Source organism: Lithobates pipiens, unplaced genomic scaffold, assembly GCF_037356315.1.
Source record: "Lithobates pipiens isolate NorthernLeopardFrog02 unplaced genomic scaffold, aLitPip1_a1.2 Scaffold_6, whole genome shotgun sequence".
Lineage (NCBI taxonomy): Eukaryota > Metazoa > Chordata > Amphibia > Anura > Ranidae > Lithobates > Lithobates pipiens.
Genome location: NW_027507881.1, coordinates 6,253,324 through 6,325,412, shown reverse-complemented (window position 1 = coordinate 6,325,412; position 72,089 = coordinate 6,253,324).

Here is a 72,089-nt window from a genome sequence, read left to right as displayed (position 1 = left end):
CTGATGTAAGAGGGCAACTTGATGAAAGGGTGCAGGCCTAAATCAGCAGCTCCATTATGTGCACTCTCCCCAGGCCGGAGCCAGGGAGGAAGAGAGCTTGCATCTACTAGCCCTGACTACGGATACCCTTCCCTTTAATGCGCCATGGGCAAAGGATAATCATAGTGGTTGACTGGGAAAATATATGAATATTTATAATTCATACATCCTGTAAGATCCCACACTAATACAAGAGGGAACAGTTCCACCTACAGTTAGAAGTGAGAACCAATAATCAACTTAGTAGAAGTGGAACAAACCACAGACAACAAATTAGCATTGGCTGACTACAGCCATGCAGAACTAAATTTGGACACTCCTGCTTCAGGTAGGATAGCTATACTTTATCTTAAGAAAATCTATAACTTTGGGGGGTTTTAACTAATCTTCAGGCCTAAAATATATATTTTTTAAACATGTATGCAAAACATGCAAATATGGCTCTTGCACTGAAAGGGTTAATCAATCCTGATGTCTCCAGTCTGCCTGTAGATACCAATACCAACCAGGGGAAGGTTGTTGCATAGGTTTCAAGACCAAGTTCCATGACCCTTCGGGGTAAGACAGCGCTATATGAAGATTCCTCTCAACTCAACTCATGAGTATAAATGCTTTGGTAAGAAAGAAATCTTAGCGGAGGGTCATAGTATAACATACGGTAATTCAAATATTTTTTAACATATTGGCAGAGGTATACTCTCTTGTGGTCTTAGCACTTACTATAAAGAATTTTGGGCCCCGACAATGGCGGCTCAATGTAGACCACACTACAGTATATTATGGTGATATGCCAAGTCCCAGTCAGCATGAGCAGCTCATAGCACCGAGGCCTGCCAGTTCTTATAAGTGAGATTGATTCCACCTTGTCGTATAGAAGTCTGGTTACAGTGAACTCTGCCCGTATTCTCAGCCTTGAAAAAAAAAAAATGGAAGCACAAACCCGAAATATTTTAAACACAACATATTTAAATATTCATCTACCGCAATGAAGCTGCTAATGAAATGTACTGGTGGAGCAGATTAGTTAGAATGTCATTATGTATATAAAATGCAAACAATGCATATTGCTGATACAGAATTCGCCCGCTGCATTGCCAGAACTTTCTTTTAGGATATTAACTTATTACTTTGTAGGCACATTGCGATTTAAAACTTTTGAAGCAATATTCAGCCCATCAAAGCCAACTCACACCCGATTTAAAGGGGAACTTAACTGTATCGGAACACCACAAACTGAAAACACAATTTAATTCATTTTTATTATTCAAAGCTCCAACATCCATCCATGTCTCTATACTTTATATACACTGAAAAACGCCCCCCCAAGCATTTTTAGCTGCGGCCATCTTTAATAAGGGCAGACAAAGCTTGTAGAATTTACTTCCTGGAATTCATTTGCCCCTTGCACAGGCACGCAGGCAGGAGGATGTGCTTAGCTGAGAATGCCCCTCCTCCCATGAAGACTCCTGGGACGTATGACATTATTTTGGCCTATGCCAGAAACCAGGGAGCAACTGAAGAAATGTAAAAAAAAATAAAATAAAAAAAAAGGTTAAAACAAGTAAATATAATCTACCTTCTTATCTATTTACTAATGCTATCAAAGCCTCCACTTACATGAAAGTCTATCTTAGGTGTCCTCCTTGCATCAGGGTCACCATCGAAACCCCCTTTCATCAGAATCCACCTTAGTAGTTCCCCCTTGCATTGATGTGAAGGGGGGATCTTAAAGTGGACTCTAATGTAATGAGGCTCTGATGCAAACTCTTTAGTAATATTGACCCTGATGTGAGGCGGCTCGGATGGGAACAATGAATTAGGAGGGCTTCTGATGGGGACACCTGATGTAAGGAGGGACTGTGATGGGGGCACCTGATGTAAGGAGGAACTCTTATGGGAACATCTGATGCAAAGAGGGACTCTGATGGGGATATCTGATGTAATGAGGGACTGTGATGGGGGCATCTGATGTAAGGGGATCACTCTGAAGGGGCACCTGATGTAGGGGGGTACTCTGATGGGGACATATGATGTAAGGGGGTATTATGATGGGGACACCTGATGTAATGGGGAGCACTCTGAAGTGGACACCTGATGTAAGGGAGAGCACTCTGAAGGGGAAACCTGGTGTAGGGGTTACTCTGATGGAGACATCTGATGTAAGGGGTTACTCTGATGGGCACACCAGATGTAAGGGGGAGCACTCTGAAGGGGACACCTAATGTAAGGGGGCACTCTGATGGGAACATTTGATGTAAGGAGGAACTCTGATGGGACACCTGATGTAAGGGAGAGCACTCTGAAGGGGACAACTGATGTAAAGAGGAATTCTGATGGGGCACCTGATGTAAGAGAAACAAAGATTTTGGGGGCACACCCTAAAATATGTATAAAAGATGGTGCAGCCATAAGACCATACAGACAGAAAAGAAAGATTACAGCGCACACATACACAAATTACATTTAACTCCTACAAGGCTATTTAACCACTTGCTTACTGGGCACTTAAACCCCCCTCAGTCCCAGACCAATTTTCAGCTTTCAGTGCTCTCACATTTTGAATGACAATTACTCAGTCATGCAACACTGTAACCAAATGATTTTTTCGTCCTTTTCTTCATACCAATAGAGCTTTATTTTGGTGGTATTTGATCACCTCTCGGTTTTTTATTTTCTGCGCTATAAATGAAAAAAGACCGAAAATTTTGAAAAAAAATGAATTTTTCTTCGTTTCTGTGACAAAATTTAGCAAATTAGCAATTTTTCTTCATAAATTTTGGCCACAATTTATACTACTACACATCTTTGGTAAAAATAACCCAAATTTTTGCATATTATATGATCTGTGTGAAATTTATAGAGTCTACAAGCTATGGTGCAAATCATAAAGATTTGCAAAAAAAGATCACATCTGATGTACTAAGGCCTATCTCCATTCTTGAGACCCTAACAAGCCAGGAAAGTACAAATGCCCCCCAAATGACCCCTTTTTGGAAAGTAGACATTCCAATGTATTTAGTAAGAGGCATGGTTAGTTATTTTAAGTTGTAATTTTTTCCCATAATTCTTTGCAAAATTACGATTTTTTTTTTTTTTTTTCACAAAATTTTCATTGTAATAGCTTATTTCTCCCACACGGAATGTGCATACCACAAATAACACCCCAAAATACGTTCTACTACTCCTCCTGAGTATAACGATACCAAATGTGTGAGACTTTTACACAGCCTGACCACATACAGAGGCCTAATTTTGAAGTAGCACCTTCAGGCATTCTAGGAGCATAAATTACACATTTCATTTCTCAACCACCTATTACAGTTTTGAAGGCCCTGGAACACCAGGGCAATGGAAACGTCCAGAAAATGACCCCATTTTGGAAAGCTAACACCCCAACGTATAATCTATGAGGCATAATGAGTCTTTTCAATGGTTCATTTTTTTCCAGAAGTTTTCGGAAAATGTGGAAAAAAATGAAAACGCATTTTTTTTTACACAAAGTTGTCCGTTTATAAGATATTTCCAACGCATAGCATTTACATAGCAAAAATAACACCCCAAAATACGTTCTACTACTCCTCCTGAGTATAACGATACCAAATGTGTGAGACTTTTACACAGCCTGACCACATACAGAGGCCTAATTTTGAAGTAGCACCTTCAGGCATTCTAAGAGCATAAATTACACATTTCATTTCTCAATCACCTATTACAGTTTTGAAGGCCCTGGAACACCAGGGCAATGGAAACGTCCAGAAAATGACCCCATTTTGGAAAGCTAACACCCCAACGTATAATCTATGAGGCATAATGAGTCTTTTCAATGGTTCATTTTTTTCCAGAAGTTTTCGGAAAATGTGGAAAAAAATGAAAACGCATTTTTTTTTACACAAAGTTGTCCGTTTATAAGATATTTCCAACGCATAGCATTTACATAGCAAAAATAACACCCCAAAATACGTTCTACTACTCCTCCTGAGTATAACGATACCAAATGTGTGAGACTTTTACACAGCCTGACCACATACAGAGGCCTAATTTTGAAGTAGCACCTTCAGGCATTCTAAGAGCATAAATTACACATTTCATTTCTCAATCACCTATTACAGTTTTGAAGGCCCTGGAACACCAGGGCAATGGAAACGTCCAGAAAATGACCCCATTTTGGAAAGCTAACACCCCAACGTATAATCTATGAGGCATAATGAGTCTTTTCAATGGTTCATTTTTTTCCAGAAGTTTTCGGAAAATGTGGAAAAAAATGAAAACGCATTTTTTTTTACACAAAGTTGTCCGTTTATAAGATATTTCCAACGCATAGCATTTACATAGCAAAAATAACACCCCAAAATACGTTCTACTACTCCTCCTGAGTATAACGATACCACATGTGTGAGACTTTTACACAGCCTGACCACATACAGAGGCCTAATTTTGAAGTAGCACCTTCAGGCATTCTAAGAGCATAAATTACACATTTCATTTCTCAATCACCTATTACAGTTTTGAAGGCCCTGGAACACCAGGGCAATGGAAACGTCCAGAAAATGACCCCATTTTGGAAAGCTAACACCCCAACGTATAATCTATGAGGCATAATGAGTCTTTTCAATGGTTCATTTTTTTCCAGAAGTTTTCGGAAAATGTGGAAAAAAATGAAAACGCATTTTTTTTTACACAAAGTTGTCCGTTTATAAGATATTTCCAACGCATAGCATTTACATAGCAAAAATAACACCCCAAAATACGTTCTACTACTCCTCCTGAGTATAACGATACCAAATGTGTGAGACTTTTACACAGCCTGACCACATACAGAGGCCTAATTTTGAAGTAGCACCTTCAGGCATTCTAGGAGCATAAATTACACATTTCATTTCTCAACCACCTATTACAGTTTTGAAGGCCCTGGAACACCAGGGCAATGGAAACGTCCAGAAAATGACCCCATTTTGGAAAGCTAACACCCCAACGTATAATCTATGAGGCATAATGAGTCTTTTCAATGGTTCATTTTTTTCCAGAAGTTTTCGGAAAATGTGGAAAAAAATGAAAACGCATTTTTTTTTACACAAAGTTGTCCGTTTATAAGATATTTCCAACGCATAGCATTTACATAGCAAAAATAACACCCCAAAATACGTTCTACTACTCCTCCTGAGTATAACGATACCACATGTGTGAGACTTTTACACAGCCTGACCAAATACAGAGGCGCAACATGCAAGAAACACCGTCGGCGTTCCAGGGACACATAGCCTGCACATACCAAGAATTACACCCCCAAATACATTATGCTGAGCAAAGGGTAAAGAAAAGATTACCTGTGGTTTTAGAAGCGCAGTTGTCCACAGGAGGATATCACTGGTCCAGGCAGCAGGCAGGGACTTGGTCAGCAACAGCGAACACAGTTTTTCAGGCAGCAGGCAGGGATACTGTCCATATTACAGTCCAGGGTTAGTGCAGAGATGTCAGCAGTGCCAAAAATATTGGTCCTGGTAGTAGGCAGGTCCTTGTGGTGTGGTCAGTGCGGCATGATGGCAGTAAGTCCTACAGGCAGCAGACAAAAGTAGAGCCTCGTTCAGGACAGAATGGGGATAGGGGTAGAGGCTTCTCCCTCCCAAATCTCTTTGAAGCCTCCGAGTCTCCAGACCCTAATCTAGGAATAAGAAAACAAAGAAAATTGTTTTCTTCTTCCAGAAAAACTATACTGGAGCCCCTCACATATGTGAGACCCCGTGTTGAAGCCCACTAGTCCAGTTGCAGAATACAAGATCAGTCCAAGAGGCAGGCAAATATCGTGGTCAAACAGTCCAAGGTCAGTTCCAGATCAGGCAGAGATATATACAGAATCGTTAGACAGAAGCATGGTCGAATAACAGTCCAGGGTCAGTTCCAGATCAGGCAGAGGTATGTACAGAATCGTTAGGCAGAAGCGTGGTCGAATAACAGTCCAGGGTCAGTTCCAGATCAGGCAGCGGTATGTACAGAATCGGCAGGCATAAGAGTGGTCAAATAACAAGCCAGGGTCCGTTACAGAGCAGGCAGTGGCATAAGGGGTGTGAAGGTGTATGAAGGCAGGAACTGAGGATTATGTTTACCATACTTCACTAAAAATTTATTGAAGTATGGTAACGCCGAAAACAGTCGCCTATACAGAGGCCTGGTTGGGAAGGACATTGTGCACAATAATAAGATGTGTCTTTTCTGACTCCTGCTTTGGTACACGCCTTACATCTTTTTTGGCGTCTTTTGCCTGCTGGTGTGGGGGGAATTTTATCCGGAAAGTGGCGCTCGGAGAGTCGACTTACAACGTCTGATCGGATATTTTCTGGTGGGCCGTTTGGGAATAAAAGGGCTGTGAAAACTTCCTCCTGGTAGCCAAAGAAACGTTTGGGGTTTTGGGTGGCGTTGCTGTAAATTACATATGAATTGTAAATGGCCAATTGAAAAAAATAAATTACTACTTTTTTGTACCAATGATATGTCCGTCTTGAGACCAGATATGGTTCCATCATTTGGTCGTTGAAGTCGACTCCTCCCATGAACAAATTATACTCTGAAATACATTTGGGTTTCTTTACGGGGCCATTCCTTCTGGGGATTTCTACGAAGGTATCGTTGTGGATAGAAGATAACATGTACACATCTCTTCTGTCCCTCCACTTCACTGCCAGAACCTCCTTGTTTCTTAGACTTGCGGTTTCTCCTTTCCGCAGCTTCTTGTTCACCAGACTTTGAGGAAAGCCCTTCCGGTTCTTTTTTACAGTGCCACATGCTGGCGTCTTCTTCCGGTGAAGGTTGTGGAACAGGGGCAGAGATGTGTAGAAGTTGTCTACATAGAGGTGGTAGCCTTTATCCAGTAGGGGGTATATGAGGTCCCAAACAATTTTTCCGCTGGATCCCAAATAATCCGGACAATTAGGGGGCTGTAGCTGGGTGTCCTTCCCTTCGTACACCTTGAAGGAATATGTGTACCCTGTGGCTCGGTCACATAATTTGTAGACCTTCACCCCATAGCGGGCCCTTTTGCTGGGCATAAATTGCTTCATCCTAAGCCTGCCACTAAATTTAATAAGGGACTCATCCACACATATGTGTTGGTCCGGGGTAAACAATTTGGGGAATATTTCAGAAAAATAATTTAGTATTGGTCGAATTTTGTAAAGGCGGTCATAATTTGGATCATTTCGTGGAAGGCATTGGGAATTGTCACTGAAATGTAAGAACCTCAGGATCATCTGATACCTGGTTCTGGGCATTACCGCGGAGAAGAGCGGTGAGTGGTGGAGGGGGTGGGTTGACCAGTAGGTACGTAATTGTTTTTTTTTGTTGAGTCCCATATTAAATGTGAGGCCTAAAAAAAGCTTGAACTCCTCCACCGTTAGGTCTCTCCATTCGTAGGGACGGGCATAATAGGAGGTCGGATTTTGAAAAATAAATTGTTGTGCATACAGGTTGCACTGGGCCACAATTGACGCCAACATGTCCTCCGTAAAAATTAAATTAAAAAAATCGATGGGGCTAAAATTCTCCGTGTCCACCTGGACTCCTGGCTGGGCGGTGAAAGGGGGAACATTGGCCTCTCCTGAATTAGGAGGAAGCCACAAGGGGTTCTGAAGGGCATAGGGAAGGCCAGCATGGCTCCTAACCCTTTGGGGCTGAGATGACACCCCACTGGTACTTGGCCTTTCTTGCTGGGGCACTGCGGTGCTGGTGGACGGCATTGCGGTGCTGGTGGACGGCACTGCGGTGCTGGTGGACGGCACTGCCTCACTAGAACGCCTTCGCTTGATGGGCCGGATATCTTCCTCCTCGGATTCATCAGTCAGTGTTTCACTGCTGAGGACTGGCTCATAAGTTACGTCGGCTTCAGAATCCGAATCCGAAAAGGAATCGGAAGAGGAGAGCTCCCCGTTGCTCTCGTCGGCCGCGGAAATAATTTGGTACGCCTCCTCAGCGGAAAAGATGCGTTTAGCCATTGTAGCACTGATGGGCACTGATGAGGTGGCACAGATGGGCGTTTTTGAGGTGGCACAGATGGGCGCTTTTGAGGTGGCACAAATGGACACTGATGGGTCGGCACAGATGTGCACTGATTTATTGCACAGATGTGCAGATTTGTTGCACGGATGTGCACTGATGAGGCGGCAGATGGGCACTGCTGAGGCGGCAGATGGGCACTGCTGAGGCGGCACAGATGGGCACTGCTGAGGCGGCACAGATGGGCACTGCTGAGGCGGCAGATGGGCACTGATGGGTCGGCACAGATGTGCACTGATTTATTGCACGGATGTGCACTGATTTATTGCACGGATGTGCACTGCTGAGGTGGCAGATGGGCACTGCTGAGGCGGCAGATGGGCACTGCTGAGGCGGCAGATGGGCACTGCTGAGGCGGCAGATGGGCACTGCTGAGGCGGCAGAGATGGGCACTGCTGAATCGGCACAGATGGGCACTGCTGAGTCGGCAGATGGGCACTGATAGGTCGGCACAGATGTGCACTGATTTATTGCACGGATGTGCACTGATAAGGCAGCAGATGGGCACAGATGGGCACTGCTTAGGCGGCACAGATGGGCACTGCTTAGGCGGCACAGATGGGCACTGCTGAGGCGGCACAGATGGGCACTGCTTAGGCGGCACAGATGGGCACTGCTGAGGCACAGATGGGCACCGATTGGTACAGATGGGCACCGATTGGCACTGGCTGGCACTGGCGGGCACTGGCTGGCACTGGCGGGCACTGGCGGGCACTGGCGGGCACTGGCGGGGCACTGGCGGGCACTGGTGGTGCACAGATGGAGTACTGGCGGTGCACAGGTGGGCACTGGCGGTGCACAGGTGGGCACAGGTGGGCACAGGTGGGCACAGGTGGCCACAGGTGGGCACAGGTGGGCACAGGTGGGCACTGGCAGGGTAGATCTGGGCACTGGCAGGGCACTGGCAGGGTAGATCTGGGCACTGGCAGGGTAGATCTGGGCACAGGTGGGTTTTTTATCAGTTTACTGTAACTTTTCAACTCACAGACACCTTCGGTCTCCTCACACGCTATCGCTGTGTGAGGAGACACGTTCGGCAATGGGTGATGATCTCATTTGTTTACATTTGAGATCATCACCCATTGGAGGAGGCGATCGCGCTGTAAACGGCCGCTGTGATTGGCCGTTTACAGCGATCTGTGATTGGCTGTGTCCAGCGGACACGGCCAACACAGATTTTCCCCGATGCGCGCTCCCGGGAGCGCGCGGGGAACTCTTAAAGGGGACTACGTCAATAGACGTAGTCCCGGAAATTGAGATCCGCGCTATACACGTCTTTTTACTATAGCGCGGATCTCAAGTGGTTAAAAACACCTGAGCATATTCAGAGAATATGGGGATTTAGTTATACCATACAGCCATATAATGCTAAGCCCACTACTACGTCAAAGTACCCCAATATCAGTGGGTCCTACGCTATCCATAGACTGGGAGATCCTTCTTCTCTGGACCATGGGAGAAATAAACTCCTCTAAATGGGATAATTAAAAGGACTCCTCCTTTAACACAGGTGGACACTAATAAGAGGCAATGATAGGGGGGGGGCTTGGGTAGAATCCATACACTAGGCAAACAAAGATTTGGGGGCACACCCTAAAAAAATGCATAAAAGATGGTGCAGCCATAAGACCATACATAATAGTGGGCTTAGCATTATATGGCCATATGGTGTAACTAAATCCCCATATTTTCTGAATATGCTCGGGTGTTTTTAAATAGCCTTGCAGCAGTTAAATGTCATTTTTGTATGTGTGCGCTGTAATCTTTTTTTCAACCTGATGTAAGGGGTACTCAGATGGGGACACCTGATGTAAGGAGGGACTGTGAAGAGGGTACCTAATGTAAGGGGAACAATGATGGGGACACCTGATTTAAACAGCAGGCTGAGGCAGACACCTGATGTAAGGGGGTGCCCGGTGCTCTGAAGGGGATACCTGCTGTAAGGGGGCACTTTGAAGGGGACACCTGATGTAAGGGGGCACTTTGAAGGGGACACCTGATGTAAGGGGGCACTTTGAAGGGGAAACCTAAAGTAAGGGGGCACTTTGAAGGGGACACTTGATGTAAGCAGCACTTTGAAGGGGACACTTGATGTAAGGGGGCACTTTGAAGGGGACACCTGATGTAAGGGGGCACTTTGAAGGGGACACCTGATGTAAGGGGGCACTTTGAAGGGGGCACCTAAAGTTAGGGGGCACTTTGAAGGGGACACCTAAAGTAAGGGGACACTTGATGTAAGGAGCACTTTGAAGGGGACACTTGATGTAAGGAGCACTTTGAAGGGGACACTTGAGGTAAGGGGGCACTTTGAAGGGGACACCTGATGTAAGGGGGCACTTTGAAGGGGACTCCTGATGTAAGGGGTACTCTGATGAGGACACCTCATATAAAGGAGCACACTAAAAATGTACAGTAAATATTATTGAAGATGATATGAAAATTGTGCATTGCTTTTTTGATAGACATACAATGACTACATCTATTCTAGGATTGGAGTTATAGCATAAACGTGAGATTTGGACCTCTACTGGAGGAGAATTTTCCTGCCCGGACCTCCTTGAATTTTGATTAATTACCCCTGACCTGGTGTCATTAGTTCACTAGTTAAGCAGAAGCAAATCCTACATTTATGCGCAAGTTCTAATTAAAAGGTCCTGAATATGTTGCAGAGATATTCTCTGCTTCATCACTTTCCCTGAGAAATGTTGCTTATTTTAGCTCAGCTCACTGCTGGATGTCACACATCAGGATCGGCGGCTGCAGCGCCCCCCACGTCAGACATCGGTGACATTTGGGATCTTTGTAGTAGCCACCCCTACTGAGCTCCATGAATACAGAATTGATCTCCTCCGTCGTATTCCCTTTTGTACATATGGAACAAAGGACAAGCCATATCTACGGAGAGGTTCCAAGCAGGATGGATGGAGCCCTGTAGAGCCATAAGGAACTGGGAAGGAAAAAAATATGACATGCCTGAACACGGCCATTACATTCTCTCTCTATGGACTATTTCTTTTGAGGGTAGAATCCTAAAACCATCCATCTTTTAGCCGAGGTCATGTGGCTAACATAAAGAAGACTATAATATCCGGGCAGGATTCATCATTCGTCGGTCTACGCTGCGTCCAGTTGTTTAAACCCACCGAAGTCCCAGTGGTAATTTTTTAAAGTGGCGTACCAAGCTCTTAGTACTGGAAACAGTGAAAAATTAATTTTATTCCGTGTAGCTAATTCATCAAGCTGGAAGTCATCCAGAAGGTTTTCATAAATCAAATCAGTAGAAATATTAGTTCGCACTCTTATCTTTTCCGCTGGAGCAACAGTAACGCTCTCATGATCAGACTTTCATTTACCTGACCATTCTGAATCTAATTAATGTTGAATATCTGATGACAGTGTCCTAATCCCAGGGCATCGGCTGCTTGAAGTCCTTCAGCTATTAAATGCCAAGACGCCCCAGCATGCAATGTCAGCTCATGGGAGGATTATGGGCAAAAGCAAACATGATTGCTTGCATATTTCTCTTTTGAGATCTGGTGCTAGTGGCACCAGATCTTAAAAGAGAAGTATGGCCAAAAATTTTCTTGGCTATACTTCACTTCTGGGTCACACTTAGTTCTGCACTCCTGTGGAGCACCCCTCTGACACCCCAAAGGCAGGATAGCACCTCCAGAGGCAGGGGCGTGCTAGCATTTCATCCCAAGTCTGAGAAAAGATACTGGGCGCCAGTCACTTTTGTCTTTTTAAAGTTTTTTTGAAGAACGGTTAAAGATGTGGTGGGCTAGGGGTCCTAGATGCCATAGCACATCACTTGCAGACTCTCCAGATCAATATCAAGCTTCACAGGGTCAGAACCTTAAAGTGGTTGTAAACCCTTACAAACCACTTTGACCTACAGGTAAGCCTAGATTAAGGCCTACCTGTAGGTCCAAGCAATATCTCCTAAACTTATATGGTTTAGGAGATATTTGCCCGAAAACGGGCACCGCTGTCTACGGCGCATGTGCCGTAGACAGCGGCGCGCAGGCGTACTGAGCGTGGCATTTCCAAGAATGGAGCTGCCGCGCGTATCGGCTCCCGTGCGCATGCGCGGGAGTGACGTCATCGCGGCTTCGCCGAATGACAGCGGCGAAGCTGCGCGACCCCACCAACAAGATGGATGCGGCGGACTACAGGGGACAGCGGGGACATCGCTGGCTCCTGTGTCAGGTAAGTGACACATAATGGGCTACTATGCGATGCATAGTAGTCCATTATGCTTTGCCTTTGCAGGGAATGAAAGAGGAAGTAACACCCATCAGGGTTTACTTCCTCTTTAAGCCACATGTTGGCACTGTGGGGAGTCTGAGGGGACACATCTTCTGGGACTGCCCGAAACGTAATCCCTTCTGGGATGAGGTTGAAAATAGGACCAAGGCCCTAATAGGAGTGGCCCTTAATAAAAACCCAACTGCTTACCTCCTGAATGATACTCCTCTATCTAATAAGAAATGTAGAAATGTTCTACTTAAACATCTACTAACAGGAGCAAAGGTTTGTATTTCGGCATTATGGAAATGCTCAAGTTCCCCGACAAAAGCCCATTGAAAAGCAAGGATTGAGGAGATTCAGGAAATGGAGAACCTCACCATGATTCTGAAGGAAAGGGAGGACAACTACTGGAAAGTTAGGTTTTCTTTTACAAAGATCAGACCTCTCTTGCACCTCAACTATGACTTGCTCTTGTCGCAAGTGTCTGGATTCCTTAAAGTGGTTGTAAACCCTTACAACTAACTTTGACCTACAGGTAATCCTAGATTAAGGCTTACCTGTAGGCCCAAGAAATATCTCCTAAACCTATACGGTTTAGGAGATATTTTCCCAAAGACAGCCACCGCTGTCTACGGCGCATGCGCCGTAGACAGCGGTGCACTGGGCAGGCCGCAGATTACGGCGATATGCCGCGAGCGTCGGCTCCTGTGCGCATGCGCGGGAGTGACCCGGAAGTCGCTCCGGGATCCATGGCAGCGGCGAAGAGGAAGACGGAGGACCGCTTCAGGGGCTTCATTCTCAGGTAAGTTATTCATAATGAGCTAGTATGTTATGCATACTAGCTCATTATGTCTTTGTCTTGCAGGATTTTTTTTTCAGGATTTTTTAAAAAGGGTTTACAATGGTTTATTTCCATCCCACTCTCCTTCAACCCCCCCCTTTTTTAAACTTATCTTATCTTAGTTTTCTTTTATCTTTCTATGGTTCCCCCCCCCCCCCACTTTGGGTTAGTCTTTTTGGGAATTTATCTGCTGTATGGCTTATTTACACAAACCTAAAGTAAAAAAAATGATCTCGGAATTCGACTTTTATTGCAGAATTTTCCCAGCTCCTCGTCATTATTAGCGGCCTTTATACATAGTTACATAGTAGGTGAGGTTGAAAAAAGACACAAGTCCAACCTATGTGTGTGATTATATGTCAGTATTACATTGTATATCCCTGTATGTTGCGGTCGCTCAGGTGCTTATCTAATAGTTTCTTGAAACAATCGATGCCCCCCCGCTGAGACCACAGCCTGTGGAAGGGAATTCCACATCCTGGCCGCTCTTACAGTAAACAACCCTCTACATAGTTTAACCACTTGCTTACTGGGCACTTAAACCCCCCTCAGTCCCAGACCAATTTTCAGCTTTCAGTGCTCTCACATTTTGAATGACAATTACTCAGTCATGCAACACTGTAACCAAATGATTTTTTTGTCCTTTTCTTCATACCAATAGAGCTTTCTTTTGGTGGTATTTGATCACCTCTCGGTTTTTTATTTTCTGCGCTATAAATGAAAAAAGACCGAAAATTTTGAAAAAAAATGAATTTTTCTTCGTTTCTGTGACAAAATTTAGCAAATTAGCAATTTTTCTTCATAAATTTTGGCCACAATTTATACTACTACACATCTTTGGTAAAAATAACCCAAATTTTTGCATATTATATGATCTGTGTGAAATTTATAGAGTCTACAAGCTATGGTGCAAATCATAAAGATTTGCAAAAAAAGATCACATCTGATGTACTAAGGCCTATCTCCATTCTTGAGACCCTAACAAGCCAGGAAAGTACAAATGCCCCCCAAATGACCCCTTTTTGGAAAGTAGACATTCCAATGTATTTAGTAAGAGGCATGGTTAGTTATTTTAAGTTGTCATTTTTTCCCATAATTCTTTGCAAAATTAAGATTTTTTTTTTTTTTTCACAAAATTTTCATTGTAATAGCTTATTTCTCCCACACGGAATGTGCATACCACAAATAACACCCCAAAATACATTCTGCTACTCCTCCTGAGTATAACGATACCACATGTGTGAGACTTTTACACAGCCTGACCACATACAGAGGCCTAATTTTGAAGTAGCACCTTCAGGCATTCTAGGAGCATAAATTACACATTTCATTTCTCAACCACCTATTACAGTTTTGAAGGCCCTGGAACACCAGGGCAATGGAATCGTCCAGAAAATGACCCTATTTTGGAAAGCTAACACCCCAACGTATAATCTATGAGGCATAATGAGTCTTTTCAATGGTTCATTTTTTTCCAGAAGTTTTCGGAAAATGTGGAAAAAAATGAAAACGCATTTTTTTTTACACAAAGTTGTCCGTTTATAAGATATTTCCAACGCATAGCATTTACATAGCAAAAATAACACCCCAAAATACGTTCTACTACTCCTCCTGAGTATAACGATACCAAATGTGTGAGACTTTTACACAGCCTGACCACATACAGAGGCCTAATTTTGAAGTAGCACCTTCAGGCATTCTAGGAGCATAAATTACACATTTCATTTCTCAACCACCTATTACAGTTTTGAAGGCCCTGGAACACCAGGGCAATGGAAACGTCCAGAAAATGACCCCATTTTGGAAAGCTAACACCCCAACGTATAATCTATGAGGCATAATGAGTCTTTTCAATGGTTCATTTTTTTCCAGAAGTTTTCGGAAAATGTGGAAAAAAATGAAAACGCATTTTTTTTTTACACAAAGTTGTCTGTTTATAAGATATTTCCAACGCATAGCATTTACATAGCAAAAATAACACCCCAAAATACGTTCTACTACTCCTCCTGAGTATAACGATACCACATGTGTGAGACTTTTACACAGCCTGACCAAATACAGAGGCGCAACATGCAAGAAACACCGTCGGCGTTCCAGGGACACATAGCCTGCACATACCAAGAATTACACCCCCAAATACATTATGCTGAGCAAAGGGTAAAGAAAAGATTACCTGTGGTTTTAGAAGCGCAGTTGTCCACAGGAGGATATCACTGGTCCAGGCAGCAGGCAGGGACTTGGTCAGCAACAGCGAACACAGTTTTTCAGGCAGCAGGCAGGGATACTGTCCATATTACAGTCCAGGGTTAGTGCAGAGATGTCAGCAGTGCCAAAAATATTGGTCCTGGTAGTAGGCAGGTCCTTGTGGTGTGGTCAGTGCGGCATGATGGCAGTAAGTCCTACAGGCAGCAGACAGAAGTAGAGCCTCGTTCAGGACAGAATGGGGATAGGGGTAGAGGCTTCTTCCTCCCAAATCTCTTTGAAGCCTCCGAGTCTCCAGACCCTAATCTAGGAATAAGAAAACAAAGAAAATTGTTTTCTTCTTCCAGAAAAACTATACTGGAGCCCCTCACATATGTGAGACCCCGTGTTGAATCCCACTAGTCCAGTTGCAGAATACAAGATCAGTCCAAGAGGCAGGCAAATATCGTGGTCAAACAGCCCAAGGTCAGTTCCAGATCAGGCAGAGATATATACAGAATCGTTAGACAGAAGCATGGTCAAATAACAGTCCAGGGTCAGTTCCAGATCAGGCAGAGGTATGTACAGAATCGTTAGGCAGAAGCGTGGTCGAATAACAGTCCAGGGTCAGTTCCAGATCAGGCAGCGGTATGTACAGAATCGGCAGGCATAAGAGTGGTCAAATAACAAGCCAGGGTCAGTTACAAAGCAGGCAGTGGCATAAGGGGTGTGAAGGTGTATGAAGGCAGGAACTGAGAATTATGTTTACCATACTTCACTAAAAATTTATTGAAGTATGGTAACGCCGAAAACAGTCGCCTATGCAGAGGCCTGGTTGGGAAGGACATTGTGCACAATAATAAGATGTGTCTCTTCTGACTCCTGCTTTGGTACACACCTTACATCTTTTTTGGCGTCTTTTGCCTGTTGGTGTGGGGGGAATTTTATCCGGAAAGTGGCACTCGGAGAGTCGACTTACAACGTCTGATCTGATATTTTCTGGTGGGCCGTTTGGGAAAATAAGGGCTGTGAAAACTTCCTCCTGGTAGCCAAAGAAACGTTTGGGGTTTTGGGTGGCGTTGCTGTAAATTACATATGAATTGTAAATGGCCAATTGAAAAAAATAAATTACTACTTTTTTGTACCAATGATATGTCCGTCTTGAGACCAGATATGGTTCCATCATTTGGTCGTTGAAGTCGACTCCTCCCATGAACAAATTATACTCGGAAATACATTTGGGTTTCTTTACGGGGCCATTCCTTCTGGGGATTTCTACGAAGGTATCGTTGTGGATAGAAGATAACATGTATACATCCCTTCTGTCCCTCCACTTCACTGCCAGAACCTCCTTGTTTCTTAGACTTGTGGTTTCTCCTTTCTGCAGCTTCTTGTTCACCAGACTTTGAGGAAAGCCCTTCCGGTTCTTTTTTACAGTGCCACATGCTGGCGTCTTCTTCCGGTGAAGGTTGTGGAACAGGGGCAGAGATGTGTAGAAGTTGTCTACATACAGGTGGTAGCCTTTATCCAGTAGGGGGTATATGAGGTCCCAAACAATTTTTCCGCTGGATCCCAAATAGTCCGGACAATTAGGGGGCTGTAGCTGGGTGTCCTTCCCTTCGTACACCTTGAAGGAATATGTGTACCCTGTGGCTCGGTCACATAATTTGTAGACCTTCACCCCATAGCGGGCCCTTTTGCTGGGCATAAATTGCTTCATCCTAAGCCTGCCACTAAATTTAATAAGGGACTCATCCACACATATGTGTTGGTCCGGGGTAAACAATTTGGGGAATATTTCAGAAAAATAATTTAGTATTGGTCGAATTTTGTAAAGGCGGTCATAATTTGGATCATTTCGTGGAAGGCATTGGGAATTGTCACTGAAATGTAAGAACCTCAGGATCATCTGATATCTGGTTCTGGGCATTACCGCGGAGAAGAGCGGTGAGTGGTGGAGGGGGTGGGTTGACCAGTAGGTACGTAATTGTTTTTTTTTGTTGAGTCCCATATTAAATGTGAGGCCTAAAAAAGCTTGAACTCCTCCACCGTTAGGTCTCTCCATTCGTAGGGACGGGCATAATAGGAGGTCGGATTTTGAAAAATAAATTGTTGTGCATACAGGTTGCACTGGGCCACAATTGACGCCAACATGTCCTCCGTAAAAATTAAATTAAAAAAATCGATGGGGCTAAAATTCTCCGTGTCCACCTGGACTCCTGGCTGGGCGGTGAAAGGGGGAACATTGGCCTCTCCTGAATTAGGAGGAAGCCACAAGGGGTTCTGAAGGGCATAGGGAAGGCCAGCATGGCTCCTAACCCTTTGGGGCTGAGATGACACCCCACTGGTACTTGGCCTTTCTTGCTGGGGCACTGCGGTGCTGGTGGACGGCATTGCGGTGCTGGTGGACGGCATTGCGGTGCTGGTGGACGGCACTGCGGTGCTGGTGGACGGCACTGCCTCACTAGAACGCCTTCGCTTGATGGGCCGGATATCTTCCTCCTCGGATTCATCAGTCAGTGTTTCACTGCTGAGGACTGGCTCATAAGTTATGTCTTCAGAATCCGAATCCGAAAAGGAATAGGAAGAGGAGAGTTCCCCGTTGCTCTCGTCGGCCGCGGAAATAATTTGGTACGCCTCCTCAGCGGAAAAGACGCGTTTAGCCATTGTAGCACTGATGGGCACTGATGAGGTGGCACAGATGGGCGTTTTTGAGGTGGCACAGATGGGCGCTTTTGAGGTGGCACAAATGGACACTGATGGGTTGGCACAGATGTGCACTGATTTATTGCACAGATGTGCAGATTTGTTGCACGGATGTGCACTGATGAGGCGGCAGATGGGCACTGCTGAGGCGGCAGATGGGCACTGCTGAGGCGGCAGATGGGCACTGCTGAGGCGGCACAGATGGGCACTGCTGAGGCGGCACAGATGGGCACTGCTGAGGCGGCACAGATGGGCACTGCTGAGTCAGCAGATGGGCACTGATAGGTCGGCACAGATGTGCACTGATTTATTGCACAGATGTGCACTGATAAGGCAGCAGATGGGCACTGCTGAGGCGGCACAGATGGGCACTGCTGAGGCGGCACAGATGGGCACTGCTGAGGAGGCACAGATGGGCACTGCTGAGGAGGCACAGATGGGCACTGCTGAGGCACAGATGGGCACCGATTGGTACAGATGGACACCGATTGGCACTGGCGGGCACTGGCGGGCACTGGTGGTGCACAGATGGAGCACTGGCGGTGCACAGGTGGGCACAGGTGGGCACAGGTGGCCACAGGTGGGCACAGGCGGGGTAGATCTGGGCACTGGCAGGGTAGATCTGGGCACTGGCAGGGTAGATCTGGGCACAGGTGGGGTAGATCTGGGCACTGGCAGGGTTTTTAATAGGTTTACTGTCACTTTTAGTATGCTGTAAAACTCACTAACTCCTTCGGTCTCCTCACACGCTATCGCTGTGTGAGGAGACACGTTCGGCAATGGGTGATGATCTCATTTGTTTACATTTGAGATCATCACCCATTGGAGGAGGCGATCGCGCTGTAAACGGCCGCTGTGATTGGCCGTTTACAGCGATCTGTGATTGGCTGTGTCCAGCGGACACGGCCAACACAGATTTTCCCCGATGCGCGCTCCCGGGAGCGCGCGGGGAACTCTTAAAGGGGACGACATCAATAGACGTAGTCCCGGAAATTGAGATCCGCGCTGTAGACGTCTTTTTACTATAGCGCGGATCTCAAGTGGTTAAGGTTAAACCTCTTTTCTTCTAATTTTAATGAGTGGCCACGTGTTTTGTTAAACTCCCTTCTGCGAAAAAGTTTTCTCCCTATTGTGGGGTCACCAGTACAGTATTTATAAATTGAAATCATATCCCCTCTCAAGCGTCTCTTCTCCAGAGAGAATAAGTTCAGAGCTCACAACCTTTCCTCATAACTAATATCCTCCAGACTCTTTATCAGCTTTGTTGCCCTTATTTGTAGTCGCTCCATTTCCAGTACATCCTTCCTGAGGACTGGTGCCCAGAACTGGACAGTATACTCCAGGTGCGGCCGGACCAGAGTCTTGTAGAGCGGGAGAATTATCGTTTTATCTCTGGAGTTGATCCCCTTTTTAATGCCAATATTCTGTTTGCTTTGTTAGCAGCAGCTTGGCATTGCATGCCATTGCTGAGCCCATCATCTACTAGGACCCCCAGGTCCTTTTCCATCCTAGATCCCCCCAGAGGTTCTCCCCCCAGTGTATAGATTGTATTCATATTTTTGCCACCCAAATTATTTTACATTTTTCTACATTAAACCTCATTTGCCATGTAATTTCTCTGCTTAGCTTAGTATCATCCGCAAATACAGAGATTTGAACTGTTTACCGCATCCTCCAGGTCATTTATGAATAAATGAAATAGGATTGGTCCCAGCACAGAACCCTGGGGGACCCCACTACCCACCCCTGACCATTCAGACTAGAGCTGCACGATTCTGGCTAAAATGAGAATTACGATTTTTTTTGCTTAGAAGATAGATCACGATTCTCTCACGATTTTCGCTGCATATCATCTTTCACATTAAAACAAAAAAAATTGTGCTAACTTTACTGTTTCCTTTTTTTTTTTTTATTGAAGTGTATTCTTTCCCAAAAAATTGCATTTGAAAGACTGCTGGGCAAATAATGTGTGACATAAAATATTGCAGCAATTGCCATTTTATTCCCCAGGGTCCCTGATTTTATATATATATCCAAGTAATTTTTTAGCAAAAAATATTGATTTTAAGAAGTGTCAGAAAAAGATTTAGACTTTAAGTGGTTAAACTTCCTGCATTTACACGTGGTTGAAAGATGCCATGATTATTTGTTTACACAAGAAGTTCTTTCCCTTTGATCTAATAAGTAAGCGTTAGTTACAATGTTTCAAGTTCTACACTTGGCAGATTGCCCCAGATGCTTTCTTTTGACACCCGAGTGAGCAGAGAATCTCTCCACTTGTTTATATGAAAGAATCACCTACTCTCAGCGGGAGAGATCGTCAGACGAGGTGAATCGAGATCGCGTTTTTTTTAACGATTAATTCTGCAGCTCTAATTCAGAGTACTCCCCATTTATCACCACCCTCTAAACTCGCCCTTGTAAACAGTTTTCAATCCATGTAGTCACCCTATGGTCCATGCCAACGGACCTTATTTTGTACAGTAAACGTTTATGGGGAGCTGTGTCAAATGCTTTTTGCAAAATCCAGATACACCACGTCTACGGGCCTTCCTTTATCTAGATACACCACGTCTACGGGCCTTCCTTTATCTAGATACACCACGTCTACGGGCCTTCCTTTATCTAGATACACCACGTCTACGGGCCTTCCTTTATCCAGATACATCACGTCTATGGGTCTTCCTTTATCCAGATACACCACGTCTACGGGCCTTCCTTTATCTAGATACACCACGTCTACGGGCCTTCCTTTATCTAGATACACCACGTCTACGGGCCTTCCTTTATCTAGATACACCACGTCTACGGGCCTTCCTTTATCCAGATACACCACGTCTACGGGCCTTCCTTTATCTAGATACACCACGTCTACGGGCCTTCCTTTATCTAGATACACCACGTCTACGGGCCTTCCTTTATCTAGATACACCACGTCTACGGGCCTTCCTTTATCTAGATACACCACGTCTACGGGCCTTCCTTTATCCAGATACATCACGTCTATGGGTCTTCCTTTATCCAGATACACCACGTCTACGGGCCTTCCTTTATCTAGATACACCACGTCTACGGGCCTTCCTTTATCTAGATGGCAACTCCCTTCCTGATATACGGGATTTATCACCAGCCCTTTTATTTGTGTATACTCTGCATCATTAGTTGTGTTTTATAAATGCCTGGTCTTGCATATGGATCTGTCATATATTCTTTCCCTTCTGTTCTATATTATATTGCTGAATTCTTTGAACGTTAAAGTGGGAAAAAATAACCTTTATGCCAACCCAGCAACACTGAAAGCACTTTCACAAATTTCAGTGCATTATCCAAGTGCCTCACCAAGCCCTTCTGAGAGACCAGCTTTCTTCCTGACTCTCTCCAGCAAGGGGCATCCCCTGGGTCTCCTGCTTGGCACAACCAATGCTGTAGCCATATAGGTGAGTATGTCTTTTTTTTTTTTATGATATTCCACATTTCTTATTTAACCACTTGACAACAGCGCTATAGCTAAATGAGGGCTACAGTGTGGCCGGCTAGTTGTGGGACACCATCATATGTCAGCATGCCATGCTCACTCCTGCCCTGATCCTGCTATAGGGGCAGGCGGCACGCTCTGTGATCGCAATGTCAGCAGCTGATCACAGATTGAGGTAAAGAGCCAATTAGCGGCTATTTATCATATGCTCAGCTGTGTCCAATCAAATATAGAGGTGCATAATTGTTTGGGAGCTTAAATGTATCTCCTCGGGTCTAATGAACACTGACCAATTAATTATAAAAAATCAAGTATCTTTATTCAAAGTATTACACAATTTTTTTAAAACAGTTATCAAACTGATTATCCAGGGAGCTGTTTTCCGATAACAGCTGATCATGGATCTAAACAGAAGCCGGTTATCAGCACTCCTTTCCTTATGCTAACAAAATAAGGAGAGGAGAAGAGAGCCAATAACCGGCTTCCCTAAAAGGTACATCTACACTGATAATGAGGGCACTGATTATTAGTGTCCTCATTATCAGTGCAGTCCCAACAGTGCTGCCAATCAGGTTGAGGTCAGGACTCTGTATAGGCCAGTCAAGTTCCTCCACCCCAAACTCACTCATCCATGTCTTTATGGACCTTACGTTGTGCACTGGTCCAAATCATTTGGTGGAGGGGGGATTATAGGTTGTTTTTCAGGGGTTGGGCTTGGCCCCTTAGTTCCAACATGACTGCGTGCCAGTGCACAAAGCAAGGTCCATAAAGACATGGATGAGCGAGTTTGGGGTGGAGGAACTTGACTGGCCTGCATGGAGTGCTGACCTCAACCTGATAGAATTAGTGCGGAGACTGCAAGTCAGGCCAACGCAATATTGAACCTGACCTCAACCCGGTAGAACACCTTTGGGATGAATTAGAGCGGAGTGTCACGCAACTTACAGCGGAGTCCGAAATGACGAGGGTGGCCTCTTGCATGGTCCCGGTCCTAGCACCCCTGGAGGTGGAGACAGGAACTGCTAGGGAGCGGAAGGGTGCAGGTGCCTGAAGGCAAGCAGGTAGCAGGTCAAAGGTCAAGTAGGATTCGGCAACGGGCTGGCAGAGAGGTACACAGATGGCAGGCAGGCTCGTGGTCGGGGACAGACAGAGGTCGGCAACAGGACAGGCAGCGGAGTACAGAATCAGGAGACAAAGCCGAAGTCAGAGGTTCAAGCCGGGGTCGGTGCAGGTAAACAAGGCAGACAAGGTTGCAAGGGTATTCCAAGAGGGTGGTCAGGAATAGCCGGGTGTTCAAGATCCCGGGAAGTCAGACAAAGTAGTAGCAGGTATACAGGAACGAGCTGACACAATCCAGCACTGATGTTAAGTGGCTGCTTGTTTAAATAGGGCGCCGTGATGCGCCGGCGTGCACGCATTTGCACAAGAACGCGCACATTGCGCATGTCCGTTCCACAAAAATGCGCTGATGCGCACATCTGTGCGCCAATGCGCATATCTATTACATATGATGTGCTGATGAGCACATGTGTTTCGGAAAAAGTGCGCAAATGCGCACATTGGAGCCGGGATTCAACTGCTTGGTGCGGAGCTTCCCTGACACAGAGACTGCAAGCCAGGCCTTCATGTCCAACAACAGTGCCTGACCTCACAAATGTGCTTCTGGAAGAAGAGAGTTCCAAGACCCATGGAGTCATTTGTTCTTGGTCACCATATCCCAAGATTGGTAGAAAAAACATGAAACCCCCATTGGTGGTTGGGACTTTATAAGTGACCAAGAACAATGTATTGTATCAAAAATAAGAAATGTATTACAAAAAACATATATTGAATAAAAGACTTATGTCATCAAAGACAAAAGAGTGCATCAATATCGATACACTTGATTGAATTTACATTGTGCGTACAGACAAAAATAGGCTTAGTGGATGAACCCCACATTTCTGGCTTGATGCCCTTCTTCAGGGTTTTTTAACATCCAGAGCCCGGTGTCTGTTAAAAAAAATAATAATAATAATATATATATATATATATATATATATACATCATTAAGTAAATAATTCATAGAAACAGTATATCTCTTCTCTTTATATCTCAAAAAAGACTAAACTGAAGTAAAATTACATAGAAGCATACATAGTAAATACCACAGGTAACATACCAGACAGTATAGATTGCCCCTATATCGAGAAGGCAGGGAGGGTCCTGTAAGTAAAATAATAGGAAAAGCTGTCTTAGCGGGACCCCAAATCGTTCCACATAGATCCCCCAGCGAGGGTCCGTAAAGAGAAAAGTCAGATCTTATGATCTGAAATAAATTAAAGGAGATACAGTGGGGACGGAAAGTATTCAGACCCCCTTAAATTTTTCACTCTTTGTTATATTGCAGCTAAAATCATTTAAGTTCATTTTTTTTCCCTCATTAATGTACACACAGCACCCCATATTGACAGAAAAACACACAGAATTGCTGAAATTTTTGCAGATTTATAAAAAAAAATAAAAAAAAACGAAATATCCAATGGTCCTGGTCCCGCAGGGGCGTACCTAGAGCATTTGGCATCCGGGGCAGATCCTATATCTGGCCCCCCCCCCATTAAAATGTAAAAATACCCCACTGTGCCCCCTGCATCCTTCAATTTCTCTTTGTCACTACTGCGTACCCCCTCTCCACAACTGCACCTCTGGACCCCTTTACATTACACAGCATCCTGCATCTCTGGACCCCTTTACATTACACAGCACCCTGCACCTCGGGACCCCTTTATATTACATAGCACCCTGCCCTCCTGGACCCCTTTACATTACATAGCACCCTGAACCTCTGGGCCCCTTTACATTACACAGCACCCTGCACCCCTTTACATTACATAGCACCCTGCCCTCCTGGACCCCTTTACATTACATAGCACCCTGCCCTCCTGGACCCCTTTACATTACACAGCACCCTGCACCTCTGGACCCCTTTACATTACACAGCCCCCTGCACCTCTGGACCCCTTTACCTTACACAGCTCCCCCCCGCCTCCATCCCCCTCTGCCACCATCACCCCCTGCCTCCATCCCCCTCTGCCATGATCACCCCCTGCTTCCATCCCCCTCTACCACGATTCACCGCCTGCCTCCATCCCCCTCTGCCAAGATCACCCCCTGCCTCCATCCCCCTCTGCCATGATCACCCCCTTGCCTCCATCCTCCTCTGTCACCATCACCCCCTGCCTCCATACCCCTCTGCCATGATCACCCCCTGCTTCCATCCCCTTCTGCCACGATCACCCCCTGCCTCCATCCCCCTCTGCCACGATCACCCCCTGTCTCCATCCACCTCTGTCACCATCACCCACCTGCTGTCACCATCGGCTGGGCTATGGGCTGTCTGTCACTTCGTCCCCGTGGACTCTGCAATCTGGATTGCCTGGATGCAGGGCTCCTCCTTTCCGCTGCCGCATGCTGCTCAGCCTCCTGCTCCAGTGCTCCTGGACCTGGTTGCAGATTTTAAATGCTGGCGCGCCTGGCGGGATGTGCTATTACATCACTCGCTTCGCCAGCACGCCGCACAGCCTCTGTGAAATCCGCCGAATACAGGATCGGCATGGCAAGCTCCGGAACTGCACATGCGCAGTTCCAAGCCGGACCGGTCACGGCAATTTTTTACTGCCACTTTCCCGCTATCACGGACATTTAGGGATGGGGAAAAAGTATCTGTTTTTACGGGCAGCCCGTAAAAACAGAACTGGAGAGGATCTGCAAGGAGGAATGACCGAGGATCCCCAAATCCAAGTGTTGCATCTTTGCCAAAAAGACTTGTGGCTGTATTAGATCAAAAGGGGGCTTCTACTAAATACAGAGTAAAGGGTCTGAATACTGCACCTCGGGACCCCTTTATATTACATAGCACCCTGCCCTCCTGGACCCCTTTACATTACATAGCACCCTGAACCTCTGGGCCCCTTTACATTACACAGCACCTTGCACCTCTGGACCCCTTTACATTACATAGCACCCTGCCCTCCTGGACCCCTTTACATTACATAGCACCCTGAACCTCTGGACCCCTTTACATTACACAGCCCCCTGCACCTCTGGACCCCTTTACATTACACAGCTCCCCCCCGCCTCCATCCCCCTCTGCCACCATCACCCCCTGCCTCCATTCCCCCTCTGCCATGATCACCCCCTGCTTCCATCCCCCTCTGCCACGATTCACCCCCTGCCTCCATCCCCCTCTGCCAAGATCACCCCCTGCCTCCATCCCCCTCTGCCATGATCACCCCCTTGCCTCCATCCTCCTCTGTCACCATCACCCCCTGCCTCCATACCCCTCTGCCATGATCACCCCCTGCTTCCATCCCCCTCTGCCACGATCACCCCCTGCCTCCATCCCCCTCTGCCACGATCACCCCCTGTCTCCATCCACCTCTGTCACCATCACCCACCTGCTGTCACCATCGGCTGGGCTATGGGCTGTCTGTCACTTCGTCCCCGTGGACTCTGCAATCTGGATTGCCTGGATGCAGGGCTCCTCCTTTCCGCCGCCGCATGCTGCTCAGCCTCCTGCTCCAGTGCTCCTGGACCTGGTTGCAGATTTTAAATGCTGGCGCGCCTGGCGGGATGTGCTATTACATCACTCGCTTCGCCAGCACGCCGCACAGCCTCTGTGAAATCCACCGAATACAGGATCAGCACGGCAAGCTCCGGAACTGCACATGCGCAGTTCCAAGCCGGACCGGTCACGGCAATTTTTTACTGCCACTTTCCCGTTATCACGGACATTTAGGGATGGGGAAAAAGTATCTGTTTTTACGGGCAGCCCGTAAAAACAGAACTGGAGAGGATCTGCAAGGAGGAATGGCCGAGGATCCCCAAATCCAAGAGTGAAAAACTTGTTGCATCTTTGCCAAAAAGACTTGTGGCTGTATTAGATCAAAAGGGGGCTTCTACTAAATACAGAGTAAAGGGTCTGAATACTTAGGACCATGTGATATTTCAGTTTTTCTTTTTTAATAAATCTGAAAAAATGTTGACAATTCTGTGTTTTTCTGTCAATATGGGGTGCTATGTGTACATTAATGAGGGAAAAAAAAGGATTTTAGCAAATCGCTGCAATATAACAAAGAGTGAAAAATGTAAGGGGGTCTGAATACTTTCCGTCCCCAATGTATGTGAAATATAACGGATATAAACTGATATGATGTTGACATAATTTATGAAGTTGCAAAACATCCAAGCAAAATGCACAAGGTAATACATACCTATGGAGAAAACCTAACAGAGATATCACTGCACAGCAAAGACACATCCAATATTTGTAAACCGGCTGAAAGAATGTACAATGTTTGGCCAGCCCAGGGGGTATACCTGTAGAGGTGCATACAAATTTAAAAGCCATTCATAAGGCCAAACCGCGTGGGCCCATAGGTATCAAAATAATGCGGCTTACCTCCATTGAATGCACCACACTATAAACGTATAACATGCTGGCGATCAGAGCCATCGCAGCTGTGTTTGCATGCTGCGAATGGCTCTGATAAATAACCCCATGGCGTCTGCGCATGCGCGACAGCATGGGGACGCCATGACGCACGCTCAGCGACACAGAGAGGTCGCCGAGCAGGCGCATTACCTGGGGTATACAGACCGACTTTCCCCTAAGAGCAGGTCGTCAACCCAAGGAGGCGTGGTGGCGCCCTGCGCTCAGGGGACACTGGTGCATAGCCACGGCCAACAGCAATGAGCAAAGCTCAACAAGAGCCTGATCATGCCAGAGCCGTGGAAAAAATGAGGGGGCATCAGCTAGAAGAATGGGTCAAACATCCCCATAGACACACTCCTAAACTTTGTGGACGGCCTTCCCAGAAGAGGTGAAGATGTTATTGCTGTAAAGACTGGGATGCCATTAAGGTTCATGTGCGTGTAAAGACCTAGATATAGTGTACATGAAGCAAAGTGATGATATATTTTGTGGGTCAATTCTTAATTATTTAAAAAAAGAATTATTATGTAAAATGTTAATTATTTAATTTGTTTACAGAGAGTACCAGCATTCAACTGTGTAAGCCGGTGTTTGAACTCTGTGTTTGAATCTCTGTTTTTGTTTAAATATTAATCAATAAAGTTTTAATTAGGCTCTAGTTCTTTAAAGTGTAGTTCTACTTTTGCAGTAAAATTCGAGAAAACTCCAATATATGTTTGTTATGTGTTCCCATTTACACTTTTCTGTTTTAAATGCCACTTTATGCATTCACCTACCTCCATAGACCCAGCGTGTCCAGACAGTGTGGTCATCTGCTTACTTGGCACTTTCCACAGGCAGCATAACTACAGCGCGGACCTCAATTTCCAGGAGGCCGCCATAGGACGTCCTCCCCTGTGCGCGCTCCCTGGAGGGGAGCGCGCAGTGATCACTGAGTCACGGAGACTCGGCTGATCACTGATCCCGGTCCCGGCCCCTTACCATGTGATCAGTTGTCAGCCAATGACAGCTGATCACGTGATGTAAACAAAAGCTCGACGATCAGTTTTTTTTTTTTCTCCAACGCTGACAGCGTGAAGAGAAAAATAAGCCAATCACCGGCTTATGTTAAAGGGACATCATTACCAAAGAGGAAGGAGGCACATCTGCCTCCTCTGTGACATTTAGTACACCCTGCCAGTGCCACCTGTCATGCCCATAGTGCCCACAGTGCTACCTATCAATGCCCATGAATGCCACCTATCAATGCCCACCAGTGGTGGCAATCAGTGCCACCTAGCAGTGCTGCCTATCAGTGTAATCAATCAGTGCCCATCACTGCCACCCATCAGTGCCCATCACTGCCGCCTCATCAGGGTACGTCAATGAAGGAGAAAAATTACCTGTTTACAAAATTTTATAACAAAATATAAAAATATATAAAAAAAATATTTTTTTAAATTCCGTCTTTTTCAATTTTTTTTAAACAAACAATAAAAACCGCAGAGGTGATCAAATACCACCAAAAGAAAGCTCTATTTGTGGGAAAAAAATTATAAAAATGTCATTTGGGTACAGTGTTGTATGACCGCGCAATTGTCATTCAAATCGCGACAGCGCTGAAAGCTGAAAATTCGTCTGGACAGGAGGGGAGTTTAAGTGCCCGGTAAGCAAGTGGTTAAAGCAGAACTAAACTCTCTCAATCAACATAAACTATTTTTTAATCCTTCTGCTGCTAGGAAGGAAAAATGGGATTTTTATATACAGCTTACCTGTAAAATCCTTTTCTTGAAAGTACATCACGGGACACAGGAGCTTCATTACATAGTGGGTTATATAGGCACCTCTGGTGATTGGACACTAGTTGACCCTAATTAAGGAGAATTCCTCCCCTATATAACCCCTCCCATTTGGGAGGCACCTCAGTTTTGTAGCAAAGCAATAAGAAACCACGTAAAACCCAAGAGGGGCGGGAGCCCTGTGTCCCGTGATGTACTTTCAAGAAAAGGATTTTACAGGCAAGCTGTATATAAAAATCCAATTTTCTTGATCATACATCACGGGACACAGGAGCTTCATTACATAGTGGGATGTCCCATAGCAATGCTCAGATTGAGGGGAGGGAGACACAGATCATAAATATAGACCGCCAGGGACCTGAGGACCTAAACTGCAGCCTGCAGTACACTGCGCCCGAAGGCGATATCCTCTTGCCCTCTGACATCCACCTGATAGAATCTGGTGAATGTGTGGACTGATGACCAAGTCGCAGCCTTACAGATCTGAGCCAGGGAGGCCTGGTGATGCACTGCCCAAGAAGCACTAACAGCCCTAGTAGAGTGCGCTTTCACCTGAAAAGGAGGAATCTTCCCCTTTAAGCCATAGGCCTGAGAAATAACTTGTCTGATCCACCTTGAGAGAGTGGACCTTGACGCTGCCTGGCCCTTTCTAGGGCCTTCCGGCAGAATAAATAAACAATCCGTTTTCCTTATCTGAGAAGTTGCTTGAAGATAAACACTGATTGCTCTAACCATATCCAAAGTGTGTAAAGACTCTTCCTCTGTGGACTGAGGGTCCGGAAAAAAGGATGGTAGGATTACATCCTGATTCAAATGGAAACCCGAAACCACCTTAGGTAGAAAGGACCTGTTGGGACGCATGACCACCCGGTCCTTATGGATAATTAAATACGGCTCTTTACTGGAAAGAGCTGCCAACTCTGATACTCTTCTAGCCGTGGATATGGCTACTAAGAAGACCAGCTTTTTAGTCAGGAGAGCTAAAGAAGCCAGATGCAAAGGTTCAAATGGTTGCCCCTGTAAGGCCGAGAGAACCAAATTCAGATCCCATGGGCATACCGGAGGTTTAACTGGCGGTTTTGTCCGCATAGCCCCCTGGATAAAAGCCCGCACCAGGGAATGTGATGCAAGCGGTTTTTGAAAAAATACCGACAGGGCCGAAATCTGCACTTTGATAGTGCTTATGGCCAAATTCATTTCTAGGCCTGACTGGAGAAAGGCCAAGATTCTGTTAATGACATACTTTCTAGGATGCCATTTCCTGAGTTCACACCAGGAAACATATGTCCTCCAGATTTTGTAATAAATAAGCCTGGAGGCTGGCTTTCTGGCATTGACCAGAGTAGAAAGGACTGGCCCCGAAAGGCCACGGTCTCTCAGAATGTGGGTCTCAGCAGCCAAACCGTCAAATTCAGACTGCGTAAAGCAGGATGGTAGATTGGACCCTGTGAGAGCAGATCTGGCCGGAGAGGGAGGGTCCATGGCCTGCCTACTGCCAACTTCATGATCTCTGCATACCATGGTCGCCTGGGCCAAGCCGAGGCCACCAAAAGGACCGACTTCGTCTCCCTCTTGACCCTTCCCAGGAACCGCGACAGCAGCGGGCTCGGGGGGAAGGCATAGATCAGATTGTACTGATCCCAGGGAACTGTCAGAGCATCTGACCCCTGAGCAAGTGCATCTCTTGTCCTTGACACAAACTTGTCCAGTTTCCTGTTGAACCTGGACGCAAACAGATCTACGTCTGGGGTACCCCACTTGTGACATATGCTCTGAAACACATCAGGGTGCAGAGCCCATTCTCCTGGGCACAGCTGCTGGCGGCTGAGAAAATCCGCCTGCCAATTCTCCACTCCTGGGATGAAGACTGCAGAAAGACACGGAACATGCTTTTCTGCCCAGACAAGTATGCGATTCACCTCCTTTTGGGCCACCAGACTTCTGGTACCGCCCTGGTGATTGATGTAAGCCACTGCGGTGGCATTGTCGGACTGAACCCGAACCGGGAAACCTCGCAGTCTGTAAGACCACTCTATGAGTGCCATGTAAACTGCCCGAATCTCCAAGATATTTATGGGCAGTAGACTTTCGGTCGCAGACTATTTCCCCTGCGAGCACGTTCCCTCCAATACAGCTCCCCAGCCTGTCAGGCTGGCATCTGTTGTGATAATCTTCCATGAGAGAGGAAGAAAAGTTTTGCCCTTCAGCAAATTCTTGGTTTGTAACCACCAGACAAGACTTTTGCGTGTCCCGGGGGATAGACGCATAGGAAGATCCAGAGATTGGGGCTTCCTGTTCCAAGCCGCAAGGATGCATCCTTGCAGAGACCTTGAGTGGAACTGGGCGAACGGGACGGCCTCGAAGGAGGCGACCATCTTCCCTAATAGTCTCATGCACAACCGAATGGAGGAAGATCTTCTGCCCAGAATCAGGCGCACCAGATCTCCAATGGCCAAGGCCTTTAGCCTTGGAAGAAACACCCTGCCTTGAGCGGTGTCGATAATCATACCTAGGTATTCCAACCTGGTAGTCGGTTGTAGGGACGACTTTTCTAGGTTTATAATCCAACCTAGGCGTTCTAGATGTTCTAGCGTTTTGGTGACGCTGCGACTTAGGAACGTTGCAGTTTTCTCCATGAGAAGCAAGTCGTCTAGATAAGCCATGACGGCTATGCCCTGAGCTCTTAAGATTGCTAAGAGAGGGTCCAGAATCTTTGTGAAGACTCGAGGGGCTGTAGCAAGCCCGAACGGCAAGGCCACAAATTGAAAATGGCGCCGCTCTACCGCGAACCTTATAAATTTTTGGTGTGCGGGAAAAATTGGCACATGGAGATATGCATCTTTGATATCTATTGATGCCATGAATTCTCCCCCTTGCAGGGAGGAGACCACCGTGCGGATTGACTGCATTCGGAAGGTCTGGATGTGTAAAAACCGGTTTAGGTCCTTCAGATCCAGGATAGGTCTGACACTTCCATTTGGTTTTGGAACGGTGAAGAGATTTGAGTAAAACCCCGAACCCTGATCTTTCGGGCTCACTTCTACTATCACACCCTGGGATAGTAACTGATCTAAGGCCAGAAATAGTGGTTTTTGCTTTACTGGATCCCTGGGGATCCTTGACCTTAGGAAACGAGAAGGTGGAATCTCCTGAAACTCTAGTTTGTAGCCCAGAGATACTGAAGAGATCACCCACTCGTCCTGGATCTCTTCCCGCCAGGCGCCTGCAAACTGCAGGAGCCTTCCCCCCACTCTGCCGAGCGGGGGCGCCCCTTCACAAGGAAGTTTTTGGGGTCTGCTTGGCAGGCTTTCGCCCCCAAGTCTTTTTCTGTCCCTGGGCTCGGCCTTGAGCCTTTCTAGCAGAGGAGGACTGAGAAGGCCGTCGCCACTGTTTAGAGCTTGATGCTTCGGGAGAGAGAGCACGCCTGAATGAAGGACGCTTGCTCTTTTTGACTGGAAGGAGAGTAGATTTACCTCCTGAAATATTTTGGACGAATTTATCTAATTCTTCCCCAAACAAACGCTCCCCTTTAAACGGGAACCCAGTCAAATGCTTTTTGCATGACAGCTCAGCAGCCCAATTCTTTAGCCATAGGGCCCTTCGCATGTGAACCAACATGAGAGACAAACGTGATGCTTGTTGGACGGAATCCAAAATCGCATCAATCATGAAACACAGAATGTGAGGCAATTCTGCATAATTTCCTATTCCTCACTGGGAAGGAGCCCAAGCATCTGCTTAACCTGTTCCTTGAGGAACTGACACAACCCCACGGCTGCGACTGTAGGTTGCACCACAGTGCCAGCCATGGAAAAGGAGGCTTTTAATAAGGTTTCCAGCTTTTTATCAGTTGGATCCTTGGATACATTATCCAAAGGACAAGTTAGGTTCTTATTCACACAAGAAACAGCCGCATCGACAGATGGGACCCCCCACTTCTTGGTGAAACTTTCCTCCACAGGATAATGCATGGAAAACCTTTTGGGAGGAGCAAACAGTTTATCGGGATGTCCCCAATCCTCATACATCAATTTATCCATTAAAGGATGAATTGGAAAGGAATAGGCAGTCTGTGGGGCTTTCCTGACTCCCAGGGAAGAAACAGAGGACGTAGTGACTTCAGCAGCAGGCATTCTGAATGTGGTACGCACCAATTCAGTATAACACTGCACCTGCTTTCTGAGTGCCTGGGAGGAGGGGACTATCTCCTCTTCCTCTGACTCGTCCGACTGCTCATGATCCCTATCCAAAGATAGGGATCCCTCCTCATTTTCAGAAGAACCATCCGAGAGAGGGATTTCAGCAGAGGGAGGGGATCTACCCCTTTTCCTGCTATCTTTTAGGGAAGCAGAAATAAAATTCATGATTCTCCCTTCAAAACCCTCCAATGTAGCCCTAAGGGAGTCCTCAGTGACATAAACCGGGGCTGCGACATTAGGAGAGGCTGCAAAACCTGACAGGGGCACCGACTCGTCTTGAGAGGCTGGCTCCAGTCTTGCAGGGGGGGATGGTAATTTACAGGCACTTTTGGAACCCCTGGACCTAGGCGGTGACTTACCAGTGCTCTTATTACCTCCCCCTGAGACCCTCTTACGAGGAGACATAGTACTAGGCTACAAAGCAGAGGTACTAGTACAAGTGCGATCACTGTTGCGCTTAAAGTCTCACAATAATAAATATATGCTTAAACTGCACAACCTGATGCTGAGTAGGTGTCTTAAGGTTTGCCTGGATCCAATCCCCACGGATGCTTACTGCCCACAGCTCCTGTGTCTCCAATTACAGTCCCCTGACGCTCTGGGCTTTTAAAACTGCCGCCTGGCGCCTGCGCAGTACAGCGCCGTGCACACTGACGTGCACGGCTCGCAACCACACCCCCCCCCCTCCTCCATTAGGCCGTGCACGAGGACCGCGGAATCCGGGGGGGGGAGAGGAGAACCCAAAATGGAGCAGCGTGGGACCCCTGAACTGCGTGGGACCCCTGTTTACCTTATTTGTGGCAGGGACTGCAATGGAGACGTGAGTTAGCTGGAGAAACAGGCTTTCACTTGAGCGTGTGTATTGAAAGGCATGTAAGTATGCATCAGGCTGCTCTTACTCCCTCTAGTGGTGGAAACCAGGTAAGACATACAACTACTCACAATGAAGAAATCCATTCATATATTAAATATACAGGATGACTTCCCTTACCTGTCCCCGCGGCAGGAATTGCTGAACCAGACAAATTCCAGCCTTCACCCATCACGGCGGGTATTGTTAGCCAACCTTCAGGTATATCTGGGGCTCTTACTCGGAAGAACCTCCCACCTGGGCTATGTAGAAAGCTCTGCCAGAAACTTTCGTGCGCTCTGTATAAACAGTACACCAAGTCTGGTTTTCCCAGAGCCCAGTCTTCCAATGGAGAGGACTTACAGGCAAAACCTCGCTTCTTCGGCAGACGAGGCCCGGGTACCATACCATCTTGGGAGTCAAATATCGGCCCGAGGTATGGATCCGGTTTGTTGTAGCCCTTAGGCCCTCGCAGGGACCTGCATAGAGCTAAAGTTTTACGTGACCATCACCTAGACACTGGCGAAAAAACTGAGGTGCCTCCCAAATGGGAGGGGTTATATAGGGGAGGAATTCTCCTTAATTAGGGTCAACCAGTGTCCAATCACCAGAGGTGCCTATATAACCCACTATGTAATGAAGCTCCTGTGTCCCGTGATGTATGATCAAGAAAGTATATTATATTTACTTGTTTTTTGTTTTTTTTTTACAATTCTTCCATTGCTTCCTGGTTTCTGGCTGCTCAACCTAGCATGCACTGGTCATTGACGCCAGAAGGGGGCGGGGCCACCTGGTGATGTTGTCAGGTGGCCCAAACCCATTTAAGAACTGGCAGGCGGCGGAGCGGGCAGACGGCGAGAGTGAGCGACAGGTTCCGAGCTTTTTTTTTTTTTTTTTCGGGTTGGGGGAGGCAGCGTTTATTGTGATTGGATCTACACCGGGGGACTTTCTTTTTGTTTTGTTTTTCTTTTAAAAAGGAATTGTCGAAAGCTCTCAGTGCTTTTAATTATTTTTCACACTTTTTTCAGTGATTTAATAGGGGTACAGTGTACCCCATACTCGTTCACACAGAGGAAGGGGCCGGGATTTGGGTACCCCCTTGTTAAAAGGGGCTTCCAGATTCCGATAAGTCCCCTGCCCGCAGATCGCCACAACCACCAGCCAGGGTTGTGAGGAAGAGGTCCTTGTCCCCAACAACATGGGGACAAAGAGCTTTGGAGTGGGGGGTAGAGCCCCCTCCCACCCCAAACCACCCCCCCCCCCGTGTTGAAGGCATGTGGCCTGGTATGGTTAGGGGGGCACTCGGTCGTTCCCCCCTTACCTGTCCTGCCAGGCTGCATGATCTTATAAGGATCTTGTATGGATTTTGGGGTGACCACACACCTTTTTTTAACATTTTGGCATGGGGTTCCCCTCAAAATCGAAACCAGACCTAAGAGCCTAAAGCTTCGTATGCACAATCGGATTTTCCACAGACAAAACCTTGGACATGTGCCTGGATATTGTCTTGCATACAAACGGCAAGGAATTGTCGACCAACTGTCAGGAACCATGAAACAGACAGAGACAGAAGTACAATCGAGTCACACTTGTTTATTAATAAAAATAAAAAGGTAAATAGGAAAAAGCATAGTCAAGCATAACCAGAGTCCAGTAGCCAGATCGGGTAGTCAGCCAGTCCAAAGTTCATAAACCAGATCGGGTAATCAGCCAGTCCAGAAGTCAGGGATCCAAGGAGAGCAACTGCAAGCAGGATAGAAACCAGGAGAGATGTCAGCAAGCCAGTCTTGAAACAAACAGCAAGAGATGGTTCCTAGTGATGTGACCAACGCGAAGGCAAATGAAAGAGTGAGCTGGAAGGCTTTAAATAGGCAGGTCAGACGAGCATCATCAGGAACAGCTGGTAACTGTGGAAAGAGAAGAGAGCTGGCAATTAGCCGACAGCTGAGCGGCCAGCCCAGAGGAGGAAGGGCTAAGCCAGCCCTGACACCAACAAACACGAACGTAGTGACATACTAGACATGCTACGTGGTTTTTCAGCTTTTTAGCGCCACCCTTTGGGCTCCTTCTGCTCATTTCGTGTTAGTAGAAGTTTTGTGAGTGTTGATTCACGCTTTTCATTTTGCGCTTTTCAGTCCTCGCTTTTCATTTTGTGCTTTTCAGTTCGTTTCTGAACGGCCGTTTGTCAACCAGCCATGTTGTGGAATTGGAGAAGATAACGTGTTATTTATTATTGGCCTTGGAGTTATTGCTTTGACCCAAGTCCGGTCCAGAAACAGGAGGAGGAGGATTTCTTGGACCAAAAATTGGTTGCTTTATTAATCGTGACCAATTATGTCATATGCCTTTGCTGCGGGAGCTCCAAGAGAATAATCCGGATGATTTTCAGAAATCATCTCCGGATGACCCCTGCTTTGGCATTGTTGACCCCTATATTAAAAAGCAGGACACATGCATGAGGCTTTTATTTTCCTTTTTGGTTGAATAATAATGATTTGATTTGTTATATTTTCTATATTTTTGGATGCATAGAATGCACTTTTTGGTTAAGTTTTATTGGCAGATTTCATGTCTAATTTTATTTGTTTGTCTTTTTTTAATGAACAATAAATAAATTGTGTAGAATAATACTTGGCTGTGTGTTTTATTTCAAATGACAGTTTGGGAGTAGGCAGTTACATTTTAAAAAATACAATGTAAAATTGACAAGGGACACCAACATAGTTGTATCTTTGATCTTAAAAACTACAGGATAATGGTGTTGTGGTAACTTGCCCAAATAAAAAATAAAAATAAAAAGCATAACAATATTATTCTTGATATCAGTAGAAAAAAAAAGCCTTTGAAAATGTGTTTGCAATAACTCCATCAGTATCACCAGCAAAGCAGCTTCATTATTATCCCATTAAAGAAGAAGAGAATTGTGCGCTGCATTTCCAGATTTCAGAATTTTCCGCGTCACGAATGTTAATTCTCCATTACGAACGCTAATTTACAAGACCGAGTGCTTCCGGCTCGTCCTTGCTTCCGAGCATGCGTGTTCGTACTTTGTACTTTTGTCCAACGGACTTGTGTACACACGCTCGGAAAATCCGACAACAGACATTTGTCCGCGGAAAATTTGAAGACAAGCTAGCCAACATTTCTGAAAGTCCAATAACAATTGTCCAATGGAGCGTACACACGGTGGGATTTTCCGCCAACAGCCTGTCATCACGCGATTCCGGTCGGAAAATCCGATCGTGTGTACGGGGCTTTAGATGTGATGGTTGCATTCCTTTTCTTTTTTTTAGGCTTTCTTTCTTCTATTTTTCATCCAGCCAGCAAGTCTGTTGTTTTTCAAAAGAACAAGCTCTCTTACAGTTAAGAGGATGAGACAAACCATTTACCGCTGGCAGGGGTGCTTACAATGTTCATTGTTTATTTATTTATGTAAAACCTTTATCCCAAAAGGACAAACATTTGTTTGCTGTAACTGCTTATAAAATGTGAGCTGGAGTTCAGCTGTAATTTCTAAATCTGCTACATCTAATGCCGCGTCCACACGGGCGGACTGTATGGCATACTTAGTCCGTCGAAACACATTTCAGCGGACAGTCCGCTCGTGTGTGGGCTTCAGCGGACTTTTTCAGCGTGCAGTCCGGAGTACTAAGTATTTTGGATTTTCTGTAATTCTGTCCGTCATACTTTGGTTTCAGCGGACAATACGGTCGTCAGTGTGCTAGTTCGACGGACTAAGAATGGCGCATGCCCAGAAAGGATTTACACGGCAGAAGGGTGCTTTGCTGTGTATTCGACTTCCTATTTCTAGTAGGCTTGTGCAATTCGTTTCGTAACGAATCGAAATTCGGCCGAATTTTGCATCTTTCGGACATTCGGATGCATCCGAATGTCCGAATAAAAAAACAACAAATTACAACGAATACGAAAGAAATATAACGAATGAATTCGAACGAATTCGACAAGATTCAAAATTATTTCAACATGATTCGACATTATTTCAACTGCATTCGAAACTATTTTGTGACCCGACTTTAGGGCCATGTATCTCGGGGTCACTTGGATATGTTGTAGTGCTAGTACCATTGTGTTTGCATACCAAATTTGGGGTTTCTAGCTATAAGTGACCCCGAGATATGTGGCCCCAAAATCGGGTCGCAAAATGTTATTAGTTATTAGAGCAGAGAATGACATTTTGCGACCCGATTTTGGGGCCACATATCTCGGGGTCACTTATAAATAGAAACCCCAAATTTGGTATGCAAACACAATGGTACTAGCACTACAACATATCCAAATTTGAAGTGTCTAGCACCAAGTGACCCCGAGATACATGGCCCTAAAGTCGGGTCACAAAATATTTTCAAATGCGGTTGAAATAATGTTGAATCATGTTTAAATAATTTCAAATGCATTCGAAATTATTTCAACATGATTCGACATTATTTCAACTACATTCGAAATGATTTCAACATGATTCAACATTATTTCAACCGCATTCGAAAATATTTTGTGACCCGATTTTAGGGCCATGTATCTCGGGGTCACTTTGTGCTAGACACTTCAAATTTGGATATGTTGTAGAGCTAGTATTATTGTGTTTGCATACCAAATTTGGGGTTTCTAGCTATAAGTGACCCCGAGATATGTGGCCCCAAAATCGGGTCGCAAAATGTCATTCTCTGCTCTATTAACTAATAACATTTTGCGACCCGATTTTGGGGCCACATATCTCGGGGTCACTTATAGCTAGAAACCCCAAATTTGGTATGCAAACACAACAGTACTAGCACTACAACATATCCAAATTTGGAGTTTCTAGCACCAAGTGACCCCGAGATACATGGCCCTAAAGTCGGGTCACAAAATATTTTCGAATGTGGTTGACATAATGTCGAATCATGTTGAAATCATTTCGAATCCGGTAGAAATATTTTCGAATTTCGTTGAAATATTTTCGAATGTGGCCGATTTTTCGAATTCGGTAGAAAACTAAACGAAATCCGAAAACGAATTTAAGGAAGTTAACGAATATAACTAAACGAAATTAATGAATTAACGAATTAAAACGAAACGAAACTAAACGAATTTTTTCCTTTTGCACATGTCTAATTTCTAGTCCCGTCGTACGTGCTGTACACGTCATCGCGCAAGCTTTCGACGGACTGTTTGTGCATCCGTGTGTGGTCAAGTCCGTTCAGTGGAAAGTATGACGGACTGTCCGTCGGATTGTATGACGGACTAAGTACGCCATACAATCCGCTCGTGTCTACGCGGCATAACAACCCCCCCCTCCCCCCGCGTGACAATGCTGCTGTCCAAAGGTGCCTCTTGTGCTCCTTCATCCAGAGTGGGGGGGCGCTCTAATACAGGAGGTGTGTTACTGGCCAGATCACCAGGTGAAAACAGAGAGAAAAAAAGCCCACACAGCCACTGCATCGAATGATTGGTCATCCCCTGCCACATTCTTCAGAGTCCTGCAGGTGCAGCAGCTGATTGATAATTATAAAGTCACTCCCCATTCACATGGACACAGAGAAACAAACAGCTATTTATTCAGAATAACAAAAGGTCAGAATCTGCAACAAAATTTGTTATAATCTCTGTAATGTACAGAGATCACCCGGGGGGGGGGTTCTCAACAAAAGTGGAGTTACTCTTTAAGCATTTACCGTTTTGTCTTTTTGTTCTCTCAACTTGTACATCTCAACTTGTCATCTATGGCGGCTTTTACGTTACACTTTGTTACCTTAAGTGCTATTATTGTTATTTGTCACTTTACAGGAGAAAAAAAATTGTAATTTTCCTTACAAAATGTTTCAAGAAAGAAAACTTTTTTTGCCTCTATAAAAATGGGGACATCAGTAATGATTCAGAATTTTATGAAAGCTGAAAAGTAAAAAAAAAAAAAAAACAGAAAAGTAAATTTGAAAAGTATATTTCATAAACAGCATTGGTTGCACAATCTATGCAAAAAAATACCTGCTGTTTTTTTTCTTAACCACTTTCAGACCGGACCAATTTGCTGGTCAAAGACCGGACCACTTTTTGCGATTCGGCACTGCGTCGCTTTAACTCACAATTGCGCGGTCGTGCGACGTGGCTCCCAAACAAAATTGACGTCCTTTTTTTCCCACAAATAGAGCTTTCTTTTGGTGGTATTTGATCACCCCTGCGGTTTTTATTTTTTGCGCTATAAACAAAAATAGAGTGACAATTTTGAAAAAAACGCATTATTTTTTACTTTTTGTTATAATAAATATCCCCCAAAAATATATAAAAAAACATTTTTTTCCCTCAGTTTAGGCCGATACGTATTCTTCTACATATTTTTGGTAAAAAAAAATCGCAATAAGCGATTATTGATTGGTTTGCGCAAAAGTTATAGCGTTTACAAAATAGGGATAGTTTTATAGCATTTTTATTAATATTTTTTTATTCTTTTTTTTTTTACTAGTAATGGCGGCGATCTGCGATTTTTATTGTGACTGCGACATTGTGGGCGACCCATCGAACATTTTTGACACATTTTTGGGACCATTGTCATTTATACAGTAATCACTGCTATATAAATGCAGTGATTCCTGTGTAAATGACACTGGCAGTGAAAGGGTTAACCAGTGGGTGGCAGTGTAGGGGTTAAGTGTTCCTAGGGGCGTGTTACTAACTGTGGGGGGGTTGGGCTTTCATTTAGTGTACACTGATCTCTGCTCCAATCACATGGAGCAGAGATCAGCGTCACTAGTTGCTAGGCAGAATGGAAAAATGTTGTTTACACAGCATTTCCTCCATTCGGCCGCTCCGTGAGACGATCGCGGGGATGCCCGCGGCGATCGAGTTCGCGGGTCCCGCGACCGGACTCACGGGGGTCCCGAACAGCGCGGGAGCGCGCCGCGATGGCAGGGCGGCATCGAATATTGGACGTACCTGTACGCCAATATGCCTGCCTGTGCCATTCTGTCGACGTACATCGTCGTGCGCTGGTCGGGAAGTGGTTAAACATGATTTTTTTATTAACAATTGACATGCCCTCTTGGTCCATCAGGAATGCCACGCTGCAGGTATTTTTGTACAGTGTCATGAACTTTCATTGCCATTTTTTTTTTTCCCCTCGCTCTTTCTTTCTCATGCCCTTTCTCTCCCTGTGTTCTCCCGATTTTCGGATATATTCAGAAGAAATCAACAGAAAAGCGAAAGGGCAGGAGGAAAAAAGTAAGGGAAAATGGAAGAGGTTAGGATAATATCTTATAATGTAAGGGGACTGGGTTCCCCATGTAAAAGGGGTCGGCTTTGGTGCAAACTGCGTACCCTGGGGGCAGAGATCGTGTTCCTCCAGGAGACGCACTTCACGACAGGGGCAACCCCACGGTTGCCATGTTCATTGTTTAACCAGTGGCATCATGCGACCTCCCCTATTAAGGGAGCGAGAGGAGTTTCAATAGCGTTCCATAGATAATGCCCCTTTTTTTGTATGGAAGTAGAAGCAGACTCAAAGGGATGTTATTTGTTTGTGAAGGGGAAAATCTATGGGCAGTGTTGTACTTTATATCAAAAACATTGAAAAAATTAGGGAAGTTCAGGGAGGGGATATTAATATTAGGGGGAGATTTTAACCTCACACTAGATCCCGGGATGGACACCTCATCTGGTAAAACACCATTATCATTTAGAGCACAGAGACATTTAACCACTAGAGATCCACGCTATAGCCAAATGACGGCTACAGCGCGGACCTCCTTTGCCGGGACTACGTCTATTGACGTCGTCCCGTGCACGAGCGGCCTGCGCCCCCCCTGAGGGGCGCGCGCGGCGCGCTCTGTGATCAGCGAGTCTATGAGATTTGCCTGATCACGGATCAAAGCAAGGGGTTGATCCCGACCCCTTACCACGTGATCAGCTGTCAGCCAAAGACAGCTGATCATGTGATACAATGGAGCCGGTAATCGGCTATTTTTCCTCCTCGCGCTGACAGCTTTCAGTTATTATTCTAAGACACATAACACATATTCACGGATTGACCTATTTATGATAGATCAGTTCGATTTACACAGGGTGCACTCCTCTAAAATTAGATTAATCACAATTTCAGACCACGCTCCAATAGAATTGAGCATGAGGATGAGAAGGGTAGGTAGTAAAGGGAAAACATGGCGTTTAAATGAAAATATATTGGATGACAAGAGTTTTTGAAAAATTATATAATAGGTTAGTTGTTTATTTTGAAAAGAACGTACCAGGTGAGGTGTCCGACCAGGTGGTGTGGGAGGCCCATACAGGGCCGTCTTTAATATTGATTGGACCCTGGGCAAAAATGTTCTTAGGGCCCCCCTCCCCCAATGCAATTTCGCTCTCCACCTTCTCTGAGACATACAATAAATAGTAGCTAGACTTAAAATCAGTTTACTGTATCAGATCAGGCAGCAATTGGTTGCCAGAGGTTACAGCATATCATTACTGCCTGCTGACTGGTTGCTAGAGGTTACAGCACTCCTTAAGGCTCACTGATTAGTTGCTAGAGGTTACAGCACATGATTTCTACTTGTTGATTGGCTGCTAGAGAATACTGTACAGTAATACTGCTCACTGGTTGCTATAGGTTACAGAACATCATCTCCTCACTGCAGGGGGGCATGATATACATATGAATGCTGCCTTATATTTACATAGCAATGCTGTTGGCCTCAGCTATTTACATATGCATGTCACTGATATTTATATATGAATGCCGGTTATTTACATGTAAACACAGGGTCTGCAGGTGAGTCATATGTACACAACAATAGGTCAGAGCTGGGCAGCATTAGTAGCAGCACTTCACACAGATATTGGGACACAACACAGGACTAAAACCTCAATGGACAAGGGAATGTAAACTGGGATAGTTGGCAAGTATGAGGCAGCTGCTTTGGGCCCCACAACAATGGCAGGGCCCAGGGCAGCTGTCCCTTTTGCCCTGCCTTAAAGACGGCCCTGGGCCCATAAGGCAGTAATGAGGGGGGAATTGATGCGCATGGCTCATACATTAGAAAGGAAAGGCAAAAGGAAATGGAGGAGCTCTTAGAAGAAATACACAAACTATAAATTAAACATAAAAATAGCCTACAAATTGTAGAGGCGAATAGATTGGAGGAACTACGATTGAAATGAGCCCAATGTTTAGATCAAAAAGTGAAAAATAAGCAAAGGTATTATGCACACTGCTTCTATGAGCAAGGTAGTAAAGGAGGAGAGCTACTGGCCAGACAGTTAAAGAGGCAACAAGAACTAAAGCATGTCCATAATTTAGTAGTGAATAAGAAACAAATAACAGATACCCAAAAAATTGCAGCAGAGTATCAAAAGTATTATAAATCACTGTTTAACCACTTACAGACCGGACCATTTTGCTGGTCAAAGACCAGACCACTTTTTGCGATTCGGCACTGCGTCGCTTTAAGTGACAATTGCGCGGTCGTGCGACGTGGCTCCCAAACAAAATTGACATCCTTTTTTTCCCACAAACAGAGCTTTCTTTTGGTGGTATTTGATCTCCCCTGCGGTTTTTATTTTTTGCGTTATAAACAAAAATAGAGCGACAATTTTGAAAAAAACGCATTATTTTTTACTTTTTGTTATAATAAATATCCCCCAAAAATATATAAAAAAACATTTTTTTCCCTCAGTTTAGGCCGATACGTATTCTTCTACATATTTTTGGTAAAAAAATCGCAATAAGCGATTATTGATTGGTTATAGCGTTTACATAATAGGGATAGTTTTATAGCATTTTTATTAATAATTTTTTATTATTTTTTTTTTTTACTAGTAATTGCGGCGATCAGCGATTTTTATTGTGACTGCGACATTGTGGGGGACCCATCGGACATTTTTGACACATTTTTGGGACCATTGTCATTTATACAGTAATCACTGCTATATAAATGCAGTGATTCCTGTGTAAATGACACTGGCAGTGAAGGGGTTAACCAGTGGGTGGCAGTGTAGGGGTTAAGTGTTCCTAGGTGTGTGTTACTAACTGTGGGGGGTTGGGCTTTCATTTAGTGAACACTGATCATTGCTCCAATCACATGGAGCAGAGATCAGCATCACTAGTTGCTAGGCAGAATGGAGAAATGCCGTTTACACGGCATTTCCTCCATTCAGCTGTCCCGTGAGACGATCGTGGGGATCCCCGCGGCGATCAAGTCCGCGGGTCCCGCGACCGGACTCACGGAGGTCCCGACCAGCGCGGGAGCGCGCCGCCGACGGCGCGCTCCCGATGGCAGGGCAGCATTGAAGATTGGACATACATGTACGCCAATATGCCTGCCTGTGCCATTCTGTCAACGTACATCGTCGTGCGCTGGTCGGGAACCGGATAATATAGAAGCGAGTACAGCGAGGAACGGGGGAGGGGGGGATTAGAGGAAAGGAAAAAAAAAAATTGAGAATACTTAAGGGCCGCGGAATTGCCTACTATTCCAAAACAAGCACTTGGGGAAATGGAACAAATAATTACGGAGGAAGAACTAAACAGGGTGATAACGAATTTAGCGTTAGGTAAGAGTCCAGGACCGGATGGCTTTACAAATGTATATTATAAAAGACCTATGCCAGCTTTAAGTCGCCCTTTATGTAACTATTTTAATGCGATTAAAACAGCTAATACCCTACCACCGGAGGCGCTATTGGCATACATAACAGTGTTGCCAAAGGGGGGGGAAGGACCCCCAATACTGTGCGAATTATAGGGCCATCTCCCTGCTGAACTCGGACACGAAGATCCTATCTAAAATACTGGCCCTTCGGATGCAAGATCAGGTAGCAAAAATAGTCTCTGGATCAGACAGGATTTATAAAAGGTCGTGAAACCAGAGAAAATACCAAAAGAGCCTTACACATTTTGCATTGGGCGCAAAATGGACCGGATAAAATGCAGAGGGTGGTATTGTCGATGGACGCCGAGAAGGCATTTGATCTTTAAGTCCGAGGTCCTGAGGGAGGTGGGCCTGGAAGAACGTATGATGGGATGGGGGATGGCGTTATATACTAGCCCCAAAGCAAGGATCAAGATGAATGGGGGGTTGTCAGAGTATGTTAACATAAAGAATGGGACCAGACAAGGGTGTCCCCTTTCACCTATGTTGTTTGCATTAGTCCTGGAACCCTTCTTATGTATGATTAGGAGGAATGGGGGTGTCACGGGGATTCGGATTGGGGCAGTGGAGCACAAGGTCTCCGCATATGCGGATGACCTTCTGTTCTATCTCTCCAATCCAAAGGACTCACTAAGACCCCTTTCACACCAGGGCGTTTTTCAGACGCTATAGCGTTAGAAATAGCGCCTGCAAAACGCCCTAAAGAAGCTGCACCATTGTGTGCAGGGCTTTCACACTACAGCGGTGCGCTGGCAGGACGTCAGAAAAAAGTCCTGCCAGCAGCTTCTTTGGAGCGGTGAAGGAGCGGTGTGTTTACCGCTCCTCCACCGCTGCTGCCCATTGAAATCAATGGGGCAGCGCTGTAATGCCGCCGACAAAACGCCGCTATTGCGGCGTATTGCCGGCGGTTTTAACCCTTTTGCGGCCGCTAGCGGGGGGTAAAAGCGCCCGCTAGCGGCCGAAATGCGCCGCAAATCCGGCGGTAAAACGCCGCTAAAAAGATCCTATATACAACAAAATTTTCCTTTTATCTGGAGTCCAGAATCACTGGTATATTTGGGGATACATATAATGCCTAACTTAAAGAAGCTATATGAATTCAATTATGACCCCTTACTAAAAAAAGTAATAAAAGATTTACAAAGCTGGAAGGGCTTTGCCCTCATGTGGTTTGGAAGAGTGAACGTTATTAAAATGAATGTGCTGCCAAGAGTTAGTTATGTATTATCAACAGTACCTGTGACACTCCCACAATTTTTTTTAAGGCAAGTGAGAAAGGCCCTCTCAAATTTTGTGTGGGGGGATAAACATCCTAGGGTATCATATGATACCCTAAGGAGATCAAAATTGGAGGGGGGGCTTGGACTACCAGACTAGAGGTCGACCGATATGGGTTTTTCTCTGGCCGATGCCGATATTTGGAAATCATGGCGGCCGATAGCCGATATATGATGCCGATTTTTTTGGGCCGATATGTTAGGTCGATTTTATTTTATTTATTTATTTTTTTCCTTTTTTATTATATTATTATTTTTTTAATCCCCCTTGATCTAACACACCTTTCCCACTGGGGAGTTTTTCAGGCGCTTTTGGGCTAAAAATAGCGCCTGTAAAGTGCCTGCAAAACGGCTCCCCTGCAGTCTGTGTGAAAGACAGAGTGCTTTCACACTGAGGCGATGCGCTGGCAGGATCTTAAAAAAAAAGTCCCGCAAGCAGTACGTTTGGAGTGGTGTATACCGCTCCTCCACCACTCCTGCCCATTGATATTAATGGGCACCACTGCCGAAGCGCATGCAATGCGATTTGGCAGCAGTGCTTTATAGGTGCATTTAACCTCTTCCTTGGCTGCTAGCTGGGTTATATGTGCCCCACTAGCAGCCAAATAGCACCGCTAAAATGATGGTAAAGAGCCGCTAAAACTTGCGCTTTACCATCAACGCCTGTCCGCTCCAGTGTGAAAGCAGCCTTCATAAGTGATACAGAAAATTTCTTACATTTAAACATTAAACAAAACAAAACCTCCAATCAGTTTACTTGTATGTATGATTTAGATAAAAAAAAAAAAAAACCTATATATTAAATAAAAACAGGTAGTCAAAACTTTTGGACAAAAAAAAAAAAAAGTGGGCTAACTTTACTGTTTTTATTTTATTTTTATTTTTTAAATAGTGTATTTTTTTCCCCAAAAAATGCATTTGAAAGACCTCTGTGCAAATGCCGTGTGGCATAAAATATTGCAACAACCGCTATTTTATTCCCTAGGCTCTCTGCTAAAAAAATATATATAATTTTTGGGGGGGTCTAAGTGATTTTCTGGCAGAAAATACAGGATTTTTACTTGTAAGCAACAAGTGTCAGAAAAGATTTAGTCTTTAAATGGTTAAACTGAGAACTTCTACACACTGAGATGATTTCATTCATTCAAGTGTAAACATTGTATCTTTTTGTTCTTTTCTTGGCAGACTGCCCAGAGAGGAGGAAAGTGTTTCTATGAGGACTCAGGCAACTTACACTGACTTCTATACAGAAGTCATTTCAAAGTCCCGCTGTGGTTCTAAATCGGCTTTTTATCAGCACAATCGGCCGATGCCGATTATTTAAAAAACGGCAAATATCGGCCGATATATCGGTCGACCTCTATACCAGACATAAATATCTATTATAAAGTGGTAGCTCTGGTAAGAATAATGAATTGGTGTCATGACTCCTCAAATAGATTATGGGTGAATTTAGAGAAAACGATAGCAGGTCGGAAATTAGAGGGACCCCTGTGGATACCAACTGCGAATAGAGGGTTATCAGATTGGACATCACCGCTAACCAAGTCAACATTATCGATATGGGATAAGTTGAATGCCCAGGGCAAATTTGCCCCAATGATATCCCCTTTAACACCAATAGAAGGATACCCTTGGTTTTACCCAGGGGAGGATGGGAGGAATCTAGGGAGTTGGAACAGAGAGGGAGGGGCTACATGTGCTAGAATCGCCCCAAAGGGTGTCGTGGTACCCAAAACAGAATTAGTATCGAGATGGGGGGATATTCCAATGGCTACCTGGAGATATTTTCAAATAATAGATTTTGTTAATAAAAGGAAAAATTTGATGAGGTCACTGGACTCGATTACCACGTTTGAATCATGGTGTATAAATAACCCTGAGGCTAAACATGTACTATCTAGGATGTATAAATAGATATTTAAGATGATGAACATGGCAACACCCCTTTATATAAGAGAATGGGAAAGAGAAATTGGGCAGAAGTTTACGACTGCACAAATACAAAGGATGATAAAAATAACACATGGTTCTTTTATTAGCTACCAAATTCAGGAGATGGCATATACATTTTTAATTAGATGGTATCGTACCCCAGCATGTTTAATACAGATGTTCCCGAAAGTAGATGCAAGATGCTGGAGGGGATGTGTGCAGAAAGGCACGTATCTCCATATATGGTGGACGTGCCCCATGATAAAAAAAATTTGGGAGGCAGTGGCCCCATGGGTCAGGAGGTTGACCTTGAAACCTATAGAATTTTCGATTGTTCACTTTCTGTTCCACAGGATGCCATCAGCAAGTAAAGTATATTAAAGAAGCGTCACACCACATCTATTGAACGCGGCGAAGGTACTGATACCAAGATATTGGAAGCAGACCAATTACCCTACATTATAAGAATGGAAAAAGGAAGTGGATAAAATAATGAAAGCCGAAAAATGGTTACATGTGATCAGAAATAAACAAGATGAGTTTAACACTATTTGGGAAGGTTGGAAATATTATTCAACGGAGATAATACAGGGATTAAATTAAATTGGATTGGGGGGGGGGGGCTCCTTTTTTTTTTTTTTTTTTTCTTCTTTCCTTGGATGTACATGGGTAAAATGGATTGTATGTATATTGTATAAATGAATATGATTAAAGAAAATAAATAAAATGTTATTAAAGAAAAAAAAAATGTTAGCCCGGGGCCCCTGACAATGCTGCTATCCTGCTCCTAGCTTTGGAACAAACCAAATGAACCAAGTTGACTGTACCTGCCACTGCCCCTTATGAAACCTGGCACGGTGAGTATGCCCATCAAACCAAAGTGATTGTGGTGGGCCCCCATGACCTACCAAACTATAGTCCATCAACAACTCTTCCATTATTTTCACCTTTTCCTGGTGCTGAAAAATAATTGCCATTGTTAGGATCGCACAAACTACTAAAGCCAAACCAGGAATCAAATGTAGCACTAACCCCCGAAGGAGCTGCTGGTTTTATTCAAGCTTACAGTTACCTCTTCTACTCGCCTCTTCATCCTAGGGGAGTCCCTTGGAAAGTAGCCCAAATGAAGATATATCAGTCACGTGGTCCTTTTTGAAGATTTATTTAGGAGTAACACCAAAGAAACACACATGACACAGTCCTTCAATAGAGGGTCAGAGGATAAAGGGGGAGTTCAGGCACCTAGTAATTGCGGGTTGGAGGTATCAGTCAGATCCAGAGGACAAACAGCTCCACAGACTGGATCCAGCAGTCACCGGATAGGCCCCTCTCACTTGACCTATGCACCCGATGAATTGCCAAACAAAGTCTCCACCACAGACTTGTTAATTGAACTTAGAGATTCTTAAGAGTTTTTAGGAAGAACTACCATACAGTACCAGATTCTTTCACCCGACCCGGCGATACTGTAAGGATATTGATCCGGGATGCGTCCTAAAATTCAGTTTCCAGGCTCCTCCAGAGACACCAGCCTTGCGCTCGGTCCTCCACTGGAAAAGTCCTCCCCTGGATCCTTCCGCTTTCCTCTGCTTCTCCCTGCAGACAATCCAGGACCAATCCTGGATCAGTATGCCCCAAGACATTCCTGGGCCTACACTCTTAGTTGCAGAGCCTCGGGCCAGCAGACCCTGCGGCGCAGGACCATGCGTCACAGACCACAGGCCAGGAGGGCCCTGGGGTTGGGATCACGGACCCCAGAAAACAGCGAACCGCCTAGAAAAAATGGTGTCGGTACCTTAAATACCCTCTCCCAGAATGCACAGCAGGGAAACCACACCCACTGAACCATTTCTGAGCAAGAGACGGTATTCAATACATCCAGCCTGCTGCTATTCCACACCCACCGACGGTTACAGTGACACCTCCCGTCAGGTGGGAATCAGTGCAACCCAGCTGAACTGGTACAGAAACCAGAACTTTAGAGAAATGAGTCTGGGCCAAACTACAGCTTCAGATAATTAATTTAAGAAAAAAAACAATAGCGTCTCCTCATCAGGAGCAGGACGCTACACAAACATTCCACCAAACAACCACCATGCTAGATCCTCTTGGCTAGCTAACTAAATGTTGTGTCCCAGCTAGGGATGAGCCGAACACCCCCCGGTTCGGTTCGCACCAGAACTTGCGAACGACCCCTGCGTTCGGCACGAACGTTAGAACCCCATTGAAGTCTATGGGACTCGAACGTTCGAATTGGAAAGTGCTAATTTTAACGGCTAATATGCAAGATAGTGTGCTAAAAAGGGTTTGGCGATCTGCCTCCTGCCTCAGGGGACATGGGTCACTGCAAAAAAAAGTTTTAAAAACTACCGTTTTGGCGGGAGCACTGATTTTAATGACGATTAAAGTGAAAAAAAAAAAGTGAAATATTCCTTTAAATATGGTGCCTGGGGGGTGTCTATAGTATGCCTGTGAAGTGCCACGTGTTTCCCGTGTTTAGAACAGTCCCTGCACAAAATGACATTAAACGGAAATAACACCATTTAAAACTGCTTGCGGTTTTAATGTTATATCTGGTTCCTGTAATATGGTTGAAAATCATTCAGAAAAATGGCATGGGTAGCCCTCCCTGCCCATTACCAGCCTATTTGGGTCTTGTACGCATATTAAGGGGAACCCCGTACCCATATTAAAAAAAGGAAATGCGTGTGGCCCCCAGGCCCTATATACTCAGAACAGCAGTATACAGGCGGTGCAAACAAGACAGGGACTGTGTAGGTTTGTTGTGTTAAGTTGAATCTGTTTGTCATTTTCAAGCGGTACATTTTTAAAGTGTAGCTCCAGTCAAAAAAAATATCTTTAAGCTTTTTGGAAAACATAGGGAAGGGTTATCACCCCTGTATAATTTGTTTTGTCGTCCATCTTTTTTCATCTCACTTGCTGTTGTCTCCTTCCGTTTGCAAGTAGGAGATGTTTGTAAATTGGATGTTTGAAAGTAGGGGCCTGCCCTATATGCTCTGCAGAAATGGCGGAACAAGGTGTTGGTTTTGCAACAACATTGTAAGCCCTCAAAGTGACTCTTGGTGGCCGCTGGAGCGCCCTGCTGTGAACGATTATATCAAGAATTGTAATTACATGCCATTGTTGAACAGTGGTAGAAAAATTGACCTTTGGTGGTTGTGGTGCTGGTGCCACAACACTATAAGTCCTCACAGTTACTCTGGGTGGGCACAGGAAGGGGCCCTCCTGTGAAATATTATATCAAGAATTGTAATTACATGTCCCTGTTAAACAGGGGCAGAAAAATTGGGCCTTAGGCACTGGTGCCATCACACTGCAACCTCTGCCATACACTCTAGTTTTATTGCAGGAATTAGCCCTGCTGCAAAGCATTGCATCAAAAATTGTACTTAAACGCCCCTGTTAAACAGGGGCAGAAAAATTGGGCCTTAGGCACTGGTGCCATCACACTGCAACCTCTGCCATACACTCTAGTTTTATTGCAGGAATTAGCCCTGCTGCAAAGCATTGCATCAAAAATTGTACTTAAACACCCCTGTTAAACAGGGGCAGAAAAATTGGGCTGCTGGCATCACCCAGAACCAAAAATGTTCTTCCAACATATCAGCGGAGGAGGAAGAGGATAGACAATCAACATAACAGGACAGTCACTCAGCATCAGCATAGGCAGTCTTGAAGGGATGTGGTATTTCAAAAAAAATTATTCGGTTACATCAGCTTCAGGTGCTTGGTAGCTGTGGGTGATCCAAGACTGATTCATCTTGATGAAGGTCAGTCGATCAACTGATTCGGTGGACAGGCGCACCCTGTGATCGGTAACGAAGCCACCAGCAGCACTGAAGGTGCGTTCCGAAAGAACGCTGGATGCAGGACAGGCCAGGAGCTCAATTGCATACTGTGCAAGCTCTGGCCAGTGATCCATCCTCAAGACCCAGTAAGCCAGAGGATTTTCAGTGGGAAAGGTGTCCAAGTCTGACCTTGCCCCTAGGTATTCCTGCACCATGTAAATTAGACGCTGGCGATGGGTGCTGGAACCAATCATACCTTGGGGCTGCGGACTAAAAAATTGTCTGAACGCATCAGTCAGACGGCCACCTTCTCCACCGCTCCTTCTGACTGATGCCTCAGCAACACGTTGTCCAGGACCAGGAGTTTGTGACCTCCCAGTCTCTGGGAACGCGTTGCACAGAGCTTTCTGCAAGGCCTCCCGGAGATGTCTCATCCTCTGCTCCCTCTGCGATGGCAAGATAAGGTCGGCAACCTTACCCTTGTACCGTGGATCAAGGAGAGTGGCCAGCCAGTAATGGTCCCTCTCCTTGATCCGAAGAATACGAGGATCCTTCCGCAGGCTTTGCAGGATCAGGGAGGCCATGCAGCGTAGGTTAGCTGAGGCATTCGGTCCGGAGTCCTCTGGGTCACTAAGGACAACATGATCCGCAGCTACCTCCTCCCAGCCACGTACAAGTCCACGTGTTTCTTGGGACTGTAAATCATCCCTATAAGACTGCTGCTGCTGATGCTGAGTGCCAGCCTCCACCTCCATGCTGACACAATCATCCTCCTCCTCCTCTTCACCCTCTTCCTGTGTGATGGGTGGCACAGCAGGAACACTGTCTGGATAAAGGGGGCCTTGAGAGGCAAGGAAGTCCTCCTCTTCCTGCCTCTGTTCTGCCTCAAGTGCCCTGTCCATTATTCCACGCAGCGTATGCTCCAAGAGGTGGACAAGAGGTATAGTGTCACTGATGCATGCACTGTCACTGCTCACCATCCTTGTGGCCTCCTCAAACGGTGACAGGACAGTGCATGCATCCCTGATCATGCCCCACTGGCGTGGTGAGAAAAAACCAAGCTCTCCTGACCCTGTCCTGGTGCCGTAGTCGCACAGGTACTCATTGATGGCCCTCTGCTGCGTGTGCAGCCGCTGCAGCATGGCCAATGTTGAGTTCCATCTGGTGGGCATGTCACATATAAGGCGGTTCTTGGGCAGGTTCAACTCCTTTTGGAGCTCAGCCAGCCGAGCACAGGCATTAAATGATCGGCGGAAATGCACACAGACTCTCCTGGCCTGTTTCAGGACATCCTGTAAGCCGGGGTACCTGCCCAAGAACCGCTGCACCACCAGGTTAAGGACGTGAGCTACACAGGGCACATGGGTCAGTTGTCCCTGTCGGAGGGCGGAGAGGAGGTTGGTGCCATTGTCGCAAACCACCATTCCTGGCTTAAGCTGGCGTGGCGTCAACCACCTCTCGGCCTGCCCCTGCAGAGCTGACAAAACATCCGCCCCAGTGTGGCTCCTGTCCCCCAAACAAACCAGCGCAAGCACGGCATGGCATCGTTTTGCCTGCGTACTTGCGTAGCCCCTGCAACGCCTACGGAGCACCGCTGGTTGAGAGGTGTGTCACAACCAATAGTAGCATTTTGGAGGCGTGGTGGCGGAACAACCTCCAATACTACTGCACCTTGTCCTGCATCCTTCCCAGCAGCCAGAAGAGTGACCCAATGGGCCGTGAAAGACAGGTAACGTCCCTGTCCATGCCTGCTGGACCATGAGTCAGCGGTAATATGCACCTTACCGCTGACCGCCCTGTCCAGCGAGGCAAGGACATTGCCTTCCACATGCCGGTAGAGAGCCGGAATTGCCTTCCGTGAGAAAAAGTGGCGTTTGGGGACCTGCCACTGAGGAACCGCACATTGTACAAACTCACGGAAGGGGGCCGAATCTACCAACTGAAAAGGCAGCAGTTGAAGTGCTAGCAATTTAGCCAAGCTAGCATTCAACCGCTGGGCATGTGGATGGCTGGGAGTAAATTTCTTCCGCCGGTCCAGCAGCTGGGGCAGGGACATTTGTCTGCTATAATCGGACGTGGATGTACCACTAGCAGAGTTCCCGGAAGCACTTGGCTGTGACACACCTAATTCTACACCTTCATTCCTCTCAGAGCAGGTTTCAGAGAGGACTGAAGGTCTAGTGGGGTTGGAGATGCCAGCTGATGAGGAGCAAGGAGAGGTCCGCTTTGTTCTTTGGTGTGGGTCTTTGAGGTATGCTTGCCAACGAGCTGCATGGCAGGTCAACATATGTCTGGTCAAGCATGTGGTGCCCAAGCGGCTGATGTTTTGGCCACGTGAGATACGCTTGAGACATATGTTGCAAATAGCAGCGGTGCGATCTGATGCACTCGTCTCAAAAAAGGCCCACACCAAAGAACTTTTAGAATAACGCGCAGAGGAAGCGCTCTGCGCAGAGGAAGCGCTCTGCGCAGGCGGAGCTCTGCGGTGTGATTCAGTCGGTGTGCTGCCCCTAAGCTGGCCCCCGGAGGGCATCCTGCCTCGTTGGACATGTGCCTCCTCCTCCTCCTCCTCCTCCCTCCTTCCAGGCACCCACGTGGAGTCAGTGCCCTCATCATCCCCTCCCTCTTCATCGCTGTAGCAAACCTGGCAGTATGCTGCAGCTTGTGGAACATTACTGCCAGATTGCTGTCCTTCTTGAGCATCCCCTCTCTCTGTGCTCACGCTACTGCCTTCCTCTAGCTGAGTGTCATCATCAGAGCCCACCAAACACTGGGCATCCTCCTGGAGCATGTACCCAACACTGTGCTCAAAGAGTTCAGGAGACTCCTCAGGAGGACGTGGTGGGTCTAGGGAAGGAGTCACTGATGATGACATTGAGAGGAGGGACGACGATGTGTTGGCAGCTGCTTTTCTACTACCCTGAGACTGGGTGAGAGAGGATGAGGAGGATGAAGAGGGCTTGGTCATCCACTCTACCAAGTCGTTGGCATGTTGCGGTTCAACATGTCCAGCTGCAGAAAAGAAGGACAAGCATGTCCCATGGCCACGTGCTGATGACAATGCACCGCGTCCCCGACCAGCACTGTTGTCTCTAGACACAGAGCCTGCTTGCCCTCTTTTATCGGCTCGCGCCTGTCTGCCTCTCCTTGCTGGCCTTCCAGACATGGTAATGGCCTGAAGGGAGTTGGGTAAAACAGTAGTTGGGTAGTTTATATTGTGCTGGAGGCACACAACACCCACTAACTCCTGCAGATGCCTTTTTTATAGAACAGCAGAGTTAAAGGGGTATATACAGATGTATACTGTGCTGTGCTGGAAGCACACACAACTTCCAATAACTCCAGCAGATGCCAATCGGGCCCAAATACAGAACAGCTATGTAGGTGGATAATAGCGGTATGTACTGGGTACAGAGCAGGCACACAGCACGCAGTATCTCCTGAGTGACACTGCTGACTGCAAGCTCTATTGTTAAAGATGGACCACTAGCTATATAGGTGAGGTGAATATCACGGTGTATACTGCGGTCAGGGCACGCAGACAATAACAAGAAAACAGCAGAGTTAAAGGGGTATATACAGCTGTATACTGTGCTGTGCTGGAGGCACACACAACTTCCAATAACTCCAGCAGATGTCAATCGGGCCCAAATAGAGAACAGCTATGTAGGTGGATAATAGCGGTATGTACTGGGTACAGAGCAGGCACACAGCACGCACTATCTCCTGAGTGACACTGCTGACTGCAAGCTCTATTGTTAAAGATGGACCACTAGCTATATAGGTGAGGTGAATATCACGGTGTATACTGCGGTCAGGGCACGCAGACAATAACAAGAAAACAGCAGAGTTAAAGGGGCATATACAGCTGTATACTGTGCTGTGCTGGAGGCACACACAACTTCCAATAACTCCAGCAAATGACAATCGGGCTCAAATAGAGAACAGCTATGTAGGTGTATATAGTGGTATGTACTGGGTACAGAGCACGCAGACAGCACGCACTAACACTACTGACTGCAAGCTCTATTATTAAAGCTAGATCACTAGCTATATAGGTGAGGTGAATATAGTGGTGTATACTGCGGTCAGGGCACAGACAGTAACCACTACACAAGAGCAAAATAGTAAATCAGCCAAAAACGATTGGTGTGTAACTGTGTTGAAGGTACACAGAACACCCACTGCTTCAGATGCTAACAAACACTACACGAGGCCGCCTGAAAGGCAGCTTTATATAGTGTGGGGCGTGCACTACACTGTCTGAGCTATGATTGGCCACAGGCAGGATGCCTGTGACCAACCATTGCTCTTCCCGCTACTGGCGCTGCGATTGGCCAAGCATGCGGGGTCACAGTGCATGCTTGGCCAATCGTGAGACAGCAATGCATTGCGCCATCGCAGTGCATTGTGGGCCACACGAATTTTGCCGCGAACGGCCCAAACGTTCGGAATTCGGCGAACGCACGAACGACCGATGTTCGAGTCGAACATGCGTTCGACTCGAACACGAAGCTCATCCCTAGTCCCAGCTCTCAAGCACCATATTTGATTGTGACTAAAAGTAACATAAGACCAAAATCTGAAGGAAAGTTTAGTGGGACTACCAGAGGAAAATTATTCTTGTCTTGAGGTCCCTGCATCCCTTGCCACCCTGGGCTCAGCTCCCCCAGCTAACAACCGCCTATCCTCTGCTCCTTCGCTTCCTTTCTCCTCCAACCACCTACTCCCATATGTTCCTTCAAAACACGATTTCCTGCTAAGTGATGCCCAGGGCTCAGGTCCTGCAGGAACGCATGGGAACAGGAACTCAGTTGCCGCTAGCAGCCGCGTCCTGCAAGACTTTGAAGTATGCGAGCTGTGTGGCAGGTGCTACACCAGCATCCGCCGACACATCTCGCAATAGTAAGTGCCGCACACCAGGGGTGGACTGACCATTCAGGCATTGCCAGTAGGGGGCCCCATGACAGCTTCCTCTTTGATCTACCTGTCAATCACAGCTAGCTGATGGGTAGATCAGGTCCCTGCTGCTAAGAGATTGTATTTAGTCAGACCTCTCGTGATGCGCTCCTCCCCGCCGGCCCCTCCTGATTTTCTGTCCCCCCCCCCCCCCCCCAGTCTCCTGCATACCTTGTGTGTCCCGCTGAATCCCCCCCCCCCCTCTATCTTCAGTACCATATGATGAGAGAACCCAGAGGAGGAGCACAGCTATTCTGCTCACAGGACATGCAGGGAGAGAGGTAAGCTGAGGGAGGAACATCAGTTTGAGGTGGTAAGCTGAGCACAATACCTGGCAAAGTTTAATGCCAGGAGGGAAGTTTATGTGGAAATATGTGAAGGGTTGGAATAGCAGCGAGTGTGTGTTGAAGCCCCTGCAGAGTTTGCAGCCCCCCAAGCTAACATACATCTCCTAAGCAGGAACAAATCACCATCTCCCCAAGCATTCTGTCCAGATAATGTGCAGTTCATTTATGACCTTTCCGTTTAACCCTGTGTTATCCAAACTCTGTTCAATGAAAAGTGTAAACTCATCACATAAACACTCTATATACAAAATAACATTCCCCAATAAAGATCAGAACATGATGTTCACATTTGCATGGAAGCACAATTGAATGAATGCTGATTATTCAGAGAATTACCGTATTTATGTTTATTGAGGATTGTTTTTTTTTTTAATGTACGAACAGTTAAAGCGGGAGTCCACCGGGACTCCGCGTTTTTTTTTTTTTTTTTTAAAAGCCAGCAGCTACAAATACTGCAGCTGCTGACTTTTAAATAGTGACACTTACCTGTCCAGCGCGCCCGCGATGTCGGCACCCGAAGCCGATCGCTCGCTCGTCTGGCGGGTCCTGCCGCCGCCATCTTGGGTATGGGAATCAGGAAATGGAGCCTTTCGGCTTCATTTCCTGGTTCCTACTGCGCATGTGCGAGCCGCGCGGCGCAATCCGGACGGTCCCCGCTGCCTCTGGGAGCTGTGTGTTTCCCAGCAGGCAGCGGGGCACTTGCTGAAGGGGGCGGGCGCTTGCGGAAAGGGGCGTAACGTACGCCCCTTTCCGCAGAGAGCTAGCCCGGAAGTGGGTGCAGTTACCTGGATTATCCAGGTAACTGCACCCCCCTCCCCCCTGAAAGGTGCCGATTGTGGCGCCGGAGGGGGGGGATTCCGATGAGCGGAGGTCCATTTTAGGGTGGACCTCCGCTTTAAGCTTCATACACACAATACGAAAATTGGATGAAAAATACCACTTTTGAAGCGTTCGTGAATATGAGCGTATAATTTTTTTTTTTTGGTGGGCGAGTAGATCTTGGGTGGGAGTTCCCACATTTTTTTCCCCAGGACTTGACCCCTGGTGATGCCATTGACCCACCCTGGACGAGCCTCTTCTATATCTAGAACAGTGGTAGTCAATAATTTTTGATTTAGGGGGCTTCAGGTGCATCCCCTAAAATTACCTATGGGGCTGCACATAAAATTCAGCGAATAATCAGTCTCAGTGACAGCAGACACAGAACGGGATATAGTTAAAGACTATAGGTATGATGCAAGAGATGGTCAGAGGCTGCAGACATGATACAAGAGAAGGTCAGAGACAGCAGAAATGATACAAGAGATGATCAGAGGCTGCAAACATGATACAGGAGATGGTCAGAGACTGCAAACATGATACAGGAGATGGTCAGAGACTGCAAACATGATACAGGAGATGGTCAGTGACTGCAGACATAATACAAGAGATGGTCAAAGACTGTGGACATGATGCAAGACATGATCAAAGACTGCAGAAATAATACAAGAGATGGTCAGAGACTGCAAACATGATACAAGAGATGGTCAGAGACTGCAAACATGACACAAGAGATGTCAGAGACTGCGAACATGACACAAGGGATGGTCAGAGATTGCAGGCATGATACAAGAAATGGCCAGAGACTGTGGATATGATAGAGGAGATGGTCAGAGACTGCAAACATGATACAAGAGATGGTCGGAGACTGCAAACATGATACAAGAGATGGTCGGAGACGGCAGACATGATACATGTAATGGTCGGAGACTGCAGACATGATAGAGGAGATGGTCAGAGACTGCAGACATGATACAAGAGATGGTCAGAGACTGCAAACATGATACAAGAGATGGTCAGAGACTGCGGACATGATACAAGAGATGGTTAGAGACTGCAGGCATGATCAGAGACTGTGGACATGATAAGAGATTATCAGAGACTGCAAGCCATGACAGAAGAGATGGCCTGAGACCATGGGCGCCCGCAGAACTTTTTCCAAGGGGGGGCATCATTTTAAGGACGCTCATGCTCCGCCCCTTTTCGGCAATCTCATGAAAATATTTCCACTGGTAATACATATGTGTTATATAAGAGATAATTCATCTTCACTTTGTATTGGAAGTTACTCAGGCGGCTGTGTTCCAGGCCCATATAGCCTAGAGAATGTACATCTTTTTACATTGCAATACATCTGTTGTGGTCATATATTGATCTCATACTGTCACTGTATTGGCTGTTTTCATAAAGATAAAAATATGGCCACAACAGATGTATTGCAATGTAAAGAGATGTACATTCTTTAGGCTATATGGGCCTGGTACCCAGCCACCTGAGTAACCTTGCGGACGCCCATGCTTTCAAAAACCAGCCCTGGAAAAAATTTCATACCAGCCCAACAGCATTATTATACCAGCCCAACAGCATTATTATACCAGCCCAACAGCATAACGTCATTATTTTCTTGTTCATGAAAGGGAAAACCATACATTTTACCAGTTAATAGTGGTAAGTGATCAATCATCAAGGGGGACCCCAGGAACTCAGAACATGGGGGGGACCACCTTCTGCAGAAAGAATACTCGAAGGTAAGGGGGGTGGGTTACTAATATAAGGAGGAAACCCCTTATATCAGTGCCCCTTACATTATCGTATTCACCCCCCCCCCCTTACATCAGTGACCCCCCCCCCCCCACCGACTGGCCTGGCGGTGCTTTCACTGACCTCCTCTCAGGTGCACTGTGCAGGGCTCAGTCAGTCGGCTCCAGCTTGGTGGCTCTGGTTTTATCCTATAGTCTCCTGTCCACAGTCCACACAAGTCTGACTTCTCCCATGACCCCCATCCCAGCGGTGCTCCCACTCTTGACTCCTCTCCAGACTCTCTACAGGAGATGGTCAGAGACTGCAAACTTGATGCAAGAGCTCAATGCAGCCTCACCAGTGCCCATCAAATGCAGCCTCAGCAGTGCCCATCAAATGCAGCCTCACTGTGCCCATCAAATGCAGCCTCACTGTGTCCATCAAATGCAGCCTCACTGTGTCCATCAAATGCAGCCTCACTGTGTCCATCAAATGCAGCCTCACTGTGTCCATCAAATGCAGCCTATGTCCATCAAATGCAGCCTCACTGTGTCCATCAAATGCAGCTTTACTTTGCCGTGAATGCAGCCTCACTGTGTTCATCATTGCAGCCCCTCCTGTGCCCCATGTCCCAGTCTGCAGTCCCTGTCTGTGGGAAGGTGTGTTGTTGATGCTTGGTACGGTACCTTACATGCCAGCAGGATATCCATGATGGCCAGCAGCAGGCAGGGTCTGTTCTCGTTTTGGATGGCTCCTTTCAGAGGATCTGTCTGCTGTGAGATGGAGTGGTCCCTGGCCACCTGGACCTTCAGCTGTCCTCATTTTCCAGCCCCAGTCAGCCTGTCCTCTGGTTTTGGGGAAGTGGAGAGCACTGGGTAGGAGTTGTAGAGAAGGGGGAGCAAAGAGTACTGGCGGGGTTGGACAACACATGGGTGGGGGCAAAGAGCGAGGGGGAGTGGAGATCACAGGGGTGGGGAGCGGAGAGCGCTGGGGGGGAACTTGAGAGCACTGGGGGGGCCAATAAGAACAGGGGTAGAGAGCATGGTAGGCTGAGAGCACTGGGGGGGCTAAGAGTGTAGGGTGGTGAAGAGCACTGGGGGGCAGAAAAACAGGGTTGGAGAGCACGGGGGCTGGAGAGGACTGGGGGGATACAAAGAGCAGGGGGGAGTGGACAGCAATGGGGGGGAGCTTGAGAGCACCAGTGGGGGCCAGAAAGAACAGGGGTGGAAAGCACAGGGGACTGGAGAGCACTATGTGGGGTGGAGAGCACTGGTAGGGTTGGAGAGCACATGGGTGGGGGCAAAATGCAGGGGGAGTGGAGAGTACAGGGGTGGGGAGTGGAGAGTGCTGGGGGGAGCCAAAAAGAACAGGGGGGAGAGTACGAAGGGTAGAGAGCACTGGGGGGCCGGAGAACACCAGGGGGGCAGAAAGAACAGGGGTGGGGAGAATGGGGGGCTGGAGAGCACTGGGGTGGGGGCTGGAGAGTGATGGGGAGAGCTGAAGAACAGGGGGGAGAGCACTGGGGGGAGTGGAGAGCAATGGGTGGAGAGCACTGGGGGGGGGGGACAGGGGGAGAGCACTGGAGGGTAGAGGAGAGCACTGGGGGGGGGAGAGCAGTGGGGGAAGTGGAGGGCACTGGGGGGGGACAGGGGGGAGAGCACTGGAGGGGGGGAGAGCACTGGAGGGAGTGGAGAGCACTGGGGGGGAAGAACAGGGGGGGAGAGCACTGGGGAGGAGAACAGGGGGAGAGCACGGAGGGGCGATGACTGGGGGGAGAGGAGAGCACTGTGGGGGGGATGGGGGGAGCACTGGGCAGAGTGGAGAGCACTGGGGGGGAACAGGGCGGGGGAGCACTGGGGGGGGACAGGAGGGGAGAGCACTGGGATGGTGGCTAGAGAAGATGGGGAGAGCTGGAGAGCAGGGGGGGCAGCAAGAACAGGGGAGGAGAAAAGTGTGGGGGGGGGCAGGAGAGTGTGGTGGAGGAGAGCACTGGGGGGGGCAAGGGGGAGAGCACTGGGGGGGGTGGAGAGCACTGTGGGAGGTAGGAGAGTGTGGTGGTGGAAGAGAGCACTGGGGGGGCAGGAGAGTGTGGTGGTGGAGGAGAGCACTGGGGGGGCAGGAGAGTGTGGTGGTGGAGAAGAGCACTGGGGGGGAGGGCAGGCGAGTGTGGTGGTGGACGAGAGCACTGGGGGGTGGCAGAAGAGTGTGGTGGTGGAGGAGAGCACTGAGGGGAGGGCAGGAGAGTGTGTTGGTGGAGGAGAGTGTGTTGGTGGAGGAGAGCACTGAGGGGAGGGCAGGAGAGTGTGGTGGTGGAGGAGAGCACTGGGGGGGGGGCAGGAGAGTGTGGTGGTGGAGGAGAGCACGGGGGGGGCAGGAGAGCATGGTGGTGGAGGAGAGCACTGGGGGGGCAGGAGAGTGTGGTGGTGGAGGAGAGCACGGGTGGGCAGGAGAGTGTGGTGGTAGAGGAGAGCACTGAGGGGAGGGCAGGAGAGTGTGGTGGTAGAGGAGAGCACTGAGGGGAGGGCAGGAGAGTGTGGTGGTAGAGGAGAGCACTGAGGGGAGGGCAGGAGAGTGTGGTAGTGGAGGAGAGCACTGGGGGGGGGGGGGGGCAGGAGAGTGTGGTGGTGGAGATGAGCACTGGGGGGGGGGCAGGAGAGTGTGGTGGTGGAGGAGAGCACTGGGGGGGGGACAGGAGAGTGTGGTGGTGGAGATGAGCACTGGGGGGGCGGGCAGGAGAGTGTGGTGGTGGAGGAGAGCACTGGGGGGGGGCAGGAGAGTGTGGTGGTGGAGGAGAGCACGGGGGGGGGGGCAGGAGAGTGCGGTGGTGGAGGAGGGCACTGGGGGGGGGGCAGGAGAGTGTGGTGGTGAAGAGCACTGGGGGGGGCAGGAGAGTGTGATGGTGGAGGAGAGCACTGGAGGGGGGCAGGAGAGTGTGGTGGTGGAGGAGAGCACTGGGGGGCAGGAGAGTGTGGTGGTGGAGGAGGGCACTGGGGGGGGCAGGAGAGTGTGGTGGTGGAGGAGAGCACTGGGGGGGCAGGAGAGTGTGGTGGTGGAGGAGAGCACTGGGGGGGGCAGGAGAGTGTGGTGGAGGAGAGCACTGGGGGGGGGAGCAGGGAGCACAAGGTGAACTGGGGACAGTAAAATAAGTTGGATAGGAGAATTGGCAGGGGGGCCCCCTGCAGCCCCCCCCCCCGATCCTCCTATCCAGGCTCTGTGGCACACAGGGCAGGCTTTACCTGCAGCATCTTCTATGGATAAAAGCGCTGGCTGGCTGTGTACGGCGGCCGTTCTGTAACATGGCCCCGCCCCCCCGACTGACTCGTGTGATAGGCGGAACGTTGATTCTCTCTACTATCACACAAGCAGGTCTGGGGGGGGGGCCATGTTACAGAGCTGCCGCCGAACACAGAGGCAGCCCGCTCTGTGATCCAGAGGAGAGAGCGGAGGATGCAGCCGCCGGCGGACTCAGTAAAGAAAATGCAGCATGGCGGCGGCAACACCTTGGGGATTCCAGGGGGGGGGCACTTGACCCCCCTTGCCCCCTGCTGCGGACGCCCATGCCTGAGACTGCAAGCATCATACAAGAGATGATTAGAGACTATGGGCATGATATAGGACCTGTTACAGACTGGAAACATGCTTCATGACACAGTCAAAGACAGGAGACACGTTATGCATGACTGCTAGAAATCACTGCTGTAACAGGGCAATAGATAATTATTTTGTCTGCAGGGGCCTCGAGGGAAGCACAAAAGGTGGCAAAGGGCTGCAGGTTGGTCACCAGAGGTCTAGAACTGCAGAAAGCTGCATTCTCACTTTACTCATTATTTTACATATTGTATTCTAATGTTTCAAAATATGACCAATCCATGACTCATTGTTGAATTAAAAGTCTATGCACAGTCCGTACTTATGATCGTCTAATAATTTCAAGCATTTCTTTTTTTTTTTTTGCAAATTGTATATTTCTAACAGTCTTCAAGGTTAGAATATAGAAGAAAGCTAAGAATATTTTACAATGAAATGAGCAGGATATCAGGAATACCAATCCAGGCACGTAGCTACAACTGGTACCCACATCCAGAGATATTTTCTTTCTAAAAAATATCATAGAACTGTAGTGCTACCTCTTAGGAGGCGCTGGATTTTGGGTTCCCCTTTGTCTGCCCAGCCAGGCAACATGCATTTTCTGCAGGCAAATGTAGTCAAAGAACCAGTCCAAGGGTAGGGATGAGCTTCGTGTTCGAGTTGAACATACGTTCGACTCGAACATCGGCTGTTCGTCCGTTCGGCGAAGTCCGAACATTTTGGTTCGTTCGCGCCAAATTCGTGTGGCGCTCACGGCCCACAATGCACTGCGATGGCACAGTACATTGCTGGCTCATGATTGGCCAAGCATGCACTGTGACCCCGCATGCTTGGCCAATCGCAGCGCCAGCAGCGAGGAGAGCCATGATTGGCCACAGGCAGGATGCCTGTGGCCAATCATAGCTCAGGCTGTGTAGTGCACGCCCCACACTATATAAGGCCGCCAGCGCGGCGGCCTTGTGTAGTGTGTTGGCGTCTGAAGCAGTGGGTGTTCTGTGTACCTTCAACACAGTACACACCGATCGTTTTCGGCTGATTTTCGATCTTGCTGTTGTGTAGTGGTTATTGTCTGCGTGCCCTGACCGCAGTATACACCGCTATATTCACCTCACCTATATAGTGATCTATCTTTTATAATAGAGCTTGCAGTCAGTAGTGTTAGGAGATAGTGCGTGCTGTCTGTGTGCTCTGTACCCAGTACATACCGCTATATCCACCTACATAGCTGTTCCCTATTTGAGCCCACTTGCCATCTGCAGGAGTTATTGGAAGTTGTGTGTGCCTCCAGCACAGCACAGTATACATCTGTATATACCCCTTTATCTCTGGTGTTCTATAATAAAGGCATCTGCAGGAGTTAGTGGGTGTTCTGTGCCTCTAGCACAATATACACTACCCAACTGCTTTTTTACCCAACTCCCTTCAGGCCATTACCATGTCTGGAAGGCCAGCAAGGAGAGGCAGACAGGCACGAGCCGATAAAAGAGGGCAAGCAGGCTCTGTGTCTAGAGACAACAGTGCTGGTCGTGGACGCGGTGCATTGTCATCAGCACGTGGCCATTGTCCTTTTCGGCAGCTGGACATGTTGAACCGCAACATGCCAACGACTTGGTAGAGTGGATGACCAAGCCCTCTTCATCCTCCTCATCCTCTCTCACCCAGTCTCAGGGTACTAGCAAAGCAGCTGCCAACGCATCGTCTTCCCTCCTCTCAATGTCATCATCAGTGACTCCTTCCCTAGACCCACCACGTCCTCCTGAGGAGTCTCCTGAACTCTTTGAGCACAGTGTTGGGTACATGCTCCAGGAGGATGCCCAGTGTTTTGTGGGCTCTGATGATGACACTCAGCTAGAGGAAGGCAGTAGCGTGAGCGCAGAGAGAGGGGATGCTCAAGAAGGACAGCAATCTGGAAGTCATGTTCCACAAGCTGCAGCATACTGCCAGGTTTGCTACAGCGATGAAGAGGGAGGGGATGATGAGGACACTGACTCCACGTGGGTGCCTGGAAGGAGAGAGGAGGAGGAGAAGGAGGCACATGTCCAACGAGGCAGGATGCCATCCGGGGGCCAGCTTAGGGGCAGCACACCGACTGAATCACACCGCAGAGCTCCGCCTGTGCTGAGCGCTGCCTCTGCGCGTTATTCTAAAAGTTCTTTGGTGTGGGCCTTTTTTGAGACGAGTGCATCAGATCGCACTGCTGCTATTTGCAACATATGTCTCAAGCGTATCTCGCGTGGCCAAAACATCAGCCGCTTGGGCACCACATGCTTGACCAGACATATGTTGACCTGCCATGCAGCTCGTTGGCAAGCGTACCTCAAAGACCCACACCAAAGAACAAAGCGGACCTCTCCTTGCTCCTCATCAGCTGGCATCTCCAACCCCACTAGACCTTCAGTCCTCTCTGAAACCTGCTCTGAGAGGAATGAAGGTGTAGAATTAGGTGTGTCACAGCCAAGTGCTTCCGGGAACTCTGCTAGCGGTACACCCACGTCCGATTATAGCAGGCAAATGTCCCTGCCCCAGCTGCTGGACCGGCGAAAGAAGTTCACTCCCAGCCATCCACATGCCCAGCGGTTGAATGCTAGCTTGGCTAAATTGCTAGCACTTCAACTGCTGCCTTTTCAGTTGGTAGACTCGGCCCCCTTCCGTGAGTTTGTACAATGTGCAGTTCCTCAGTGGCAGGTCCCCAAACGCCACTTTTTCTCACGGAAGGAGATTCCGGCTCTCTACCGGCATGTGGAAGGCAATGTCCTTGCCTCGCTGGACAGGGCGGTCAGCGGTAAGGTGCATATTACCGCTGACTCATGGTCCAGCAGGCATGGACAGGGACGTTACCTGTCTTTCACGGCCCATTGGGTCAGTCTTCTGGCAGCTGGGAAGGATGCAGGACAAGGTGCAGTAGTGTTGGAGGTTGTTCCGCCACCACGCCTCCAAAATGCTACTATTGGTTGTGACACACCTCTCTCCTCCACCCCCTCCTCTTCTTCTTTCTCCATGGCCTCTTCCAGTGCTCTGTCCTCAGAACCAGCGGTGCTCCGTAGGCGTTCCAGGGGCTACGCAAGTACGCAGGCAAAACGATGCCATGCCGTGCTTGCGCTGGTTTGTTTGGGGGACTGGAGCCACACTGGGGCGGATGTTTTGTCAGCTCTGCAGGGGCAGGCCGAGAGGTGGTTGACGCCAAGCCAGCTTAAGCCAGGAATGGTGGTTTGCGACAATGGCACCAACCTCCTCTCCGCCCTCTGACAGGGACAACTGACCCATGTGCCCTGTGTAGCTCACGTCCTTAACCTGGTGGTGCAGCGGTTCTTGGGCAGGTACCTCGGCTTACAGGATGTCCTGAAGCAGGCCAGGAAAGTCTGTGTGCATTTCCGCCGATCATTTAATGCCTGTGCTCGGCTGGCTGAGCTCCAAAAGGAGTTGAACCTGCCCAAGAACCGCCTTATATGTGACATGCCCACCAGATGGAACTCAACATTGGCCATGCTGCAGCGGCTGCACACGCAGCAGAGGGCCATCAATGAGTACCGCACCAGGACAGGGTCAGGGGAGCTTGGTTTTTTCTCACCACGCCAGTGGGGCATGATCAGGGACCATTTGAGGAGGCCACAAGGATGGTGAGCAGTGACAGTGCATGCATCAGTGACACTGTACCTCTTGTCCACCTCTTGGAGCATACGCTGCGTGGAATAATGGACAGGGCACTTGAGGCAGAACAGAGGCAGGAAGAGGAGGACTTCCTTGCCTCTCAAGGCCCCCTTTATCCAGACAGTGTTCCTGCTGTGCCACCCATCACACAGGAAGAGGATGAGGAGGAGGAAGAGGAGGAGGAGGATGATTGTGTCAGCATGGAGGTGGAGGCTGGCACTCAGCATCAGCATCAGCAGTCTTGTAGGGATGATTTACAGTCCCAAGAAACACGTGGACTTGTACGTGGCTGGGAGGAGGTAGCTGCGGATCATGTTGTCCTTAGTGACCCAGAGGACTCCGGACCGAATGCCTCAGCTAACCTACGCTGCATGGCCTCCCTGATCCTGCAAAGCCTGCGGAAGGATCCTCGTATTCTTCGGATCAAGGAGAGGGACCATTACTGGCTGGCCACTCTCCTTGATCCACGGTACAAGGGTAAGGTTGCCCACCTTATCTTGCCATCGCAGAGGGAGCAGAGGATGAGACATCTCCGGGAGGCCTTGCAGAATGGTCTGTGCAACGCGTTCCCAGAGACTGGGAGGTTACAAACTCCTGGTCCTGGACAACGTGTTGCTGAGGCATCGGTCAGAAGGAGCGGTGGAGAAGGTGGCCGTCTGACTGATGCTTTCAGACAATTTTTTAGTCCGCAGCCCCAAGGTATGATCGGTTCCAGCACCCATCGCCAGTGTCTGATTTACATGGTGCAGGAATACCTAGGGGCAAGGTCAGACTTGGACACCTTTCCCACCGAAAATCCTCTGGCTTACTGGGTCTTGAGGATGGATCACTGGCCAGAGCTTGCACAGTATGCAATTGAGCTACTGGCCTGTCCTGCATCCAGCGTTCTTTCGGAACGCACCTTCAGTGCTGCTGGTGGCTTTGTTACCGATCACAGGGTGCGCCTGTCCACCGAATCAGTTGATCGACTGACCTTCATCAAGATGAATCAGTCTTGGATCACCCACAGCTACCAAGCACCTGAAGCTGATGTAACAGAATAATTTTTTTTGAAATATCACATCCCTTCAAGACTGCCTATGCTGATGCTGAGTGACTGTCCTGTTATGTTGATTGTCTATCCTCTTCCTCCTCCGCTGATATGTTGGAAGAACATTTCTGGTTCTGGTTGATGCCATCAGCCCAATTTTTCTGCCCCTGTTTAACAGGGGCGTTTAAGTACAATTTTTGATGCAATGCTTTGCAGCAGGGCTAATTCCTGCAATAAAACTAGAGTATATGGCAGAGGTTGCAGTGTGGTGGCACCAGCACCAGTGCCTAAGGCCAAATTTTTCTGCCCCTGTTTAACAAGGGCGTTTAATTACAATTTTTGATGCAATGCTTTGCAGCAGGGCTAATTCCTGCAATAAAACTAGAGTATATGGCAGAGGTTGCAGTGTGGTGGCACCAGCACCAGTGCCTAAGGCCAAATTTTTCTGCCCCTGTTTAACAGGAACATGTAATTACAATTCTTGATATAATATTTCACAGGAGGGCCCCTTCATGTGCCCACCCAGAGTAACGGTGAGGACTTATAGTGTTGTGGCACCAGCACCACAACCACCAAAGGTCAATTTTTCTACCACTGTTCAACAATGGCATGTAATTACAATTCTTGATATAATCGTTCACAGCAGGGCGCTCCAGCGCCCACCAAGAGTCACTTTGAGGGCTTACAATGTTGTGGCAAAACCAACACCTTGTTTCGCCATTTCTGCAGAGCATATAGGGCAGGCCCCTACTTTCAAACATCCAATTTACAAACATCTCCTACTTGCAAACGGAAGGAGACAACAGCAAGTGAGATGAAAAAAGATGGACGACAAAACAAATTATACAGGGGTGATAACCCTTCCCTATGTTTTCCAAAAAGCTTAAAAAATTGTTTTTTTGACTGGAGCTACACTTTAAAAATGTACCAGTTGAAAATTACAAACAGATTCAACTTAACACAACAAACCTACACAGTCCCTGTCTTGTTTGCACCGCCTGTATACTGCTGTTCTGAGTATATAGGGCCTGGGGGCCACACGCATTTCCTTTTTTTAATATGGGTACGGGGTTCCCCTTAATATGCGTACAAGACCTAAAGGGGCTGGTAATGGGCAGGGAGGGCTACCCATGCCATTTTTCTCAATGATTTTCAACCATATTGCAGGAACCAGATATAACATTAAAACCGCAAGCAGTTTTAAATGGTGTTATTTCCGTTTAATGTCATTTTGTGCAGGGACTGTTCTAAACACGGGAAACACGTGGCACTTCACAGGCATACTACAGACACCCCCCAGGCACCATATTTAAAGGAATATTTCACTTTTTTTTTTCACTTTAATCGTCATTAAAATCAGTGCTCCCGCCAAAACGGCCATTTTTAAAAACATTTTAGGCATTGACCCATGTCCCCTGGGGCAGGAGCCAGGTCCCCAAACCCTTTTTAGGACAGTATCTTGCATATTAGCCGTTAAAATTAGCACTTTTCATTTCGAACAATCGAGTCCCATTGACTTCAATGGGGTTCTAAAGTTCGTTCGAATTTGGGGTCCGTTCGAAAGTTCTGGTGCGAACCGAACCGGGGGGTGTTCGGCTCATCCCTATCCAAGGGCTTTGGTTTTGTTATTTATTGGGGTACATAACTTGGATGGGGTTAGGATGGTTATGGGATGCCCAGAACTTGGTCAGTGTAGGACTTTGAGGACAACTTTAGTGATCATAGACTTCTAGCAAAGATCCCAGACTGGACTCCCTCCGTAATTGCTGTACATCCTGCCTAGCCACAAGTCCCAACTTGATTTCAGGTACTTTAGTCTTCCCTGCAAAATGCCAGCATACCTGGCTCCAACTGAGAATTCCCCAAACAAGGGTGGAGGAAATACTGTCCCTCTGAAAGCTAGCTGAATATTGCACTTGGTTGTAATCTCCCTTGTAGGCTTTGGGGTGTAATAAGTGTAGAGGTTACTCATTCAGTCCCTTATTATCCTGCAGCATAGATGTTGACTTCTGCCCAGGCCTCCTGCTGTTCAGGTTCCACTTGCTTGCCAGGGTGTCTCAACCAGCCAAGATAAGACTGAAGGGGGTGGGGGTTCCTTTCTGGTTCCTTCTGCTCTCTGTACACTGCCACAGCACGCCTTCTGGCCAGAGGCAGAGCCCCGAGCACAGGGGTCCCCTCCACTCCCCTGGATCCTGGATTCTCTCCCCCCCACATGGCCAGGCTCCAGAGCATTTATGGGCAAACTCTCGACCTTCTGAGCCGTCCTTACCCAGGGATTAGTAGAGCTCCCATAAATATTCAGGTTTCCATCTCCATCCCTCCGCCCAATAAGTTCTGGAACTTTCTGGAAGTTTCAAGAAGCCAGTGGGAGACCTATTCACACTATGTACAGGGGGGGGGGGGGGTGCAACAGAACATATAAATAGTATAACTGTTTTGTCAGGCATTCCATCATCTGATTTAACCCTGTTACACTGTGACCAAAAGGCGTCTAACCATATCACGAACATTTTCAGGTTTAACCACTTCGCGCCGGTAGGACGTCCAGGGACGGCCTCGGCTTTCGGTGGTTATATCTGAATGATGCCTGAGGCCACAGACATTATTCAGATATCGGCATTTTCAGGCAGCGATTCCCTGCACCATAAGAAGGATCATAGCGGCTGTTCCGCCGCTTAATCGTTCTTACGGGTGTCGGGAGGGGACGCCCCCCCTCCCGCCGTTCTCCGGTGCTTCTACCGACTCACCGCTTCCATCAGTGAGTCGGTCACAGGATCCCCCGGCCCCCGGATGATACCATAGAGATTTCCGGTGGACCAGATGGTCTCCGGAGTCTCTATGATCGTTCGGAGGCCGGGCGCGAGGTTATGATGTCACGCCCGGCCTCTGCATTCAAAATAACGGCGCCGATTTGGCTGGGAGGCCGTGATCGTTTTTTTTTTTTTTTTTTGATTTTAGGCTTCCCAGCCTAGAGGTGAGATGTGGGGTCTTATTGACCCCCATATCTCACTGTAAATAGGTCCGATTGTGCCATCTTCCTATTACAAGGGATGTTTACATTCCTTGTAATAGGAATAAAAGTAATCAATTATTATTATTTTTTTTTAAGTGTCAAACTAAAAAAATAAAAGTAAAATTAACAATAAAAAAAAATTAAAGTGCCCCTGTCCCCGTGAGCTCATATGCAGAAGCGAACGCATATGTAAGTCCCGCCCACATATGAAAACGGTGTGCAAACCACACATGTGAGGTATCGACGCGAACATTAGAGCGAGAGCAATAATTCTAGCACTACACCTCCTCTGTAATGCAAAACATGTAACCAGTAAAAAAATTTAAAGCTTCGCCTATGGGGATTTTTAAATAGTTTGGCGCCATTTCACGAGCGCGTGCAATTTTGAAGTGTGACATGTTGGGTATCTATTTACTCGGCGTATCTTCATCTATCACATTATGCAAAAAATTGGGCTAACTTTACTGTTTTTTTTTTTATTTTAAGCATGAAACTGTTTTTTTTCTGAAAAAAACGCGTTCGAAAAATTGCTGCGCAAATACAGTGCAAGATAAAAAGTTGCAACAACCGCCATTGTATTCTCTAGGGTCTTTGCTAAAAAAAATATATAATGTTTGGGGGTTCTATGTAATTTTCTAGCAAAAAAATGATGAATTTTACATGTAGGAGAGAAATGTCAGAATTGGCCTGGATGCGAAGTGGTTAAAAAAGAAACCTCTCCAGCAATTAACACTTCCACCTGCATTGCAGACAATATAGGTTTCACATGTAACAACCAATCAGAATCCATGTTATACTGATCTGACTCCAGTGAAGTGTATTTCAACACTTTAACCACTTCAATATCGGGCACTTATATACCCTCCTGCCTGGACCAATTTTCAGCTTTCAGCACTGTCGCACTTTGAATGACAATTGTGCGGTCGTGCTACACTGTACTCAAATGACATTTTTATAATGTTTTCCCACAAATAGAGCTTTCTTTTGGTGGTATTTGATCACCTCTGGGGTTTTTATTTTCTGCTAAACAAATAAAAAAAGTTACAAAACTTTGTAAATAACTAAGTTTTCTCCTTCACTGATGGGCACTGATGCGGCTGCACTGACAGGCACTGATGGGCACCAATGAGGTGGCACTGATGAGGTGGCACTGATAGGCGGCACTGATGGGCACTGATAGCTGGCACTGATATGCGGCACAGATGGGCACTGATAGGTGGCATGGATGGGCACTGATAGGAGGCACGAATGACCACTGATAGGCGGCAAGGATGGGCACTGATAGGTGGCACTGATGTACTGTAACGTATGGTACTGATGGATGTCAATCAGTGCCAAACAATAATGCCTGGCAATCAGTGATGCCCATTGTGGGCACCAATTGGCATCCATTGTGGGCACTGACTGGCATCCCTGGTGGTCTAGGGTGGCATACCTGGTGGTGACATCCC